This window comes from Oncorhynchus nerka, linkage group LG9b (assembly GCF_034236695.1).
Source record: "Oncorhynchus nerka isolate Pitt River linkage group LG9b, Oner_Uvic_2.0, whole genome shotgun sequence".
Lineage (NCBI taxonomy): Eukaryota > Metazoa > Chordata > Actinopteri > Salmoniformes > Salmonidae > Oncorhynchus > Oncorhynchus nerka.
In genome coordinates, this window is record NC_088424.1 from 990,570 (window position 1) to 1,062,658 (window position 72,089).

Genomic DNA, 72,089 nt, shown 5'->3' on the forward strand with positions numbered 1-72,089 from the left:
CCTAAATTAAGTGGCTCATTTGCATAGCTGTCCGGCTTAACAAAGGCCTGACGTCCCCTTTACAAAACCAGTACACCATGAAACGAAGATGTTACTCAAAGACAGGGGCTGGGGGCCAGGAGGAGGGGGGTAGAGAAAGGGTAAAGGAGAGTTAGGGATCAGTTAAGGGTGGGAAGAGATGAAGAGGGGGGAGAAAATGGGACAGAGAGCGAGACGGAGAGAAACAGAGGAGAAAAGAAAACATCTTACATTCACATCGGACCAGTAATCCTTTGAAATGCAAAAACATCTCAACAGAAGACACTTGAGAGAGAGAGAGATAAAGAGAGCGAGAGAGAGAGAGAAAGATAGAGAGAGTTGAAAGAGCACATTTGTCCTTTCTCCATCTCGTGGCATTTTTTCATCACATCTCTCTGCCTGCCCAAAGACGTCAGCTGAGCGAAGGAGAGAGAAAGGCAGAAGAGGAGAGAAAGAGAGAGAGAGCGAGAAGGCAGACGGAACAGTTCCCAGGCACTGCCGTGTTCTTAAGTCACCGTGTGAAAAGCCTGAGTTATGCTCCCTCGTTCCACTTCAACAATTTATGTACCACTCAGATAATGCGGCTTCTCCGGAAAAGGCACCCATAAATCTGACCCTGTCTTTCAGCGCTCTTGTCTCTCTCTCACACTCTCTCTCTCCCCCCTGTTGTGGTGTATGTCTGTTTTTTTTTTTGGGAAATGCAACAAAAGATAAGGCTTTGTCAGATAATGCTGAATGATCTTTGTCTTCGGGTTGTCACACAACCCAAATGTGATCACACTCTCGGAGATATCTCACCTTCACTCACAAGCGCGTGCACACACACACACACACACACACACACACACACACACAGTTCAGGAGTCTTTCTTTCCTTGCACCTACATTTTGATAATGTCACATTCAATGCAAGTGGGAGTGAATACCATCACTGTAACATAATACCAATCATCCACCTTCTCACACTGTTGTGGCGGAGTCAAGGCACACGTGAGGATAAGGCCTCTGCCAAAAAGGTCTGGACCTTTTTGACACGGGCGGTATTTTGCTTATCTAAAAACTGCACGGTTGCAGGTTCAAGCATCTCTTTAAGTAGTTACCCAGGAAATCACTGAATTACAAATAGAGGATGAATCATTGTTTATTACAGTTTTTGCCTCCTTTCTCAGCGGACCAATTGCAAGAGGAATATGCAATCTGAATCAAGAGAAGAAAAATAACCATGTTTACTTACAGATACATTTTCCAGCCCAACCCCATTGTCTCACCCTTGAGACTCAATTAAGACTTGCTGTGCACCGCGGATGCCCTTTTTAAACATGACTCTGCAGTAATTTGTTTACTTTGAAGGCGAGAATAGGACGAAGCATTATTACAGATAGCATATCTACCATACCCCTTTCATGTCTAATACTATAGCCTAGTCTACAAACGCCAGAGAGCTGGACAGTGGTGTGTGAACGGTCAATGAGGTCCCTATTCTATCCATGGCATCGCTGCGTTATTTGAAGCACGCACCAGCCAATTATTGACTATAAATTGATAGTTTCGATTATATGCTGTTTGCCAAGCTTCTGAGGTCAATAGAGTGCAACTTCCAAGGGGCTCGACAAGATTCATGTTTTGCAGTCTGCGGGAACGCTTTTGTTGAATGATTCATTTCATACATGACTCTTATTTTCTAAAAATACATTGCACAGCGTGAGTTCAAACAGGAAAGAAACATCTGAAAATCGTTGTGAAGTCTACGCTCGCGTCCGCCAATGCCTCAGCATTTAGAATCACAATCTGTAAGCAACTCCCTTACCTTTTCCAGCGAGAATGCAGGACAGCCCGAAAACCACCCAAACCAGGGCAAATGGCACTCCAAGCATCTTCATGACGGGAGAACCAAGACAAGACGACCTGTCTCTCTCTCCTTCACTTGATATCCCTTACTTTCTTGCGATATCTGTTCGACAACACCTTCTCAATGCGAGGTTAGCGGGGAACTGACGCTGACTTCTAGAGAGACAGAGAGGAGTGGCAGTCCTACTAGGTGGAGCGGTGCTTTGACGTGCTGGCTGATGTTTTGATATTGGGAGGGACCCGCACAGATTTCAGTGCGCCCCGGGACTAGAATTCCACGTCATGCAGGGAAAAATCTAACATGTAACAGCTTTTAGGCTATCATAATTTCCTCTACTTACGATGTGTTCGATTTGATTAACCTATCCATTGAACTGTGCCTATGTAATCATCACCACCGCCAGCATTTACTCACAAATATATTATTAATGGAATCGATTGCATTCTGGTGCAGCCTATAGAGAGTATATGAGTCTTTGAGTTCATGTGGAGATTGGGCAAGGTGAAGTGACGAAACGGCTTGGAGTAACCCTGGATTGTAAACTGTCATGGTCAAAACATGTTGATACAACACGATGTGGGGAAGTCTGTCCATAATAAAGCGCTGCTCTGCCTTTTTAACAACTATCAACAAGGCAGGACCTACATGCTCCTTTGTCGCACCTGGACTACTGCTCAGTCGTGTGGGCAGGTGCCACAAAGAGGGACCTCGGGAAAATGACAATTGGCCTAGAACAGGGCAGCACAGCTGGTCCTTAAATGTACACATAGTGTGTTGTGAAAAGTGTTATGAAATGTAATGTCGTAATACTTTAAAAAGAGCTGCCTTTATGTTACTGGACCCCAGGAAGAGTAGCTGCTGCTTATGGGGATCCTTGTTAAATACAAATACAGACGTTGCTTACTATATAGTTAGTAGCCTATTATAAACCAAAATGACCACAACGCGTTAATGAAATCCATATTGTTCTCTCAATCATCTGAATATGACTGTTGTTGTTATGAAACCACGTAATTTGACCAGCTTCTCACAGCACGAGAATAATCCTGCAGCAACAGGAAATGTTCATTATTGACTGTTTTTGTAAATGTTGATACATTTTTTTTGCTATGGCAAATCAATTCTGAAATGTTAAAGTGGAAGTTCAACTTTAGAAGTATTTTTTAAACCTCTAAATACAGTACAAGTTTGCATTTCCTGCAGTGCAGGAAAGCACAACAACTTGGTGCTCATATTGTGATTCTAAATCTGGATGTTCTCTAAGATGTCTTCGATGTTCGCTGGAAAGGCACAGCTTTGTGGAGGCCATTGTTCAATTCCAGCAAGAGACTGACAAAGGCTTAAAGCCTATTGTATGGAACATCTGCTCCCCCCCCTCACAGATTTAACTCCTCCAAGTAACCAGTGGCAATATGTCTGGTTTCCTCTCCCGTTATTATTTTCACAACACTCCCTGCCTCTGTTGCGTGTGGTGAGGATTATTGTGTGTGTTAAGCCCCTGTGGTGTTGCCTCATGCTGTCAGGGGCCAGGGGCAGAAGGGAGAAAGTCCCTAGTGGGTCACTCAAAAAGCACAAGAAAGAGTATTTAGACACCCACCATCTCAGATTGTTCTGAAATCGTTTCTGCAGTTAGTAACAGATACATTCCTGAAACATTATTGTGTTGAAATATAATTTGATCTCAGAAATGAAGCTAATTGATTTAATCCAAAATGGCCATTTTAATTCATAGGAATCATATAAAATTCAATAACTATAGTACATAATATCATATTTGGAACAAACGTTTTTCTAACAATGAGTTAGACATGAGGAATCCAAAGGAATGTTCAAAAGCCAACCACGGATCCCCCCACAGTATGGAGCTGCAGCCCTGAGTATTGTTTCTTTATCCTATGTAATGTATTCTCAATGAATTAGGTGATGTTTTTAATCGCCCTGTTCAGAGAAATTATTCATTGAATTTGTTCAGTTTATGTCCCATCCTACATCCTGATATTACCAGGTTCTGGCCACTAGATGGTGGTATTCAACCACTAGATGGTGCTGCTCCTGCTATTAGGTGTTTTATTGTTTAGATTCCCCCTCCCCCTCCTAAATGGTAAAGGTCAAGTTCACCCAAATTGCAAACATAATTATTTTCCTTACCCTGTAAGCAGTATATTGACATGGTATGACAGCAGCCTATGCTTTGGTTAAGTTGGCCACTGTTTTACATGCGTTGCACAAATCCAATGCAAGTCAATTGTACCTATATAAGCATTTTCACACTTCAAATCATCCTAAAGTGTCTAAAAATGGATTGTGTAACTCAATTATCTTACTTGATGATTGAATGTGAATTGTGAAAATGCTAATATAAGTACCATTGACATTAATTGGATTTGTGCCACAAAGGCTAAAAAGTTAGCATTTGAAACAGTGGGCAGGCAAACAAAACCAAAGCATGGGTTGCTGTCATACCTTGCCCATAGACTGCATACAAGGTAAAGAAACCAATATATCATATTGTGGGATGGGGGGGTAAAAACATCACCAAATTCCCTGAGAATACATTAGAAGAAGCAATACTCAGAGCCAAAGTGCCTTACTATACTGAACAAAAATATAAAATGTAAAGAGTTGGCACCATGTTTCATGAGCTGAAATAAAAGATCCCAGAATTTTTCCAAATGCACAAAAAACATATTTCTCACAAATTTGTTTTACATCCTTGGTAGTAAACATTTTTCCTTTGCCAAGATAATCCATCCACCTGACAGGTGTGGTGGCATATCAAGAAGCTGATTAAACAGCATGATCATTACACAGGTGCACATTGTGCTGGGGACAATAAAAGGCCACTCTGTGTGGCTTTTGACCACTTCTTTGGATTCCTCATGTACCGCCTGCCGTGCGGTAGCGGAGAAAACAGCCCATGACTTGGGTGACTGGAGTCTCTGACAATTTTATGGGCTTTCCTCTGACCAGATCATATAGTATTTCCACAAAATGTTTCAGGAATGCTAATCTTCTGTTTTTAACTACAGAAATGATTTCAGAATATCTGAGATAGTGGGTATCATGGCTTGCTGAACTGACATGAAACAACCCTAGTGTCGGAGACACAGAAGAAAAGAACTGGGCTTCATTTCCCAGGGCCCATACTCTTCCCATACTCTTAGGGAAAAAAAGGTGTTTCTTCAGCTGTCCCCATAGGAGAACACTTCAAACAACTATTTTGGTTCCAGGTAGAACCTTTTTGGTTCTGTGTGTAACCCTTTTGGGGTCCTTGTAGGATTTCTACATGGAACCCAAATGGGTTCTACCTAGAACCAAAAAGGGTTATCCTATGGGGACAGCCGAAGAACCCTTTTGGAACCCCTTTTTCTAAGAGTGTACATGTGCCCAAAGTGCCTTCAGGAAGTATTCACACCACTTGACGTTTTCTAAATTATGTTGTGTTACAAAGTGGGATTAAAATGGATTTAATTGTCAGTTTTTGTCAACGATCTACACAAAATACTCTGTCTAACATTTGTAAAAAAAAAAAAATTAAAAAAAAAAACGTTTCAATCAACTTTAACAACAATTACAGCTGTGAGTCTTTCGGGGTAAGTCTATAAGAGCTTTGCACACCTGGATTGTACAATATTTGCACATTATTATTTTTAAAAGTCTTTAAGCTCTGTCAAGTTGGTTGTTGATCATTACTAGACAGCCATTTTCAAGTCTTGCCATAGATTTTCAAGCCGATTTAAATCAAAACGGTAACTAGGCCACTCGGGATCATTCAATGTCATCTTGGTAAGCAACACCGGTGTATATTTGGCCTTGTGTTTTAGGTTATTGTCCTTGAGAAAGCAGACTGAACCAGGTTTTCCTCTAGGATTTTGCCTGTGCTTAGCTCTATTCCATTTTTTATTATTAAAAAAACTCCCTAGTTCTTGCCAATGACAAGCATACCCATGTCATGATGCAGCCACCACCGTGCTTGAAAATATGAAGAGTGGTACTCAGTGATGTGTTGGATTTGCCTGAAAACATAATGCTTTGTACTCAGGAGATAAAGTTAATTTATTTGCCACATGTTTTGCAGTTTTACTGTAGTGTCGTAAGGCAAACCGGATTCATGTCTTGGAATATTTTTTATTCTGTACAGGTTTCCTTCTTTTACCCATCTACCAACAGCTGCCATTCTTCGTGAGGCATTGGAAAACTTCCCTGGTCTTTCAGATTAGATCTATGTTTGACATTCACTGCTCGACTGAGGGATCTTACAGATAATTGTACGTGTAGGGTACAGAGATGAGGTAGTCATTCAAAAGTCATGTTAAACACTATTATATGCAACTTATTATGTGACTTGTTAAGTACATTTTTACTCCTGAACTTATTTAGGCTTGCCATAACAAAGCGGTTGAATACTTATTGACTCAAGACATTTCAGCTTTTCATTTTTTATTCATTTGTAAACATTTCGAAAAGCACAATTCCCATTTGACAATGTGGGGTATTGTGTGTAGGCCAGTGACACAAATCTAAATTGGCTGTAACACAACAAAATGTGTAAAAAGTCTGAAGGCACTATTTCAATCATATTGAAATAAATGTCATATTCAAACAATTGACTTCTATTTCGCGACTAGGCTACTGTCTGTAATTTTCCCCTCAATGTGTTGCATGATGTGTGACAACATGTGCACAATTATGCGCCCAATCTGTGATTTAGTGCATTATTATTGATTAAGCGTAATAAGCCAACTCGCCCTCAATAGCCTATTTGCAGCCAAGGTGGTAATATCTTTCTAAGAGCTGATCCGTCATCGATATTTTGGAGTAATTATAATGTTAAGGTCAAATTTGAATGGAGGAAGCTGATCCAAGAGCAGTGCTGCTTTTCTTTCGATTCTAATGATCCTATCAGTATCGACACATGGTCTTACGACTTAGCGAACATGATCTCTATGTCCTTGTTTGGGAAACACAAAAAGTTGACTCGTAAATGCATCTGTTACAATCATTGTAATGCTTAAGTTACATCGCAACTGGGAAACGAGGCCCTGGTTGCAAACCAGAACCCAAAACTAGTGGTCAACCTCTTTACTCTTTCAGTAGACACTTATCCCTCATATCTAGAGCACTATTCACTGTGTGAGTGTGTTCTTCAAACCAATGGATCTTATTGGACAATAAATAAATAAATAACAGGGATTTAGAATGAATATGAACAGCGAATACTAAAATATGAAAATAACACATGTCATGTCTCAAAATCGATGTCCATCTTCTCTCTATATTGTTTTATGTCCTGCAGATTTGAGAAGAAAGATGACAAGTTCAACGGGAAAGTGAGACGGTCAGGCAGCCAGTAGACTTAATTCTTGCACAGTACCCAGCCTAGCTGACACGAGGCAATTTTCCTGATTGGTTTACCACTTTTTTTCTCTGGCTCCCATTGATTTAGTCACCCTTCTGGCCATCCTACAAGGGTAAAAACGCCAATTACTTTTGAACGGATTATGATAGAGACATGAGGAATGGGACATTGGTTTCCTTAGAGCATTAGCTAGACAATTGGATTATTATTTTACACATTGGTCAACATGTGTGTTTTTGATTGGACACCTTTCATGCTGTGTAGCAGAGTTAAATGACATCATTCATTTCACGTACAAAACAAATGACTCAAATTGGTTTGGCTATTTAGATCAGGACTATGATAACCTGTATCATTAAGGTATATTATTAAGGTATATTATTATACTACCTTGATATTCAAACAACAAAAAAGGTTGTGGCAAGTCATTGTGCAAGTCCTAAAGATAGCGTTTTTTTAAAGGCCAGGAGTATTAAGTGCTTGAGCAAGTGTGCATCTGCCTCTTTCAGAAGGGAAATTTAAGAGGCTCGCCTCAAACTGATTTACACTTGATTTAATTCCCTCTTTTTACTTTTATTTGACCTGTTTTGAGCTACCTTCTGTTTTATTCCTCCGGGAAAATAACAGATACAAACCTTGAACTGATGCAAATGCCCAATCTGAAGCGCCATTGACAGCTGCATGTTGGATTCAAATCCCAATGCTGTACCTTTGACCCATTACTATTTGTAGAAATGTATACCTCTTTAAAATGATTATGTACTGTATAACCTGAACATTTAGTACATAATACTAGCTGTTTAGTACATAATACATATAATAAATTTAGTACATAATAATAGCTGTTTTTGCCTGCATTTTCAATTTGATTTTTTCACGACAATCAAATGCAAAGGCCTTGTATTTTATCCCCAATTTCCCATAGTCCCATGTGGTTGCCTCATTGCGTATGTTTAGGCAGTTCTAGTTTGCGGTAAACATATTCCATCGAATTATTGCTAATCTCCTTTCCTGTGTTTTTTTCCCTTCTGTTTCTTCCTCTATCGATTGGATATTCAGCACCATGGACAGCGTCGGAGTTTCTTGCAATTTATATTGTCCACACGGGGTCAGACTTGAGTCATTTAAAAACATAACAAAATTGACACGTTCTTGTGTGCATCTTGAGCTGGTTGTGGCAAGCTGTACAAGTCCAATCATTCACCAAAAACTCAATGGCGAATACAGTGGGTTAAGCAGCATAAGGGTAAAACATATTTGGTGTGAGAATCTGTCTCTGCATCTAGTTAGTTCAGTGACCTTCCAGCTTGTAGTTCAGCAAAAATAATTGCAAACCAATTGTAAAGGTAAGTACAAGGACGTCGTTATAACAGCTCACATTGTATTTAAATGATATAGCTAGTGTGTGTGTGTGTGTGTGTAGGGTAATAAGAAACCTTCCCTTTTTTCTGCAGGTTGTGTGTGTGTGTGTGTGTAGGGTAATTAGAAACCTTCCCTTCTTTCTGCAGGTTGTGTGGAAGTGTGTGTGTGGTAGAGACTTGTGCTAATTGTACAGTGCCTTCAGAAAGTATTCAGAACCCTTGACTTTTTACACACACACAAAAAGCAAAAACTGAAATATCACATTTACATAAGTATTCAGACCCTTTACTTTGTTGAAGAACCTTTGGCAGCGATTACAGCCTTGAGTCTTCCTGGGTATGGCACACCTGTATTTGAAGAATTTCTCCCATTCATCTCTGCAGCTCCTCTCAAGCTGGATTGGGAGCGTTTCTGCACAGCTATTTTCAGGTCCCTCCAGAGATGTTCGATTGGGTTCAAGTCTGGGCTCTGGCTTGGCCACTCAAGGACATTCAGAGACTTGTCACGAAGCCACTCCTGCGTTGTCTTGGCTGTGTGCTTAGGGTTATTGTCCTGTTGGGAGGTGAATCTTCGCCCCAGTCTGATGTTCTGAGTGCTCTGGAGCAGATTTTCATGAAGGATCGCTTTGTACATTGCTCTCTTCATCTCTCCCTCAATCTTGACTAGTCTTCCAGTCCCAGCCACAGAAAAACATCCCCACAGCATGATGCTGCCACCAACATGTTTCACTGTCGGGATGGTGACAGGGTTCCTCCAGATGTGACCCTTAGCATTCAGGCCAAAGAGTTCAATCTTGGTTTCATCAGACCAGAGAATCTTGTTTCTCATTGTCTGAGAGTCTTGTAGGTGCCTTTTGGCAAACTCCAAGCAGGCTGTCATGTGCCTTTTACTGAGGAATGGCTTCTGTCTGGCCACAAACAAAAAGGTCTGATTGGTGGAGTGCTGGAGAGATGGTGGTTCTTCTGGAAGGTTCTCCCATCTCCAAAGAGGAACTCTGTCAGAGTGACCATCAGGTTCTTGTTTACCTCCCCCTGACCAAGGTCCTTCTCCCCCGATTACTCAGTTTGGCTGGACAGTCAGCTCTAGGAAGAGTCTTGGTGGTTCCAAACTTATTCCATGTAAGAATGATGGGAGGCCACTGTGTTCTTGGGGACCTTCAACACTGCAGACATTTTTTGGTACCCTTCCCCCGATCTGTGCCTCGACACAATCCTGTCTCGGAACTCTACAGACAATTCCTTCGACCCCATGGCTTGGTTTTTGCTCTAACATGCACTGTCAACTGTGGGACCTTATATAGACAGGTGTGTGCCTTCCCAAATCATGTCCAATCAGTTGAATTTACTACAGGTGGACACCAATCAAGTTGTAGAAATATCTCAAGGATGATCAATGGAAACAGGATGCACATGAGCTCAATTTCGAGTCTTATAGCAAAGGGTCTGAATACTTATGTAAATAAGGTATTTCTGTTTTTAATTGTTAATACATTTGCAAAAACTTGATTTTGCATTGTCATTCTGGGGTATTGTGTGTAGATTTTTGAGGGGAAAAGATAGTTTAATACATTTCAGAATAAGGCTGTAATGTAACAAAATGTGGAAAAGGGGAAGGGGTCTGAATACTTTCCTAATGCACTGTACTAACATGTGTCGTCCTTTGATGTGTGTAAATATGTCAGTTTCATGTGAAGAACTTGTGTTCTTTTTGTATAAAAAAAGAAAATAACGTATGTTCTGTATTTTTGCCACTAGTTGTCTCTATCGTGCCATAATTACTACAGAACCTTTATGCAACGTTGCTCCAAACTGGGGAAGGCAAAAAAGTGTAAGTGTGTGTACACTACATGACTTTCAAAATCCTAACATTGCTGAGCCTCTCACTGTTTTTTTTGTCTTGCCAATTTAGTGGTGAGCACACAAAACGATGTGGCACAGACTGGGTGTCACACACTACAAGATTCTTCACTTGATCGTGAGGATTTGTCGATACCACGCTGTGTCGCGAAAACAATGATGTGATTAGATTATCTTCAACGAGCTGTGGCTCAAAGCAGCCTCATAAACGTTTTCATTCAGACATTCACGCTTGCCATACAGAGTTGAAATGTATAGCCAACATTTTGGTTTGAATAACAAGAGTATACATATTCTGGCCACCGGATTATTTACATTGACATCCTCCATTTGTTTTTATTTACACTGCTGCTACTCGCTGTTTATTATTTATGCATTGTCACTTCACCCCTACCTACATGTACAAATGACCTCGACTAACCTGTACCCCCGCACATTGACTCGGTAACGGTGAAATCTGCCTTGAATGACACAAATAAAAAATGCTTTCTGCTACTAAAATCAGAGAAATGTAGGCTAAACTGACAACGGAGTGAAGAGCAGAAATCTCATCTAGCAAGCAAGTCGCAGCAATGAAGAATTGAGTACATGCGCGTTCACGTGAAGGGGGGGTCCTGTCAGGGGGAGATTTTCGGCACAACACCCGTACACCCTGTATGTAGCTTCGTTATTATTGTATTGTGTTACTTTATAATTATTTGCTAAATATTTTTATACTCTTTCTTTAACTGCACTGTTGGTTAAGGGCTCGTAAGTAAGCATTCATGTTGTATTCATGTGTCAAATAAAGTTTGATTTGATGCGAAAAACGTAATCATTTCACTGGCTTCTGCTCTGGCGAGCTCTCATTAGCTATTGAAACTTGTTTAATTAACATCTGAGATTTCACATTACAATAGTACTGCCGATTGGAAAAGGTAATGATATTTTTGATAGTAGCTTGCTATCATTGTCATTTCTCGTTGATAGTTAAAACTAGCAATGCATTTTAATGAATGTGTCATGATAGGTTTTTCCTAAAATAGCAGACAGCATAAGAGAGAGGTTTCCAAACTAGGGGTCGTGGGAGAAATGACAAATTCCTGACTCAGTTGAGTCAGTGAAATCGAACAGCTGATCGAGCTGTCGTGACAGAAATGCTGCAGACAACGCATTCACAGGTCGCTACGGAGGAGTTGTCGTTTCTGACTGAAAGGGAATACCCTGCGGTCTCCCTCTGAGTATTACTGCAGCGTTCAAAACAACTCGGAACTGGGAACTCGGAAATCTCTGACTTCCGACTTCAGTGTGTTCAAGACAACTGGGAACTTGGCAAAAAACGAGCCCCGAGTGTGAAAAAAATGTTTTGAACGGGCGTCCAACTTGGAAGTCCAATTCGGGAACTCTTGCCTCTTTCCTGTAGATCACGTCATGATTTGACCTCGCATTTGTCTTGAAAGCACCATAATACTCATGGTATCCTTCGCCAGCTCATATCTATGTGAAGCTTGGTTCAGTGCTCTCGTCTGCTTTAACACCAAATATTGATCCAGGTTAGATGTGACAGCAGAGATGAGGTGCGCACTGTCGACCAGGTTCGCTGCCTTTGAGAATCTCCGGCGCGACATGCATCAAGCATGGTGGTGAGATCAGACTCATTTCCAGTTGACTGTCCCACATTAAAATAATGTGATGGTGAGTTGAGAAGACAATCAGAAATACTGTTAGAATGTTTTTCAATTGACTGCCATATCCCCAAATTTTAAAAAAAAGTCAACATTGGCAGTTAATTACATATTTTTTTCACATGTTTGGGTTTGAGAGAATTTTCAGATATCAAAATGGAGTTGAGGGCCAAAAAGTTTAGGAACCCCTGGTATGAGACATTCGATGTGTGTATTATAGTTAGCCTGCTATCAATGTCAATCACCTGTAGCCACCTGATAAACACTGGGAACTAACCATGTCTGTCATCTATGATGGACTAGGTAGCTATGTAGAAAAAAAAGACTAGCTAGATGTGGAAAATAGTTTTATTTTGGCAGTTAAATGTATGCTGTACCTATGTTGCACCCAAACGTCACTGGTTGTACCGTCTGTTCTTGTGTTATTATGAAGCTATGTCCTATTCCGATTCCGTACACTTCCTCAATAAACCCCAAAATCACAACCTAACTCCCATCATAGTTACCATGATTAATACCTCAACATCTTTCCACAGTGGTAAACCTTCTCTTAGTGAATTTAAGCCCTTCAGTACCTATGGTAGATAATCAAGTATTCAATTTATGCAGGCATTATGTCTGAATTGCTGGTATTATTGAATGCATTTCCCCAATCGTCACTAATTCTGCATTTTAGTGTTCTATGGAGTTGACCATGGTTTGAGGGAATGAGCGTGTACATACAGTCGACTTATATCAACCAGAGAAACAGTACTGCACTTCAGTTGGAATAAATCATTATCTTAGTTTCCAATGGACCCCGGACATAAGATATCAGCTGCCCTATGAGAATGTAAACATGTACATCATGGCTGTATAGTATAAACTATATGGGATGGTTACAAGAGCTTTATTTTCCCATATTGTAGAAAACACTTTTTATTTTTAGATACAGTACAGTAGATATAGAATTGCCCTTAATGCTATAGCCGTGTGACTGGTCTTAGCCCTTTCTAGGGCAACAAGGAAGAGAATATCACACTGTCAAGGAGTGGGGAGGATCAAGACTCTCATCAACCAATCATTTCCTTCCTTTCAGGTCAGTTCCAGGTGGTGGGTGGGATTGTGTCTACAGTGAGAGACGGTTATGGCAAGCAGGGCCTGGTATTGGCCAAGCACCACATCGGCATGGCAAGGCTGGCACTGCAGAGCTCATACTGGGTAAGGAGCCCTACCGGACAGTGACGGTGTTCACAATGAGGTGTAGAGCCACACATTTTCTCAGTTTCAACCTAATTTCAACTAATTGATTCAAGTAACTAGTACACATCCCCAAAATGGCTTCTCTCTGAAAAAACGTTTTGAGAAGACTTTATTACGAACATGAAGCGAAAGTGACGAACTACGCTTGCTGTCTCTGCCTCTCCATTGGGATTATCTGCCTCTAACCCTGGTTCCGCTCTAGGTTTCTTCTTAGATTCCTGCCTTTCTAGGGAGTTCTTCCCAGCCACCGTACCTTGACATCTGCATTGCTGGCTGTTTGTGATTTTAGGCAGGGTTTCTGACACCTGCTGATGTAAAAAGGGCTTTAGAAATACATTTGATTGATTGATTTTTTACAGTTTGGATGAGTAGTGTACTACAGTACACTCAGAAATGTATATGATTTGAGATTTTTAAAGGATCCGCATTGCCTTTCGATGTAACTGGGCATATGAACCACACATTCATCATCATGCAAATGAGCCACTAACTGTAATCCCTTCATAACTTTGTCTGGAAGTCTTTCTGTTCAAAATAACGCAAATGTCACGTCTACTCCCGCTCCCGATCTCCGGTGCTCAACGTAGCCGGTTTACTAATCACTGTTTCTGACAACCACCATTACACGCACCTGCGCCTCATTATGAGACTCACCTGGACTCCATTACTTCACTGATTACCTCCCCTATATCTGTCACTCCCTTAGGTTCATTCCCCAGGTAGTATTGACTATGTGGATCATGTTCAGACACAACGCTTCGTTTTTATCGTGCCTTGTTCATTGTGCCTTGTTCATTGTGCCTTGTTCATTGTGCCTTGTTCATTGTATTATTAAACTCACCACCTGTTTCTCGACTCCAAGCGTCTCCGTTACAGAAAATCGGATTCAGAGCTTTTACGTAAGGTCTGATAGGTCAGGATTCCACCTCAAACCTTAGTGGCGGCAGGTATCCTAGAGGTTTAAGAGTGTTGGGCCAGTAACTGAAAGGTCGCTATTTCAAATCCCCGAGTTAACTAGGTGAGAATCTGTCAATGTGCCCTTGAGTAAGGCATGATCGCGTCTGCTAAATAACTGAAATGTAAAGTCGTTGAAATGTGTCGTTACCCCAACCAAACTATGCTGGTCAGGTTTGAATTCTGAGCGCTCTGGACTATTGTTCAAGGGGTTTACTTAAGAAATCCTTCAATACAGCTTTGCTATGTAGATTAAATATTATGTTGTAAACATTTCAAATCCCCTTTGGCGTAGACAAAGAACATCTCAGCATGCAGAGGCTTGATTTATTCTGCCAGTCATAGCATCATCCTCCTTTTCAGTCAGACAGACCCCCGTCTACACCGGACATTTAAAATAACTTTTATAATCCTATCACAAATGGTTAAAACAATCTCCTTAAGGACTTAGTTTTCATCCACACCCTGTATTAAAATGTGTCCCACCATGATGTCACATCATGCCTCTACTGTCCATGTTGTGAGTGATTTCCCACTGCAATAATTTTGACCATTTTATCTACTTACACAAGGCATCCATCTACATGTCCACCGGCTGAGGGGGACAATACGTTTTAGGTGCGTCTGTCTATTCTGCTCCTGTCCATTAACATAACATTTGACTGAATGTGGACAACGTCTAATCACATTTGAATACCAGGTGTACACTGGTCTGAAGCCTTGGTTTCTCTCCATGTTGTGCTCTACAGCCCCCTATCCTTGAGCTCTCCATTAGCTGTTTAGCGCTCTGTATAATCTCATCTTCCCGCTCTGCAATAGAAAAACAATAGAGCTCCCTGGGTAGAAATCCCCTCTTCTGCTGCTCCTTGACAACTGTCCATAGTGCTAGAAACCAGTCCAGATTTAAGTCTGAGATGCCAGAGGTTCTAGGGATATTGCGCCAACATGGGGCCACGCCAGTTCTGGGTCTTTACTGGGGTCAGCTCTGGGTCCCTCGCTGCTGGCTGTGTTTTTTTTGCTATTGTGACTTGACACTGTGATTAAGTAGATGTGGGACAATTGCGTTTGGTGCGGCTGATCAACGAGTTGACGCTATGCATACAGAAAGTTACCTCCACTTTACATGCGTGGGACGTTAAAATCTCCCACAATGTTAGTCACTGGGGATTTGATTGAGAAGTCAAACAAATGGACCAGCACTTAATTACACATGAACATGACATGCATTTAGTTAAATGTAAACAACCGCACATCACTCTGTATTTATTTGGACAGTGATAAAATGTGTACATTTTGCTCTCTACTGCAGCATTTTGGATTTGAGATCAACTATTTCATATGAGGCGACAGTACAGAATGGCACCTTTTATTTAAGGGTATTGTCGTATCTGTTTTACCTTTGAGAAATGAAAACACTATGTGTATCGTAATGTGAATAAGTAGTCAAAAGTTTAGTATTTGCTCCCATATTCCTAGCACGTAATGGCTACATCATGCTTGTGGCTACAAAGTTGTTGGATGTATTTGCAGTTGTGTTTATGTTGTGTTTCTTCAGCCCAATAGGAACTGAATGGTGAATAATCTATTGTGCCATTTTGGAGTCACTTTAATTGAAAGTACGAATATAATATGTTTCTGAACACTTCAACATTATTGTGGATTTCACCATTATTACAGATAATCCTGAATTATTCCTGAATAATAATGACTGAGAAAGATAGAGAAACAAAGATCATACCCTTAAAACCAGCTAACCTCTCACCATTACCAATAACAGGGGAGGTTAGCATCTTTAGGGGGTATGATATTTATGCCTGTGTAACTTTGTCACTCAGCATTATTCATGATTCATTCATTATTATCCATAATCATGGTAGCATCCACATTAATGTAGAAGTGTTCAGAAACATATTCTATTCATATTTACAATGAAAGTGACTCCAAAATGATACAATACATGATTTACCATTAATTTCTGTTGGGCACAACATATAATCCTAAACACAACCAAAAGAACTGCAAATGCATCTAACAAGTTTGTAGAGTCTGAGAAAATCGGAAACATTGCAAGCAAAACATCTTTGTGGCCCCCCTCTTTACAGTGGAGATAATTGTTTTACATTTTAGAGTTAATTTTGTGCAAATCTAGACATTTTGCCATGGGGTGTAGAGCAAATGTTTCCGTTTTAAAGCAAGTTTGTTAGCAATTTTCTAACAGATTTGACACAATTCTACTCATTTTGTCATGGGGCAGAGAAAATATTTTAAAATTTTCTAACAGATTTTGTCATGGGGCAGAGAAAATATTTTAAAATTTTCTAACAGATTTATTGCAATTCTCCTCATTTTGTCATGGGGCAGAGAAAAGATTTTAACATTTTCTAACAGATTTATTGCAATTCTCCTCATTTTGCCATGGGGCAGAAAGGAAAATTAGCTGTTTTTACAGCTCCTTTTCTGTAATTCTACACATTTTAACATACGGTGGGGAGAAATGTTGGCAGTTTTTAATATGATATCTGACTGAGACTGACTAACAAAATGACTGGGCGCCCTCAGCCGGAAGTTCAACCATGATAACAAGTTTAGATTGCTGGCCGCTACACTAACTTACCAATGTAAATAATGTTAGCTGACATGGGCTAATTGACTGACTATCAGTGACTGACATAAGAGAAAAACTGATGCACAACCACATTTTAAAATTGCACCTGGTGTATTCTGCTATTCTACCTAGCAACAATAAGAAAGGCCGCTAGTTGCTCATCCCCGATGTAGTCATTGCATGCTAGGAATATGTGACAAAATACTAAACTTTTGACTGCTTTAATACTTAAGACACCTTCAAATGGGGGGATTAGATACAGTGCTTTAATTTCTAAACGGTAAAAGAGATGCGTATGAAAATAACCTAAAATAAAAGGTGACATTCTGTACTGGTACCTAATATTTAAACATTTGCTGGAGTATAATGCCAAGAGCTAAATTAAAAAGTTTTAGCTTCACTGTCCAAATAATTACGTAAGGGAGCGTATGTGCACCCATGCGAATGTAAACACACAAATGCACACACAGCCAAAGTGCTGATTCCACTTGTGATGTATTATACAACTCCCCCTGCTCTGACAAATCTTGTTGTGCAAGTTATCGCCACTCTAAGCAGTGTTTGCACAACAAGGGAGCAGATTAAACCAATGATGTGGCCACATTGGAGCAGGGCTGTGGGAACCTGTGATATTACGTAAACCAACGCCCAACAGAGATCTTCTGAGACATCTGTAAGAGGCTTTGCTCTCAACAGTAGATTCCTTCATTGGTTTTCTTTGCGTTTGTCATACGTGTGTTTGTGTTAGTTTCTCCCTTTACTTTGGTCTGCTATTATTATTATCTGTGTTATTACTTTTCTGTATTTCCTCTCTCTGCATTGTTGGGAAAGACCCGTAAGTACGCATTTCACTGTTAATCTACACCGGTCGTTTACGAAGCATGTGACAAATACAATTTGATTTGGATTTGAGGTACCATTATGGTTGGATACTTAAGCAGTACCAAGAGAGCACAAAGATGGACAGTGGTCCCAACACTAACTCCCAACCCCCCCACAATTAAGACCCTCCTTTACCTTGCACTCTCTAGCTTCGTCCCATTCCAGCCCTTAGCCCCTTCTCCTTTATATGTTCAAAGATCTAAAAGGATTGGATAGGTCAGTGGTCTGCAACGTGTGGCTCTGGATCCGCATGAGGCTCTTTTACTTGCCCCTTTGTGGTTCCAATGGCAATTCTATAATGAGTATTTTTAAGTAATCAACTATACAAGTAGTTGAATTAACACATCAAATTAGCTATACTCACACTTAAACAACTGCATGAGAAGTATTTTACAACCATTTAAATTGGCCTTCCTTTCAAAACAATTTTGTTTTGTGAGACTTTTTATGCGAAATGGACTAAAATGGAACTGGGCCTCTCTCCCTCTCTTGGCATCAACTGAGCTGCAAACCATCCTCCATTAGTTATAAGCCTCCAAATTGGTACCGGCCTCCTTTCCTCACTGTTTAATTGCCTAGTTTAAATCTTATTTAGGTTGAAATATGTATAGGGTCTGTTTTTTCCTATTCTGAAGCCAACTAAGTCGTCTTTTATGCCCTCTTACGCATGCTTCTCTATGGAAGCAGCTTTATGGGAGCAGCTTGCTCATTACAGCTAATGATTTTTAGGGGGGCATTGAAGTTTCAGTATTGGCCAGGGAAGATACATTGTAAATTGAGCCAAACACACTAATAGACACACATCATTCCTATCCAAGTCTGGTGGATATCTGTCAGAAAGAACTCATCAGAAATTCCTTTGGGGAGACATTATCTACACTGAACAAAAATAACATAAAAGCAACAATTTCAAAGATTTTACACAGCACAGAGTTACAGTTCATATAAGGAAATCAGTCAATTGAAAAAATAAATTATCAAATTGTACTGGTCACATGCTCATGGTTAACAGATGTTATTGCGAGTGTAGCCGAAATGCTTGTGCTTCTAGTTCCGACAGTGCAGCAATATCTTACATGTAATCTAACAATTCCACAAAACTACCTAATACACACAAATTTAAGTCAAATTAGCCCCTAATCTATGGATTTCACATGACTGGGAATACAGATATGCAACTGGTGGTTACAGATACCTGTGGGGTAGGGATGTGGATCAGAAAACCAGTCTGTATCTGGTGTGATCACCATTTTCCTCATGCAGCGCAACATCTCCTTCACATAAAGTTGATCAACCTGTGGAATGTTGTCCCACTCCTCTTCAGTGGCTGTGCGAAGTTGTTGGATATTGGCAGGAACTGGAACACGCTGTCATAAACGTCGATCCAGAGCATCACAAACATGCTCAATGGGTGACATGTCTGGTGAGTTTACAGACAATTTCAGCATCCAGGAATTGTGTACAGATTATTGCGACACGGGGCCATGCATTATCATGCTGAAAAATGAGGTGATGGCAGCAGATGAATGGCATGACAATGGACCTCAGGATCTCGTCACGGTATCTCTGTGTGCATTCAAATTGCCATCGATAAAATGCAATTCTGTTCGTGGTTTGTAGCTTATGCCTGCCCATACCATAACCCCACCTCCACCATGGGGCACTCTGTTCACAAGGTTGGCATCAGCAAACCGCTCGCCAACAGGACGCCATACACGCTGTCTGCTATCTGCCCGGTACAGTTGAAACCGGGATTCCTCCTTGAAGAGCACACTTCTCCAGCGTGCCAGTGGTCATTGAAGGTGAGTATTTTCCCACTGAAGTCGGTTCTAATGCCGAACTGCAGTCAGGTCAAGACCCTGTTGAAGATGACGAGCACACAGATGAGCTTCCCTGAGCCGTTTTCTGAAAGTTTGTGTCTGGGTGGCTGGTCACAGACAATCTAGCAGGTGAAGAATCCGGATGTGGAGGTCCTGGGCTGGCGTGGTTACACTTGGTCGGTCTGCAGTTGAGGCCGGTTGGACGTTTACCTAAATGAGTATGTGGACAACTACAAATACCTAGGTGTCTGGTTAGACTGTAAACTCTCCTTCCAGACTCCCATCAAACATCTCCAATCCAAAGTTAAATCTAGAATTGGCTTCCTATTTCGCAACAAAGCATCCTTCACTCATGCTGCCAAATATACCCTCGTAAAACTGACCATCCTCCCGATCCTCAACTTCGGCAATGTCATTTACAAAATAGCCTCCAATACCCTACTCAATAAATTGGATGCAGTCTATCACAGCCCCATATACTACCCACCACTGCGACCTATATACTCTTGTTGGCTGGCCCTCGCTTCATACTCATCGCCAAACCCATTGGCTCCAGGTCATCTACAAGACCCTGCTAGGTAAAGTCCCCCCTTATCTCAGCTCGCTGGTCACCATAGCAGCACCCACCTGTAGCACGTGCTCCAGCAGGTATATCTCTCTGGTCACACCCAATACCAATTCTTCCTTTGGCCGCCTCTCCTTCCAGTTCTCTGATGCCAATGACTGGAACAAACTACAAAAATCTCTGAAACTGGAAACACTTATCTCCCTCATTAGCTTTAAGCACCAGCTGTCAGAGCAACTCACAGATTACTGCACCTGTACATAGCCCATCTATAATTTAGCCCAAACAACTACCTCTTCCCCTACTGTATTTATTTATTTATTTTGCTCCTTTGCACCCCATTATTTCTATCTCTACTTTGCACATTCTTCCACTGCAAATCTACCATTCCAGTGTTTTACTTGCTATATTGTATTTACTTCGCCACCATGGCCTTCTTTTGCCTTTACCTCCCTTATCTCACCTCATTTGCTCACATTGTATATAGACTTATTTTCTACTGTATTATTGACTGTATGTTTGTTTTCCTCCATGTGTAACTCTGTGTTGTTGTATGTGTTGAACTGCTTTGCTTTAACTTGGCCAGGTCGCAATAGTAAATGTGAACTTGTTCTCAACTTGCCTACCTGGTTAAATAAAGGTGAAATAAATAAAAAATGACCTAAAATGACGTCGGAGGCAACTTATGGTAGAGAAATGAACATAACATTTTCTGGCAACAGCTTTGGTGGACATTAAGACACCAAAGACATCCGTGGCATTGTGTTGTATGACAAAAGTGCACATTTTAGTGGCCTTTTATTGTCCACAGCACAAGGTACACCTGTGTACCTATGATCATGCTGTTTAATCAGCTTCTTGATATGCCACACCTGTCATGTGGGTGGATTATCTTTGCAAGGGAGAATTTATTTTATTTTATTTCACCTTATTTAACCAGGTAGGCCAGTTGAGAACAAGTTCTCATTTACAACTGCGACCTGGCCAGTATAAAGCATAGCAGTGCGACAAAAACAACAACACAACACACATAAACAAGCGTACAGTCAATAACACAATAGAAAAGAAACATAGAAAAATCTATCTAGGCCATAGAGGCAAAATAATTCAAATTTGGCATTAATACTGGAGTGATAGATGTGCAGATGATGATGTACACGTAGAGATACTGGGGTGCAAAAGAGCAAGAGGGTAAGTAATAATATGGGGATGAGGTAGTTGGGTGTGCAATTTACAGATTGGCTGTGTACAGGTACAGTGATCTGTTAGCAGGTACAGTGATCTGTTAGCTGCTCTGACAGCTGATGCTTAAAGTTAGAGAGTGCTTCAGAGATCTTTGCAATTCGTTCCAGGCATTGGCAGCAGAGGCAGCAGAGAACTGGAAGGAAAGGCAGCCAAAGGAAGTGTTGGCTTTGGGGATGACCAGTGCAATATATCTGCTGGAGCGCGTGCTACGGGTGGGTGTTGCTATGGTGACCAGTGAGCTGAGATAAGGCGGGGCTTTACCTAGCAAAGACTTATAGATGATCTGGAGCCAGTGAGTTTAGTGACGGATATGTAGTGAGGGCCAGCCAACGAGAGCATACAGGTCGCAGTGGTGGGTAGTATACGGGGCTTTGGTGACAAAAATGGATGGCACTGTGATAGACTACACCTAGTTTGCTGAGTAGAGTGTTGGGCGCTATTTTGTAGATGACATCGCCGAAGTCAAGGATCGGTAGGATAGTCAGTTTTACGAGGGTATGTTTGGTGGCATGAGTGAAGGAGTCTTTGTTGCGAAATAGGAAGCCGATTCTAGATGTAATTTTGGATTGGAGATGCTTAATGTGAGTCTTGGAAGGAGAGTTTACAGTCTAACCAGACACCTAGGTATTTGTAGATGTCCACATATTCTGGGTCAGAACCGTCAAGAGTAGTGATGCTAGTCGGGGGGGAGGGTGCGGGCAGCAATCGGTTGAAGAGCATACACTTGGTTTTACTAGCATTTAAAACCAGTTGGAGGCCACGGAAGGAGTGTTGTATGATGTTGAAGCTCGTTTGGAGGTTCATTAGCACAGTGTCCAAAGAAGGGCCAGATGTATACAGAATGGTGTTGTCTGCGTAGAGGTGGATCAGAGAATCACCAGCAGCAAGAGCGGCATCATTGACAAATACAGAGAAAATAGTCAGCCCGAGAATTGAACCCTGTGGCATCCCCATAGAGACTGCCAGAGGTCTCTACCAAATGCTCTGCCAACTGCCAAATGCTAACTAACAGGGATGTAAACAAATTTGTGCACAACATTTGAGAGAAATATGCTTTTCATGCATATGACGAATTGGTAAACCAATGCCTATTCTTCCCCTCTCAAAAAAAAAGCAAATGTTGAAGAGGACAAACTCTTCTTAAACTTGGTAGTTACAGTGCATTCAGAAAATATTCATACCCTTTGACTTATTCCACATTTTGTTGTGTTATAGCCTGAATTCAACATGTATTAAATATAGTTTTTTTCTCGCCCATCTACACACAATACCCCATAATGACAAAGTGAAAACATGTTTTTAGAAATGTTAGCAAATGTATTGAAAATTAAATAAGAAACGATAGGGTATTGTGTGTAGATGGGTGAGAAAAAAATATTTGTCAAATTGTTGACTTCAGGCTGTAACGCAACAAAATGTGTAATGAGTCAAGGGGTATGAATACCTTCTGAAGGGGATGTAGAACCATGCCAAAATAGAGTCTGAGCTCTAGAGGTTTAGGTAGTCGGTCTTAGTTGGAACTACATATACCACACATGGAATTGAATTGAATACATTTTTTTATCCTCTTTTTAATCATTAACTGTCTTTCCAGGGTTTGGTGAGCACTCTTTCCACGAATACAGGTTACCATGGTTTATCTGCACAAATGACTCCATATCCCCAGTCCTGTCACTTTTAAAACAAGCTGTTAAACAAAAAAGAGTAATGGATTTTCAGTCCAATATACAGTAGTGTGCCTGTGCTTATGGTACCTTATATAGACAGGTGTGTTTCTTTCTAAATCATGCCCAAACAATTGAATTGGCCACAGGTGGACTCCAATCAAGTTGTTGTGACATCACAAGGATGCACCTGAGCACAGTTTGGAGTGTCACCCAGCGTCATAACACATTATGACATGGTCATAATCATGTCATAACAGCTGACATAACGTGTCATAACCTGTTATAATATAGCCATAACACTGTCATAACATATATTTAGACCTGTTGTGACAATTGCATTATTTTATGACTGCGATGTCGATGACAGCCTATGGCTAAATGCTCAAGACAGGCTTGATGCAAACTATTGCCTGCTAAACTTTTGTTTCTTTCATTCATTTCATGTGTTTCATTTGATTACAGTACACCCATGTTGTAATTATAACTGAACAAGACATGTATTCTTTGCATTAAAAGATTGTGAAAAATGTCTTCAAGGATCACACCTTTGATCACACATGGGATATAAATGATGGAAATGGGATTTTCAGTCCATTTTGATGGATAGTGCAAGTGTATTGCCTAATGTCAAAGCAGTGTAATGTACTACAATGTACAGAACTGTAGCATATTCCATTTAGAAAAATGTATCTTGCTTTTTTTTTTTTTTTTTACTATTGGATGAACTGGTTGTTAAAACAACTCAATTGAGAAGATATCATTATGTAGTGTTTTTGTGATTAAATCAATGTTCTCATGATATTTCACAGTAAATGTTTTTTTTGGATCAATGATATCAATGATTGTGTGGTGACATATGACTCCAAAATGAATGTACAACAAAAGGTTTTGAATATAAGACTGGCTGCGTTACTAGTGTTACTATATAGTTTGGAGTTTTGTTGCATACCACATTGAGCTCTTCATTGGGTAGGCCCAGCCATTCTGTACCCCTCTATCGGATGTCACACTGGGTGACTCAGAGCTTTTCTCTCAGGATTTTAGTAATCCTGACAGTCCCCTGCAACAACGAGAGGTATTTTCTCAATTAAAAGAATGCCAAGCGAAACGTCTCTGTGTTACCAACCCACTTGGCATGTGTTACTAAAATAGTGGCTGCCATGGTCAGCTCAAAAGACGGCTATAATCGGATTATCTTAATTACTTCATTACAAATTATGTGCCAGACCAGTCGTATATGGTCGCCTTCGAGAACATTGTGCTAAACAGAGCGTTGGAAGTTATGCGCAATTGCGCTGCATAAAAAAAAAACGTGTTTTCAATAGTTATGTGGTTTGAATAAGATAGTAGCCTATCTGTACAAAATCGAGTCGCATTTGTCGTACCGTGAAAACGTGTATCATAAAATGACACTGAAATGTTTGTTTTTCATCCAAACTAGGCCGAAGAGAAATATTCTTAATTAACCTACTCCTAACTGATCTTATTAAGCACTTTTAAATATATAGCACATGGCTTAATGCATGGGAAAGTGAGGTACATTTAGCCATTTTTTTTTACATTCAGCATAACTCCGTCAAGGGAATATGGGGTGTTTCTTAAAATGCTAACTACTGTGCTGCGAACTACGCAAATTGGAGCACGGGAGGGTCAGAGTATGAGTCCACATCAAATTATGCGAAACGGAGCACTGAGGGCACTTCTCGAATGTGTACTCCGTTTGCCTGTTAAACTATCTGGTTAGCTACATTATTACGCGTTACATATAGCTAGCTGAAGGTTGTGAAGTAAAACGGTTGTTTTGTGTATATCTTTATTAATCTCTTTCCATTGTTGTCCTGGCTGGAAGACGGTTCAGGGAATGGGTAAATCCATAGTACGTCAATAGGGCTATCACGAATAATTGGTACTATAGCTACCAGCGAAAAATGTCTACCTTGCATGACATTAGTTTAAGGTCATTTTGCCTGTTTTACTAGCTGGCTGGCTAGATAATTATGTTAGATTATTACAATTCACATATCTAGCTGATAATTATGAAGTAAAAAGTTTTCTTTGTGCATATCTTGTTTTGTCTATTGTTGCCATTGTCCTGGCTGGGAGAAAGTTCAGTGGAAGCGTGAGGTAATACAGTACGAGTGCTTCTCAAATGTATTGCTTTATACATTCTCCACACTCTCGTCCTCACAAGAACGTACTCAAGAGAACGTGGTCGGAGAATGCACTCGGAACATGAAAGTGTGGAGCATGGCAGTATGCGCATTGAGAAACACCCATGGTGTTATTTCTAACAAAGATATCAACATATATTTCAGGATGTTGAGGCCCTGTAAATAATCATGTCAACCTTACGGTTTTGAAAACAGTTTGTCCAAAATAAGTTTCTCTTGGTATAACATAACTTAAATTGAGCATGGGGACAGGTAAATTAAGCCACCTACACATTTCTGTACTGAATGAAATATTACCACATAAAAAAAACACGTCTATCTTTATATACCGAATAAAAAAACTTGAGCTGGCACACACCCAGAGGAAAGTATTTTATGTAGAGGTGCTGACTAACAGCGAATAAACTACAAGCTATAAAAAGAAGGCACGGTAATGTCGAAACGTTGGTGATTTACCCAATAAATTACTAGGAGTTTATATATAGTGTGTGACTCTCTTTATTTTTGATTTTGATAGCTTATATCTTTATTTCCAAAACACATTTCAACACAATCACAATCGCTTTATTGTCTTTCAATCATTTTAAGCATATTTTAACACAGGCTTAACATCTAACAAACAACTTGTACTTTTTTAAACACTTTTAACATTTGCCAGGCCCTGTTCTTACCTCATATCCCAGAGATAATGCCTGGCATCATTCCTGGGAAAGGCTTAACATCTAACAAACAAGTTGTACTTTTTTAAACACTTTTAACATTTGCCAGGTCCAGTTCTTACCTCATATCCCAGCGATAATGCCTTGCATCATTCCTGGGAAGAAAACACTTACATTTGTTCAACTTGCCATTGTCTTAATTTACCCCATGGCCATTGGCTCAATTTACTCCAAGGCAAACATGTTTACTATACTAGCCCACACAGCTACATGGCTGCACTTTCATGCTAGGTTTAGGACCTCATATTGAATTTTATAGAGACCCCAACTGATGCACAGAACCATCTTTAAATGATCTACTTTGGTTTAGATGCAAGCATCATCAAACTTCTAACACAATAAATGAATTGGATTTGGTGATAATCCGATTTTTGGATTTAATTTGTTTACCACTTTTTCCATGTAATTTCTTCCTTCACATACTCCATGAAATGATAACCTATTCATAAATATTTGGTCAAATTATACATTTTGTGTATGGTTTCAAAGGTGGTTCAATTTACCCCTATAGCTCAATTTACCCAACTCTCACATATGTATAATCTCGTCCCCAGCCTGTTCTCTTGAGTCTAGGCTGGCGTTAATTGATGTATGGCTCGTTTCAAATGCGCAGTTTGCGCAGATCAGCTGTGGTGGGAGGGAGTTTCCAATTCTTGTAAAAAAAAGAAGAAGAAAGCTATTAAGTAATCGGATTAAAGGGATTCTGGTTCAAATAGGAGGCCTGGACAGCAGTCATGCATTCCGTCGCAAGTGAACAGCGATATCGGATCTCCTTTGCCCATTTCACCAGGAAGTAAGGAAACTAGAAACACAGCCAATATGCCAGTTGATCTGAATGGGTATTGGAAAATGATCTCAAATGACAACTTCGAGGAGTACTTAAAGGCCCTCGGTGAGTTGTTACAGCATTTTTGGGGGATGATTCGTTTAAGGGGGACTCCAAACTTCAGTTAAATGGATGATGCGCAAGGATATTGCTGCTCCATACGTCGAGTTCCATTGCATCAGGACCACTGCGCCCTGCGGTCAATATTGAGCTCTAAGCATTAATATACCTAGCTAACGTTATGGAATTTAGTATAGTTCAAAAGTGTGTTTATTGGAGCACGGGTGTAGATACTGACATATTGCTTGCGTCATCTAAAATAATGGGTTTGAAAGTGCTGCATGTTTACAAAGTATCCCAAAAATAGCGAGATTGCTGGTATTAGATCCGGTTATGGCCTATACAGAAACAGAGGTCATGAAAGTGATGTTAGGCTATAGATGACTGTAGCCTTCCTGCTCCTCAGTGTTAATCTCTCTCTCTCTCTACTCGCTCTCTCTCTCTCTTCCCTTTTTTGGGGACCCATCACACAGATGTAAATGTTGCCATTAGGAAAATTGCCACCTTGTTGAAGCCTGACAAAGACATCAATCACGATGGTGACCACATAGTCATCAAGACCCTCAGTACCTTTAAGAACTACAACATGGATTTCCATGTTGGCAAGGAGTTTGAAGAGGATCTGTCAGGGGTGGATGACAGAAAATGCATGGTGAGTTGACAAAAACATTCCCATCACACATTCAGTTGTTTTTTTTTAAAAGGCTATCAAAACGTATTTCTGGAGACTAGAGATACAGAACAAGGATTCATTTTGATGTTTCAGTAGTGGTTTGTCATATTCCCTCTAGTGTGAGATCGCAAATGGCAGTCCTTATGTGTGCTCATCAATATTTGATTGAGGTACCACTGCGAACACAAGGGGCCTTGAGTTAGCCTCAAGGCTAAGGGGGAAGCAGTAGATTGCTGCATTAGAGAAGACACTGGTGTCCTTGAAAACATATAAGGGCTTTTCACACTACTGAGCCGAACAGAGCAGAGCCAAACCTAGCTGCACTGAGTTGCTGGAACTGCTGAAAAGGACAATGTGAAAACTAATAGATGTTTAGTCAGGAGATCTGAGAAAAACTTGTATGATACAATTTTTCTTCTGATAAGATTTTTTTTCCCTGGGACCTGATTAGGATCTGCATATTTTTCTCCCCCCAAAAAAGAACAGCCCTTGTAAGCCTGTAGGCTGATTTCTTTCCAAGCCCATAAACCATTACCTTGTGGGCGGCTGCAAATACCATCAGGGAATGGAAGTCTGTTATTGGCCACTGGGCCAACTATATTCTGTATTGTTGTAACTTACCATTTGTGAGACTTTGACACCTTTTTGACTATTTATACAGTTGAATCCTAACTTCTTTATGTAATGAAAGAGCTGGTGTGTATAATATATGGGAATTATTGAATATATACTGTATAGTCATTATTACTTAAAGGAAAACTGGACCCAGAAACTATATTTTGGTATTTGTTTCATTAGTCCATTGTTGACATAGTCCCAAAAAGTTTTCAAGATATGTAACTTTCAAAATACAGCGGGTGAATTCAAGTCGAACCACCTAGCCTCCATCTCCCATCGAATTGTGGTATCTAAAGGGTTTCATTCCTATGCTGTGAGCTCTGAGCTACAGAGCTGTCTGTCCTCAGAAGAACCCTTCCAGAGCAAAGGGTGAGGGAACAGACTCCTAAGCCAAAAAGGACAGAGGTGCGCCGGAGTAGTGCGTTATCGAACAGCTGAAGGCCTAGTTTTCCCATGGTGCCCCAGGTTAATGAGTTAATAATTGCTTGATTCAGTTAATCACGCAATTAGAAACTTTAATCATTCGATGAACAACAGTCGTCACATTAATTTATGCAACGTCACGACACATGCGTCTGTTTGTAAGTCTGTAAGTTGTTATATATTCCTGCACACTACTGTGTGTGTGTGTGTGTGTGTGTGTGTGTGTGTGTGTGTGTGTGTAGGTCATGCTCCTAATTGCTAATTGACAGTAGAATGCATAATGTTGTCTGTCCTCTCTCTCTGTAGACCATTATCTCATGGGAGGGGGACAATCTGGTGTGTGTGTGTGTGTGTGTGTGTGTGTGTGTGTGTGTAGACCACTATCTCATGGGAGGGAGACAATCTGGTGTGTGTGCAGAAGGGAGAGAAAGAAGGAAGAGGCTGGACCCATTGGGTGGAGGGGGATGAGCTTCATCTGGTAAGAGAACACATTCATTCATGGCATTTGAATGCAAGTCTTCTTCCTCAGTTCCTGATTTCACTTTTTGTCACAACAGATCTCAGATCAGATGAACATGTAAGACAATAAATAGCACAGATGAAAAACATTTATTCAAAGCTTTTGTGAAAATATAGCTGGTTTCTGGCTTTGGTAACCTCACAAAAAAGATTTTAACTAAGTGTGGACCACCAGGGCAAATAAACCATGACAAGATTCCTACACTTTGTGGATAGAATTGGAGTTTAGGGACCCTCAATAAAATAGTATATTTGTAGTGCACCTCTAGTGTACCCATACATAAACATTAGTAAATCTACTGACCTCGACAATGACCACCGTATGACCACTTTCATTACCTTGTCATTACGGATTTTCATTGCTATGATTATTGTCATCAAAGCTGAATAAAAGGCATCTGACTGCCAAATTATTTAGTCAAAGTGATTCTAACAGATGTTCGCAATTAGTAGCCATGAAATTATTCATTAGCAGAGTGGCTCCCTGGAGTCACTAAGCCCAGGAACACTGAACAGCAGCTGCCTCTGCTGGTTAAAAATATAACTGCAAGTACATGTGCTTTGCCTTTGGTTTTCTCCATTGATTACTGTGAACATTTTTGACATCTTCACAGCTGTTTACCTCAATTAATGATGATAGGGTGGTATACAAAAACAAATAAATAATGGGATTTATTAAAAATCTTGTTTAATCTCTCGATGGAACATAATTTTACCTTCTGTTCACTATGCAGGAGCTGAGAGCTTGTGGAGCTGTGTGCAAGCAGGTCTTCAAGAAAACCTAAACCAGCACTGGAATTACAGAATGGCGCCCCTACCTGAGCGCTCAAGAGAGACACAGACACAAACCAACCCTGTGACAAAGAACCCTCTAATACACTCATCCATCCACCCATCCATCCATCCACCCACCCACCCACCCGCCCACCCATCCAACCATCCATCCTTCCATCCTTCATTCCATCAATCCTTTCACATTTCTTTCCATCATTCAAATTATCCAAGACAGGGGTGATGTATCTGTCGATCACTTGTACTGTAACTCTGTCTCAGGGTGAGAGCCCCTTTGATTGACATGTTATAGGTGTGTGGATACATTGAAGTACGTGTAGTAGGCTTTATAATTAGTGCCTCAATCTCTAATGGTGTCCTGAGTTTACAACTGGGGGTGAACTTGACCAGTAGGAAGGAGGGTTTTAGTAGAGTGAAAAAGAAAATGAGGGTGAGAGAGGTAAAGAATGAAAATGAAATGGAGAGGCAGCAGAAGATGTGACAAATAGCTACCAGGCCTGTGCAGCTGAGACATCATCACCGTCTTAGTAGAAAACTTTACAAGTACTAACGTGTTCAGGAAATAACAGCAGACTTTGTCTGTGTTTTTCCTGAATTCATTTGGGAGTGTCCCCTTGATAGGAAAAAATCACTCAATAAATGAATCTCAACAATGTGGTCTGTCTGTGAGAGTTTTTGTCTTTAAAAGTGAGAAAGCAAACAGAAATGTTTCTTTCACCAATGTAAAGTCAACTAATATTTGGGCCATGAGAGAAGCAGCAAAATTCATTCAAACACAATATTTTTTTAAATATAAAAAAAAATCTGTAAGTAAAGAATACAAATAAATACAAAAATATGCTGTGATCATGTAACCAGGAAAACAATAAAATACAATAAATAATTGATTTACAATATGTAAATCGTTGCTCTTGTTTTCCTTAATAGGATGTCGGTGGGCGGAGCCGGGAGGGTCATTGAAATGGGACACACCTGGGCTCAGGTGTCCCGGGATAAATGCACCACTTCCCCATTCATTGAGGAGACTCTCTCCATGCAGACACTGATAGATTTTTTTTGTGTGGCCATTTTGTTTGTTTACTTTGGCACCTTTCAGAACCCCTCATTATCACATTTATGCATGAGAACACCCGCTTACATTACTGCCTACACACACACACCATTGTTAATTGTATTTAGTTTACTTCAGTTAATAAATATATTTTGTTATTCCTTATTGCCATGTTTTCTCACTTTTTGTTATGAACTACGAGCCGGGTTTGTGACAAGTGGGGGCTCGTCTGTGATCATGAGGTTGGTTCCTAGACATTTTAGCGCATAGCACTTTGTTGCATTATGGAGGACTAATACTAGTGTCGTTGGGCTTACTAGTATGAGTTGTGTTTGGGGGGGGGTCATGTTTGAGAACTCTGTAGGTGCTTCATAACTTTTGTTGTAGCTTTTGAGTTGTATTGTTTGGTAGGCCCAGTGTTTGTTGCCTTTGTTTGGTATACTTGCTACTGTGGTGGATAGTTTGTGTGCTGTGTTGGAGAGAGTACATTGGTTAGTTTCCAGGCCCCTGCCCAGGCTGGAAACTCTTGCTCTACTCACTTTTGGGACATTGGTCTGAGATGAGTACAATTGGATGTGTACCTCAGTGGGCCATTTGGATAGGGTAGTGACACTTGCTACCTGGAGCTATAGCCTTTCTTTTTTCCCTATTAGGCTTAGTGACGTGTTTCACTTTGGAATATGTTGGGCATGGTTATTTCTGTGGCATCTATGGACTGCGCAGTTGTCTTGGGGGCACCCCCCCCCCCCTTGCCAGCTGGGAACAGTGTAATTACCCACTGCAAATCTGCATGATGTTTGGGGAAGCTCCATATATCTCATCTCTCTTCTGTGGTGCCCAGTGTGATTTGTCATTTCTCTGGTCTGGTGTGCTCAGCAGAGGAGAAGAGCAAGAATTTTTGTATTACTTGTGACTATGGTGTCTTGAGTCAAAGTTCATTTGCTTTTCATCAGAGGAACTGTTAGAATTATGTACTAAACAGCTGTTGAAGATCGCTGAACACTACAAGGTTGAAATTAGTGATAAATGTCAAATTCTGTTAGGTTGATATTGAAAGCCAATCTGATGGAGTGGTGTTCTTGAAATTAGCAGTGGGGCAGCCTCTGCCGAGGACTCGCGGTCTCACTGTCTCGTTACAATGGCTGCTCCATGTTAGTCTTTTTGAACAGCAGAAATGACTGTCTGTTACAGCTAGAGCATGATCGTGTAAAGTATGACAAAGAACTGGCATTTAAACAGGACTTGGAGCGTGCTAAAATCAAGAGCAGCTAGAGTTGGTTAGGGAAGGAAAGCTCTCAGGGGAGAGTTCGCTCTGGGAGGTGACCCAGATTTACCTAGGGGTCGCTCTTTCGGTCACACCCCGGACACATTTGTTATTGTTGCGAACTTACGGTTGTTGCCAAAATTTAATGAGGACCCTGAGACATTATTTTCCTTGGTGCTGGTTGCTGACACGCTATCTCGCTGTTCCTAAATGTCCACGTGACTGACCTGTCTTGTTTGGTATTGTCCTGTTCTATCGCTCCTGTTTGTTCCCTTCTGGTCTTGTTTTTGTCTTTTCAATTAAAGTTTGCTTCCTGTGTGCAAAGGTTGCTGAGGTCTGTGGAGAACAAAGTTGGCTGGGGCAAGTGGAAGTGTGAACATGTACCCCCAGTATCAATTTGGGATGCTGGGTCAAATTTGTTTGACTGGTATGGTGTTTCTTGTTGAGCCCTAGTTTTATTGGGGGGGACCCTCCCTAGTTTTATGGGGGGGGACCCTCCCACTCTGCCAATTCTTTGCTCTTGTTTTCCTTATTAGGATGTTGGTTGGCGGCGCCAGGAAGGTCGTCATTGAAATGGGACACACCTGGACTCGGGTGTGTGCCAGGATAAATACCTCTTCCCCATTCATTGAGGAGACTCTCTCCATGCAGACACTGGCAGATTTTGGTTGTGGCATTATTGTGGCTGTTTAAATTTTTGGCACCTTTCAACACCTTATCACATCTATGCACACAACCACTCACTTATGCTACTGACTACACGCACACCATTGTTAATTGTGTTTAGTTTACATGAGTTAATAAATATATTCTGTTATTCCGTATCTCCACGTTGTGACATAAGTGACTCATTATTTACTATTTATTTCTATTGGGCAAAAAATCTGCAACACAACCAAAACAAACAGTAAATGCATCCAAGTTTGGGACAGCCACAAGATTGATGTATTCATTGCTACTAGTGTAAAGAACGTCACGCTCAGTGACGTCAACTTAGCTATTATGTTGCTAGATTTAGCAACTTTTCAGACTACCCTGCACCCTTTTTTTTCAAACAGCACCTACCAACAAATGTAGCTACTTTTAAAATGTATTTGGAACTTTTAGCAACTTTTGAAGTGACTCAAACGCTAAAATGCACGCATTGTCCCTCTAAACGATTTTTTTTGTCAGTCACAACACACGTGCGTGGCTGCAAAAGTGCATTGAGTGACGTCAGCAGCAGAGTGCACAGGCAGCAATTTCAGTAAATTGCACATTGTTGGCTGCAGCAGTAGTACAGGTTCGACGAGCCAACCCCAATGAATACAGTTGGTTACGAATGCTTGATCTTGAAAAGAACTTCAATCAAAATTGTACAGCCAGGAGTCGGTACCTGAACAAATGTCAAATATTTTTTGCAGAGATGGCCGTCAATTTGAATAACGTTATTGTGTATTCAACGTAATGACCGTTTTATAACGTCATCTGGCACTGGTCATGCTGCTTACCACTTCCTTCCTCACGTGATCCCCCTACCTCGAGCGTTTTAGCCGATTGCACCACCTCAAAAGCTAGCTAATGAGAAGATGCAAGTGGCATTTCAGGATTAGGAGTAAATTTCATACATCCCCTACATTCCCCCTCAAATTTACTCAGTCAAGAGCGTGCAGAGCTGTCATCAAGGCGAAGGGTGGCTACATTGAAGAATCTCAAATATAAAATATATTTTGATTTAATACTTTTTTGGTTACATGATTTCATGTCTTCAGTTTTGATGTCCTCACTATTATTCTGTAATGTAGAAAATATTAAAAACAAAGAAACCCTTGGATGAGTAGGTGTGTCCAAACTTTTGACATAAAAATAATCCCCATCAAAATCCACCAGTTTATGTTATTTAGATTGACACTCAGTAACGTTAATCGACTCGTAAGGGTTTGTCCAATAGCAGTCATGTAGGCTATTGTTATCCTCATCACAAACTGCTAAAGTGGTGGACTCGTTATCAATATTGTTTTTTTAACCGTGGTTCCGAGCACACCTCTTATCGTGCTTTTATGTTGAGGATTCCAAAACGCATGTTTATTATAACGCATAAACTCTAAAACATTATAGGCCTGCATGTAAGTGTAACCTACATAAAAATACACTAATGACAGCCAAGTGTCTTCTTCATTGTATTTTCCATCTGCAATACTGCCATCTGCAGGATGATAACGTGAATGCAAACTATTTCTACTGTTCACTTTGGATCATCCTCCTTGGGTGAAATAACACAGTGTGTGACGAATGATTACAAAAATCTATATAAAACGTCGGACTACATTTAGGTTTTACACATCCATGTAATATAGCCTATGCAATATGATTATTAGGCAATAGAAGTGTGTTTGCAAGGCTGAAATTCAATTCCTTTCTCATTTCAAGCTGTTGGCAGTAGACTTCGTCCCTTTTCAACACACTAACACAATACGCTACATGTAAATCAACATTTCAAAGGGGGGCTTTCCACAATCTGTGACAATTACATGAACTAGGCACTTTACACAGAGAGCAGTTTCACCGGTCAGTCAAATACACGTGATAACATAGTTCAGGGTTTCCCAACTGGTGGTCCGCGTCCGAAGTTTTCTGAGCACAAAAAAAAAACGTTCTTTTTAAAAAAAAATTATGGTTGCACATAAAAAAAAAGACTGTAACAGCACCAGCATATCAGCTCCAAGTGATTTTTAAAATCTGTTCCCACTCATAATAAAGAGATATGTGATCATATATAAATGTAAGTAAAGGTTTGAAATGATGTTTTAGTCATACATATCTGTTTGGGCTTCTTGCTGTTCATTTTCAGTCTACAATTCTTTTGTAATTATGTTCTGGTCCCCTTACTATCCTCTCAGGAAAAAATCGACCTGTGGCTGAATCTAGTTGATGATCCCTGGCCTAGTTGCTTTGATGATCAGAAAGTGCAGTGTGACAGGTATGTTAATTAGGACTACATCTACAATTTTAATTGGCTGAAAAAGCTGTGCCAATATGTAATCACTTCATCTGATGGGACCAGCTACAATTTACAGTATGTGCAAGTAAATCAAACATTTTAATTGGCTGATACGCATTTTGTGCGTGAGAACCTGTTTAACTCTAAATGCTTGCTTATGTTCACAAGTATGTCCCCCTTCTGTTTTCTATTAGCAGATACTGGATTTGCACATGTTGAACTTACTCAACCTGCATGCTCAAAGTTAAATAGTCTTTTGAGCAGAATATATGCAAGACACCAAAAATAATAATCTAACTTTAAACTATGCAGTCTCAGTCGATGAGTCTCATTCTGCCTGTGTGTGTGTGTGTGTGTGTGTGTGTGTGTGTGAATTGGCACTACCTACTGTATCTCCCGATAGGCCTCTTCTATGACCGCTCTTCCCATCCCATCACCCCTCCTGTCACCCCTACAGCCATAGCACTCAACTACTTTATCAATAGTACTCTGCCCTCTGCCTTGGCTGTTATATAAAGAGGCTGGGACACCGTGTACCTTCCCATTCTGATCCAGCCCAAAGTTCACCAGCCCACAGAACCAACATGCCTGTAGACTTCAATGGCAAATGGGAGTTGGAGAGCAGTGAGAACTTTGAGGATTACATGAAAGCACTGAGTAAGATCTTTCTTCATTATCTCTATGGATTACCACGATGGAATATATCATATTTTTCCATCCATCTGTAGAGAAGGGTGACAAGAAAAGGGGATGTACAAGTGCCTGTGCAGTGTGCACTACCACTGCCAATATATTGTAACTGTATAATGTGCAGGTCTATTGTACAATAGATTTAGATAGTACTTTTCAGCAGTGTTAACTGAGAGATTCACATGGGGACCACCGTATTCTGAGGTGCAATATGTAACATGTATAGTGGTGCAACATTTCATGCCGGTATTCTGCTTTGATTGTATATTTTGCATAGAGCTAAAAGGTTCAACTCAAGTATTGCTATTGTCCTTTTAGACAGCTTTGATGTTATAAACATGCGTATTATTTCCAGTTACATCTCTATTACTCAAATGTTACGTGTGTTTTGATCCTTACAACTTTTTTCAAGCTTTTACATATTTTACTATTTTTTTTTTTTTACCACAGACATTGACTTTGCCACACGCAAAATAGCAGTGCAGCTGGCCCAGACCAAAGTGATTATCCAGGATGGAGACAAGTTGGAAGTCAAGACGCTGAGCACCTTCAGGAACTATGAGCTGATGTTCACTGTGGGGGTGGAGTTTGTGGAGCACACAAAAGGACTGGACAACAGGGTGGTCAAGGTTGGACACGTGGGCTGTGTTCGAATACTGTTACAACGCATCCTTCTTGCTCACTTTTTGGGATGTACATGTAATCACTACTGATCGCACGTGATTAGCTAGGTGTAAGCAATGATTTATTACAATAAAAAGTCCAGTCACATGAACGATTACTTCAAATAAGGAGGAAAAGAAGGATGTAGCTTTAAACTATTTGAACAGATCGGTCCATCTCTTCCTCATCTACCTCCTCCGTTTGATATTTTTCTACTTTACCGTTTGCTTCTTTTTTTCTGTCCTTAGATCTTGGATAATAGCATTTTCACTTTTGTGTCACAAATGTGGTTTCCTTTATAGCCATACATTGTCAATTCATATCAATTTTGACTGTACCTTAACAGGCTCTTGTGGTGTGGGAGGGGGACAAACTAGTGTGTATCCAGAAGGGGAAAAGGACAACCGTGGGTGGAAGCACTGGATCGAAGGAGACAAACTGTACCTGGTGGGTTAACATTATTTACTTAATTGATCATGTTGGTGATATGTTATAGTGTCGTAATAAAGAAATAGCAGTGTAGTATCTCCATCCTTAACATTGCAGGTAGAAATATGAATGTGGGCCTGAAATGAGTCCTTACTTTGCAAGACAGAGAACATGTTAGTGCTGCACATCAGACAGTCCTATACTTCTACTGTATCTCAATGTTCTTTAAACGTTGCACCTTCCTCATGAGCTGATGAACAGCATAGAGATATCGCCACCTGCAGAATATAAATGTGAAAGTTATTTTACAGACAGGAGAATGACATTCCTAGGTAGCATCAAAGACGGCGGATTATAAAATTGACCCAAAAAGGCCTTTTAACAAGAAACTCTTTTTATTTTTTTTGTTTACAGTTCCAGTCTACTTAAGGGGTGGCTCCTCCATATGCACCAATGTGATAGCAGGTCTACTTAGTTCATTCTCCATGTTTACCAACCAGAAAAAAGGAGCCTATGAAATGTCTCATTTTCTCTATCATCTCTGGTAGCATATCAATGGTCCTTTCCTTAATTTGCACTGATCGACCAGGACTAACCTGTTTCTTCAAAGGGAATGAGATAAGGCGAGGAATATGGCACCCCAAGCTCCTAATCCCAAACTTGATATCTAACCTCAGACTGAGATCTGACATCAGATTTGTTCTCTCTGAATTCACAGGAACTGACGTGTGAGGACAAAGTCTGCAGGCAGGTGTTCAAGAGAAAAGAATAGAAAGACAATATCTGGATATCAGTTGCTGGATTCATCCACTTTTTCATACCTTGTGTCAATATAGTAAACTCCTGCTGTTACCATTTAAACTTGTCATAACGGTTTCAAACTCACAAGCAAACCTGAATAAAGCATTGTATATTGTTCACTCTTCTAAGCCTATTGGTACTATATTTAATTTTTTGTTGGGCAAATCTTCCTTAACTAATACGTTGTTAGTCTTTTCATACAAATGAAATAGTCATACGTTAGCCTATGACTTCTCAACGTTGACCATGGGAACCCACGTTATTGCTCAATTTCCCTCTGGCTGATCATTGTTTAGTCACTCAGTTGTATAGCCCAGGGTTTCTCAACCCTGGTTCATTGACCGGTGCCAGTCCGTGCGATGTGGCGTTCCTGTCGCTGAGATAGTTAACTTACACTAATGGAGTCAGTTTTACAGTGCTATTTTAATGTGAGTGTCCTCCATTGAGGAAAACCATAACTTGCTGGTCCGTGACACAAGAGGGACCATAGTTTGCTGGTCCCAGCTGGCATAAAATAACTTTGAGAAACGACTACCTCATCAATGACAATCCGCCTATGGCCATTAGGTGATGATACACAGAGACGCCTCCCAAACCATATAGGAACATAAACCGGTAGGTAGTAGGCCCTGGACTACACCAGCTTTACAAAGATGAATTAACAATTTGGGCCATCATAGTGATTCATTTTGCCCTGAAAATAACACTGTCTGAACATGCTTGTAAACTGCAGTTCTTAATATGCACAATTTGTACAGTATATGCTATGTTTGAAATAATACTTTAAAAAAGTTATAGCTAAACTGCAGACAGCAGTGCAGCTCAGGACACCGTGGAAAAATGGGAGAAAAGTGCCACGCTCCAAAATGACCCAAAATGAACCTCCAAAATGGCACGTCATCGTTTCCCATCGCACACCGTTTCAGAAAGTTCCACGTCACTCGACAGTCCGTCCACAGAAAACGCAACACCGACTGGAACTATTCATAATTCATTCACATAAAAAGAGACAACCCACTGATAAAACATGGTGAGACAAGTGTGCATTCGTTGTTTAAAGATGTGTAGTCTGAATTGCATGTAACCAGTTTATTTCAGTAAAGCCGGTGTCGATTGTGATAGGCCAGCCATGTTAGCTAACTAGAAAACAAGCTAGTCCTCTGTAGCTAGCTAACATTAGGTATCTTAGCATTTACCGACCTAGCTAGTCCGATTCATTATTATTTATTGGGATGATAAAAGCTAAGCACTCGTCAGCTAGCTAGATCATTCAGCAAGGATAATGCTAACTAGCTAACGTTAGTTGTGTTAGTTACGTCTATCCGTGGCAAGGATGCTCGTCTTCTTTGCTAACTAGCTCCATGTCACTATACTTCGCGTGAGCAGTTAGCTAACTAGTTATTTCTACGTTTTGCATGTAAAATCGTTTTATTTAGATGGTACGGTACCTTGATAGATATTTTGCTGTCAGTGTTGACGGTTTTTTGGATGTGGTCATGAAGGATTATGAATTGGTCGTGTTTTTATAAGCTAACCTTATCACTTTTAGCAAACGTTAGCTGGCAAGCTAGCTAGCTGTCTGCAATCAGATGAGTACGTTGTGCACTGCCCTGTCTGTTTATTTGGATTGACTTGACATCTGTCTCAAAGCCTCTCAGGCTGGACATCAAGCGGAAGCTGACAGCCCGGTCAGACCGGGTGAAGAGTGTGGACCTCCACCCGACCGAGCCGTGGATGCTGGCCAGCCTGTACAATGGTAGTGTCTGCGTCTGGAACCATGAAACACAGGTACACACACAAACAGGTTGATGTTGAATATTTGCACAATGGAGATGAACAGCTCTAAGCTAAACTTGTATGCAATTAATGAGAATGTACAATTTGTAAATATATCCTTTTCAGACCTTGGTGAAGACCTTTGAAGTGTGTGACCTTCCAGTGAGAGCATCAAAGTTTGTAGCCAGGAAGAACTGGGTCATAACAGGAGCTGTGAGTGATGCTTTAAATTCAGGACAAGCATCTAGCTAATGAGAACTTTTGATGGTTTATCTTCCCATGGAGACTACACGCTTACTGTATTTGCAGGGTCATAATATGTCTTTCCTCCCTTCTCTGTGTAGGATGACATGCAGATCCGCGTGTTCAACTACAACACCCTGGAGAGGGTTCACATGTTTGAAGCCCACTCTGACTACATCCGTTGTATTGCCGTGCATCCCACCCAGCCCTACATCCTCACAAGCAGTGGTACACAATCAGTAACTTGTCTTTAATGACTTGCATCATTTTATACATATGGGTCAAATACATAAACTGATTATCTATCACACAAGTATTATATTAACTAATTGTTCCATCGTGTGTGTGTGTGTGTGTCCAGACGACATGCTGATTAAGCTGTGGGACTGGGAGAAGAAGTGGTCTTGCAGCCAGGTGTTCGAGGGCCACACCCACTACGTCATGCAGATCGTCATCAACCCTAAAGACAACAACCAATTTGCCAGCGCTTCTCTGGACAGAACCATCAAGGTAAAACCAGACACTGTGTGTGTGTGTTGACTTTACCACACAAGTCATGTGTGTGCTTACAAGAACCTAGTGTAGATGTTTGAATAGTGTGAGTGTATTTATTTGACTAACTCATCCTCTGCCCTATCCCAGGTTTGGCAGCTAGGCTCCTCTGCTCCTAACTTCACCCTTGAGGGCCATGAGAAAGGTGTCAACTGCATTGACTACTACAGTGGAGGGGACAAGCCCTACCTTATATCAGGAGCTGATGACCGCCTGGTCAAGATCTGGGACTACCAGGTAAGACGGCTGAGGAATGAAACAAGCACTTTTAGCTTGAGAAAGCTGGTAACCTGTTCAGCAGATGGGTTTTCTGGTCTTTACATTTACATTTAAGTCATTTAGCAGACGCTCTTATCCAGAGCGACTTACAAATTGGTGCTTTCACCTTATGACATCCAGTGGAACAGCCACTTTACAATAGTGCATCTAGGTCTTTTAAGGGGGGGTGAGAAGGATTACTTTATCCTATCCTAGGTATTCCTTAAAGAGGTGGGGTTTCAGGTGTCTCCGGAAGGTGGTGATTGACTCCGCTGTCCTGGCGTCGTGAGGGAGTTTGTTCCACCATTGGGGGCCAGAGCAGCGAACAGTTTTGACTGGGCTGAGCGGGAACTGTACTTCCTCAGTGGTAGGGAGGCGAGCAGGCCAGAGGTGGATGAACGCAGTGCCCTTGTTTGGGTGTAGGGCCTGATCAGAGCCTGGAGGTACTGAGGTGCCGTTCCCCTCACAGCTCCGTAGGCAAGCACCATGGTCTTGTAGCGGATGCGAGCTTCAACTGGAAGCCAGTGGAGAGAGCGGAGGAGCGGGGTGACGTGAGAGAACTTGGGAAGGTTGAACACCAGACGGGCTGCGGCGTTCTGGATGAGTTGTAGGGGTTTAATGGCACAGGCAGGGAGCCCAGCCAACAGCGAGTTGCAGTAATCCAGACGGGAGATGACAAGTGCCTGGATTAGGACCTGCGCCGCTTCCTGTGTGAGGCAGGGTCGTACTCTGCGGATGTTGTAGAGCATGAACCTACAGGAACGGGCCACCGCCTTGATGTTAGTTGAGAATGACAGGGTGTTGTCCAGGATCACGCCAAGGTTCTTAGCGCTCTGGGAGGAGGACACGATGGAGTTGTCAACCGTGATGGCGAGATCATGGAACGGGCAGTCCTTCCCGGGAGGAAGAGCAGCTCCGTCTTGCCGAGGTTCAGCTTGAGGTGGTGATCCGTCATCCACACTGATATGTCTGCCAGACATGCAGAGATGCGATTCGCCACCTGGTCATCAGAGGGGGGAAAGGAGAAGATTAATTGTGTGTTGTCTGCATAGCAATGATAGGAGAGACCATGTGAGGTTATGACAGAGCCAAGTGACTTGGTGTATAGCGAGAATAGGAGAGGGCCTAGAACAGAGCCCTGGGGACACCAGTGGTGAGAGCGCGTGGTGAGGAGACAGATTCTCGCCACGCCACCTGGTAGGAGCGACCTGTCAGGTAGGACGCAATCCAAGCATGGGCCGCGCCGGAGATGCCCAACTCGGAGAGGGTGGAGAGGAGGATCTGATGGTTCACAGTATCGAAGGCAGCCGATAGGTCTAGAAGGATGAGAGCAGAGGAGAGAGAGTTAGCTTTAGCAGTGCGGAGTGCCTCCGTGATACAGAGAAGAGCAGTCTCAGTTGAATGACTAGTCTTGAAACCTGACTGATTTGGATCAAGAAGGTCATTCTGAGAGAGATAGCGGGAGAGCTGGCCAAGGACGGCACGTTCAAGAGTTTTGGAGAGAAAAGAAAGAAGGGATACTGGTCTGTAGTTGTTGACATCGGAGGGATCGAGTGTAGGTTTTTTCAGAAGGGGTGCAACTCTCGCTCTCTTGAAGACGGGAGGGACGTAGCCAGCGGTCAGGGATGAGTTGATGAGCGAGGTGAGGTAAGGGAGAAGGTCACCGGAAATGGTCTGGAGAAGAGGAGGGGATAGGGTCAAGCGGGCAGGTTGTTGGGCGGCCGGCCGTCACAAGACGCGAGATGTCATCTGGAGAGAGAGGGGAGAAAGAGGTCAGAGCACAGGGTAGGGCAGTGTGAGCAGAACCAGCGGTGTCGTTTGACTTAGCAAACGAGGATCGGATGTCGTCGACCTTTTCAAAATGGTTGACGAAGTCATCTGCAGAGAGGGAGGAGGGGGAGGAGGATTCAGGAGGGAGGAGAAGGTGGCAAAGAGCTTCCTAGGGTTAGAGGCAGATGCTTGGAATTTAGAGTGGTAGAAAGTGGCTTTAGCAGCAGAGACAGAGGAGGAAAATGTAGAGAGGAGGGAGTGAAAGGATGCCAGGTCCGCAGGGAGGCGAGTTTTCCTCCATTTCCGCTCGGCTGCCCGGAGCCCTGTTCTGTGAGCTCGCAATGAGTCGTCGAGCCACGGAGCGGGAGGGGAGGACCGAGCGGTCCTGGAGGATAGGGGACATAGAGAGTCAAAGGATGCAGAAAGGGAGGAGAGGAGGGTTGAGGAGGCAGAATCAGGAGATAGGTTGGAGAAGGTTTGAGCAGAGGGAAGAGATGATAGGATGGAAGAGGAGAGAGTAGCGGGGGAGAGAGAGCGAAGGTTGGGACGGCGCGATACCATCCGAGTAGGGGCAGTGTGGGAAGTGTTGGATGAGAGCGAGAGGGAAAAGGATACAAGGTAGTGGTCGGAGACTTGGAGGGGAGTTGCAATGAGGTTAGTGGAAGAACAGCATCTAGTAAAGATGAGGTCGAGCGTATTGCCTGCCTTGTGAGTAGGGGGGGAAGTTGAGAGGGTGAGGTCAAAAGAGGAGAGGAGTGGAAAGAAGGAGGCAGAGAGGAATGAGTCAAAGGTAGACAAGTCGCCCAGAACTGTGAGAGGTGAGCCGTCCTCAGGAAAGGAGCTTATCAAGGCATCAAGCTCATTGATGAACTCTCTGAGGGAACCTGGAGGGCGATAAATGATAAGGATGTTAAGCTTGAAAGGGCTGGTAACTGTGACAGCATGGAATTCAAAGGAGGCGATAGACAGATGGGTAAGAGGAGAAAGAGAGAATGACCACTTGGGAGAGATGAGGATCCCGGTGCCACCACCCCGCTGACCAGAAGCTCTCGGGGTGTGCGAGAACACGTGGGCAGACGAAGAGAGAGCAGTAGGAGTAGCAGTGTTGTCTGTGGTGATCCATGTTTCCGTCAGTGCCAAGAAGTCGAGGGACTGGAGGGAGGCATAGGCTGAGATGAACTCTGCCTTGTTGGCCGCAGATCGGCAGTTCCAGAGGCTACCGGAGACCTGGAACTCCACGTGGGTCGTGCGCGCTGGGACCACCAGATTAGGGTGGCCGCGCCACGCGGTGTGGAGCGTTTGTATGGTCTGTGCAGAGAGGAGAGAACAGGGATAGACAGACACATAGTTGACAGGCTAGAGAAGAGGCTACGCTAATGCAAAGGAGATTGGAATGACAAGTGGACTACACGTCTCGAATGTTCAGAAAGTTAAGCTTACGTAGCAAGAATCTAATTGACTAAAATGATTAAAATGATACAGTACTGCTGAGGTAGGCTAGCTGGCAGTGGCTGCGTTGTTGACTTTGTAGGCTAGCTGGCAGTGGCTGCGTTGTTGACACTACACTAATCAAGTCGTTCCGTTGAGTGTAAAGTTTCTACAATGCTGCTATTCGGGGCTAGCTGGCTAGCTAGCAGTGTTGATTACGTTACGTTGCGTTAAAAGAACGACAATAGCTGGCTAGCTAACCTAGAAAATCGCTCTAGACTACACAATTATCTTTGAAACAAAGACGGCTATGTAGCTAGCTATGTAGCTAGCTACGATCAAACAAATCACACCGTTGGGACTGTAATGAAATGAAATGAAAATGTGATACTACCTGTGGAGCGAAGCGGAATGCGACCGGAATGCGAAAGTTCTATTCAGTAGACGTTGGCTAGCTGTTGGCTAGCTAGGAGTGACTCCTACGTTAAGGACGACAAATAGCTGGCTAGCTAACCTCGGTAAATTAAGATAATCGCTCTAAGACTACACACTCTAAACTACACAATTATCTTGGATACGAAGACAGCAAAGACAACTATGTAGCTAGCTAACACTACACTAATCAAGTCGTTCAGTTGATGATACTGTATTGGTCCAGGCAAATGTCTCACACTCCTGTCCTGTGTCTCTTCAGAACAAGACGTGTGTGCAGACCCTGGAGGGACACGCCCAGAATGTGTCGTGTGTCAGCTTTCACCCAGAGCTGCCCATCATCATCACAGGCTCAGAGGACGGTGAGTAAATACACTCTTATTAGATTCTGATCCTTTGTCGATACTTGTTCTGTTTGTGGTGAGCCGACGAACGGCTATGTATTAACTAGAGGTCGCCCGATTATGATTTTTCAATGCCGATACCAATTATTGCAGGACCAAAAAAAGCATATACCGATCAATCGGTCGTTTTTAAAGTTCTTTATTTAATAATGACAATTACAACAATACTGAATGAACACTTATTTTAACATAATACATCAATAAAATCAATTTAGCCTCAAATAAATAATGAAACATGTTAAATTTGGTTTAAATAATGCAAAAACAAAGTGTTGGAGAAGAAAGTAAAAGTGCAATATTTGCCATGTAAGAAAGCTCACGTTTAAGTTCCTTGCTCAGAACATGAGAACATATGAAAGCTGGTGGTTCCTTTTAACATGAGTCTTCAATATTCCCAGGTAAGAAGTTGTAGTTATTATAGGAATTAGGACTATTTCTCTCTATACCATTTGTATTTCATTAACCTTTGACTATTGGATGTTCTTATAGGCACTTTAGTATTGCCAGTGTAACAGTATAGCTTCCGTCCCTCTCCTCGCTCATACCTGGTCTCGAACCAGGAACACAACGACAACAGCCACCCTTGAAGCAGCATTACCCATGCAGAGCAAGGGGAACAACCACTCCAAGTCTCAGAGCAAGTGACGTTTGAAACGCTATTAGCGCGCACCCCGCTAACTAGCTAGCCATTTTACATCGGTTACACCAACCTAATCTCGGGAGTTGATAGGCTTGAAGTCATAAACAGCTGCTGACAAATGCACGAAAGTGCTGTTTGAATGAATGCTTACTAGCCTGCTGCTGCCTACCATTGCTCAGTCAGACTGCTCTATCAAATCATAGACTTAGTTATAACATGATAACACACAGAAATATGAGCCTTAGGTCATTAATATGTCCGAATCCGGAAACTATCATCTCGGAAACTATCTCGAAAACAAGACGTTTATTCTTTCAGTGAAATACGGAACCGTTCCATATTTTATCTAACGGGTGGCATCCATAAGTCTAAATATTCCTGTTACATTGCACAACCTTCAATGTTATGTCATAATTATGTAAAATTCTGGCAAATTAGGCTGCCCAAACTGTTGCATATACACAGATTCTGCGTGCAATGAACGCAAGAGAAGTGACACAATTACACCTGTTTAATATTGCCTGCTAACCTGGATTTCTTTTAGCTAAAATATGCAGGTTTAAAAATATATACTTCTGTGTATTGATTTTAAGAAAGGCATTGATGTTTATGGTTAGGTACACATTGGAGCAACGATACGCACCGCATCGATTATATGCAACGCAGGACACGCTAGATAACTACACATGGTTGATGATATTACTAGTTTAACTAGTGATTATGATTGATAGATTTTTTTATTTTTATAAGAAGTTTACGTGCTAGCTAGCAACTTACCTTGGCTTACTGCATTCGCGTAACAGGCAGGCTGCTCGTGGAGTGCAATGTAATCAGGTGGTTAGAGCGTTGGACTAGTTAACTGTAAGGTTGCAAGATTGAATCCCCCGAGCTGACAAGGTAAAAATCTGTCGTTCTGCCCCTGAACGAGGCAGTTAACCCACCGTTCCTAGGCAGTCATTGAAAATAAGAATGTGTTCTTAACTGACTTGCCTAGTTAAATAAAGATTAAATAAAGGTGTTAAAAAATATTTTAAAATCGGCCAAATCGGTGTCCAAAAATACTGATTTCCGATTGTTATGAAAACTTGAAATCGGCCCTAATTAATCGGCCATTCCGATTAATCGGTCGACCTCTAGTATTAACTCTACTCTGTACAATGTACGCATGTTTTTATATATAAAAAGCACACAATCACAGTTCTGAAAGAAACCAATCGTTTCTCTGGTTCCATAGGCACTGTGCGCATCTGGCACTCGAGTACGTACCGTCTGGAGAGCACGCTGAACTACGGCATGGAGCGCGTGTGGTGTGTGTGTGGCCTGCGAGGCTCCAACAACGTGGCCCTGGGTTACGACGAAGGCAGCATCATCATCAAGGTGTGGAATATGGCCATATACACTACATGACCAAAAGTATGTGGACCTGCTAGTCAAACATCTCATTCCAAAATCATGGGCATTAATATGGAGTTGCCCCCCTGCTGCTATAACAGCCTCCACTAGCAGTCGGCGTTCCAATTCATCCCAAAGGTGTTCGAAGGGGTTGAGATCAGATCAGGACATTGTCACGCTGAATCGGGAAAGGGCCTTCCCCAAACTGTTGCCACAAAGTTGGAAGCACAGAATTGTCTAGAATGTCATTGTATGCTGTAGCGTTAAGATTTCCCTTCACTGGAACTAAGGGGCTTAGTTCGAACCATGAAAATCAGCCCCATCCCTCCTCCACCAAACTTTACAGTTTGCACTATGCATTCGGACATGTCGTGTTCTCTTGGCATCCGTCAAACCCAGCTCCGTCCTTCGGACTGCCAGATGGTGAAGCGTGATTCATCGTTTCCACTGAGTCCAATGGCTGCAAGCATTACACCACTCTAGCCGACGCTTGGCATTCCACATGGTGGTCTTAGGCTGCTCGACCATGGAAACCCATTTCATGAAGCTCCCGACAAATGGGTCTTGTGCTGACGTTGTTTCCAGAGGCAGTTTGGAAGTAGGTATTGAGTGTTGCAACCCAGGACAGATGATTAGTACGCACTACACGCTTCTGCACTCGGTGGTTCCGTTCTGTGAGCTTGTGTGGCCTATCACTTCGCGGCTGAGTCATTGTTGCTCCTAGACATTTCCAATTCACAATAACAGCACGTCCAGTTGACCGGGGCAGCTCTAGCAGGGCAGAAATGTGAAAAACTGACTTGTTGGCATCCTATGACGGTGCCACATTGAAAGTCACTGAGCTCCTCATTACGGGCCATTCTACTGCCAATGTTTTCTCTATGGAGATTGCATGTCTTAATTTTGTGTGCTTAATTTTATACACCTGTCGGCAACGGGTGTGGCTGACAAAGCCGAATCCACTAATTTGAAGGGGCATCCACATACTTTTGTGTATATATATATATATATATATAGTGTATTTGTGCATAAGATTCAAAACTGAGGAACCCACAGCTATTTCACAATAGAGTTTGATAGAATTTCAGTTTGTACACGTTGCGCACATGCCCTTTTTCAAAGTACCCTTCTATGTTGAAACAACTACTTGGTGACATCTCTGAAAGCCACGGTACTTTACTCAGTCCATCCTCTCCTCCACCTCTCCTGCGTGCTGTAGCTGGGGCGTGAGGAGCCAGCCATGTCCATGGACACCAATGGGAAGATCATCTGGGCCAAGCACTCAGAGGTGCAGCAGGCCAACCTGAAGGCCATGGGCGACACAGAGATCAAGGACGGAGAGAGGCTGGCGCTGGCCGTCAAAGACATGGGCAGCTGTGAGATCTACCCCCAGACCATTCAGCACAACCCCAACGGAAGGTCAGTCCGACGTCAGCTATTCGGTGAACCTAATTAAACGTCTTGCACAACAACTCCATGTTAGTCTTTGTGTGCCACACATTTTAAAGGCAAGTAAGTTGTTTTCAAATGTTTGGGGAAATATGATATTCATATTTATCCAAACACTTCATCTGTTGAAAATCTGGATTATTTTGTGGAGCCTCTCTTTAATCCAAATGTGTTGTCAGGTTTGTTGTGGTGTGTGGAGACGGAGAGTACATCATCTACACTGCCATGGCACTGAGGAACAAGAGCTTCGGCTCAGCCCAGGAGTTTGTCTGGGCACATGACTCCTCTGAGTGAGTCCAACACACACACACACACTCTTTGTTATGGATGGTTACTGTCTGTCAGTGGTTAATGTGCTTGGTCTGCCTTGTCGCAGGTATGCCATTAGAGAAAGCAACAGTGTGGTCAAAATCTTCAAGAACTTCAAAGAGAAGAAGTCTTTCAAGCCAGACTTTGGGGCTGAAGGTAAGTGGAAGAGATCAGTTGCAGGTAGTTTGTAGTGTGAAAAAATATACTGCATAAGAAGATGATGGCATTTTTGATGGAACCTGGCAGGCAACAGAAAATGTTTTAAAAAGTTTTGCAACAGAAAACAAAAATGTTATTCGACATGTCCAGATAGCTTAACTGAGGGACTAACTGTGTGTGTGTGCAGGTATCTATGGAGGCTTCTTGCTGGGCGTCAGGTCGGTGAACGGTCTGGCCTTCTATGACTGGGAGAACACAGAGCTGGTCCGCCGCATTGAGATCCAGCCCAAACATGTGAGTACTGCTGTCGAGGAAAGGGCATCTTGATCAGAATATAGATGGGTGCGAGACTGCCCTAGCATGTACAAATGTTTGTTTTGGTCAATGTTTGTTTTTCCACCCAGTACCATATTGGCAGAAATGGTCATATGACACAATTTGCATTATCGTCATGAAATCAGGACTGTAAGTGAAGCATGAAATAACACTTCTCTCTCTCTCTCTCTCTCGGGTTTGTAGATCTTCTGGTCAGACTCAGGGGAGTTGGTGTGTATAGCCACAGAGGAGTCCTTCTTCATCCTGCGCTACCTGTCCGAGAAAGTAGCCGCCTCCCAAGAGAACAACGAGGGAGTGACGGAGGACGGCATCGAAGACGCCTTTGAGGTGTGTGTAACAGGCTAATACTCGATATTACCTTGTACCTGCACTGACCTAGCAGGTAGACTCTGCAACTCTACAAGAGAGGCTTATGGTTTCGACTGAAGACAAAGCACAATGCCTATAGCCATCCAGTAGAGGGCCCTAGACAACAGGGCACCAGTGAACACTCACCATCTGCCCTCTACCCCCAATCTGCCATTTTGTGTCTTGATCCTCTAGGTCCAGGGGGAGATCCAGGAAGTGGTGAAGACAGGTCTGTGGGTGGGAGACTGCTTCATCTACACCAGCTCTGTCAACAGACTCAACTACTTTGTGGGGGGAGAGATTGTCACCATCGCTCACCTGGACAGGTACTGCGTACCAGGGTTGTATATTTATTAGTGCACAGCGTAGCAATATTTTGCAACTGAAAAAGAAAACAAGTGTTTGGGTAGGTCCTACCCGTTTTGGCCCATTTGTTTCATTTGGTTCCTAGTGAATACTACCCAGGATTAATAGGCTGGAGTAAGTGAAGCTCAATACTACTGTTGATTTGGGTCCGACCCTGTTTTTTTGGGGTGTAAAGCACCAATGTTGGGGATGTAAAACCAGAAACAATCATCTCAATATTCAAACGTTGCTTTTTGGAGAAGGATTAGACTAGCTGTTTGTTAAGTCAGCCAATGTTATCTTCATGTTAAACCAAAAATCCCCACTAGAGTGTCCTCTATAGGGCATAACATTTGAGTCCGTCAAGACATTTTGTGTTTTGAAAGCCCACCCATTATATAAAAATTCAAGTTCAGAGGGCCTTCCAAGAGGGTGCCACCAGTTGCCCATCCCTGTATTAGGTGGCTTAGAGTTTAAAGATCACATGTTCAGAGAGCTTTCACACCTTTTCGTGCCCCTGTAGGAGAATGGCACTGCTATTGTCAGAGGGCTTCTCGAAGCCTCTATATGTACTTCATAAGCAGGTCCACCTCGCTTCTGTCTAGCAACGTGCTTCGGCTACATTGACATCGTATTTATCCTACAACAATGGGGGGGGTAACCCCCTACATACAGCCTAATTTACTTTAAAAAAATACATTGAGGTCGTTTTCCAGACAAAGATTAAGCCTAGTACCATACTAAAAATATCTTCCTCCATTGAGCATGCTTTTTAGTTTAGAACTAGGCTTCATCTGTGTCTGGGAAACCATCCCTAAAACTCCATCTCAAAGTGTGTTTTCCTTTTTAATTCCAATAACACGTTATCGATCTACTCCATCCGTAGAACCATGTACCTGCTGGGCTACATCCCCAAGGACGACCGCCTGTACCTGGGCGACAAAGAGCTGAACATCGTCAGCTACTCCCTGCTGGTGTCTGTGCTGGAGTACCAGACAGCTGTGATGCGCAGGGACTTTGGCATGGCCGACAAAGTGTTGCCCACCATCCCCAAGGAACAGAGGACCCGTGTGGCCCACTTCCTGGAGAAACAGGTCAGAACCAGGAACTTCCTGTTAATGAAGGAAATGAGGTGTGTAGAATGGGGTACTTTAACTCTATGGGGGCGCTGGGGGGAGTGAGTAGATTCTAGCTAGACTATGGAATGTTATAGGGTGTCCAATTCAAAATGCATCTTTTGACCAAAGGGTAAAATAATGTTAATTGTGTATATAACCCTCTTAAGAAAACCTATGGTCCAAACCTCATGTCTAAAAGTAGAGTTTTTATCCTTGTAGGATGGCCAGAATTAGGGTGACTAAATTGATGGAGGCCAGAGGGGGGGGTAATGAAATCAGGAAAATTACATTGCGTCAGCTAGACTGGATTTTGTGCAAGGCTCACTTTCCCGTTGAACTCGTCATCTTTCTTCTCAAATCTGCAGGACATAAAACAAAATAGAGTTAAGATGGATATCGATTTTGAGACATGTAGTATTTTAAAATATATATATTTTAGTATACGTTTCTCATATTAATCTGAAATTCCTGGTCTTTTTAGAAGGTTCCTTACATAAACAAGCGTATCCCTGAAGCACTGACTGTATGCCAGGCTTTTTATTCTCAAAGCCTCTTACATTTGGTTCAGCTTGTTATGCTAATTTGAGCTTTTTTTGCGATCCACTGAAACAACTTTGAAGACGACTACCACACAATGTAAAATCCTCACATGTTGTTACGATAAACCTGCACTGCTATGTCAAGAGCTCGGTGCTTATTATGGGATGTATTGGGTTACGAAATGTGACTTTTTGGATATAATGTCAATGATTAGTAATTGGGAGAAACATTTATAGTTACATATCGGGATATTATTTTTGACGATATATAATTCTGAGCTCTTCATCTTCAACACGGGTCAAGCTGCGTTTTGTGTGGCTGCTGTTTTACTGTTGTGAGACCTGACTGTGTTTGTGTGAAATGTTATGTTTACTGACATGTTATTTTTGGTCGTCCAGGGCTTCAAGCAGCAGGCTCTGGCCGTGTCGTCAGACTCGGAGCACAGGTTTGAGCTGGCCCTGCAGCTTGGGGAGTTGAAGATCGCCTATCAGCTGGCTGTGGAGGCAGAGGTGAGATCTTCAGTACACTAGACTTTGGAGAGACCACTTCACACACACTACAAGAGAGTTCAAAGACTGTAACTCAAATGTATTTGTCACATGCAACGAATACAACTGCTGTAGAAATGCTGGTATTTTGCTTCCCAATGATGCAGAGTAAAAAATACAAATAAAATAATAACACAAGGAATAAAATAACCAAGAATGGAGCTATAAACAGGGAGCACCAGGTCAATGTGGAGCTATATACGGGGAGCACCAGGTCAATGTGGAGCTATATACGGGGAGCACCAGGTCAATGTGGAGCTATATACGGGGAGCACCAGGTCAATGTGGAGCTATATACGGGGAGCACCAGGTCAATGTGGAGCTATATACGGGAGCACCAGGTCAATGTGGAGCTATATAGCACCAGGGTGGAGCACCAGGTCAATGTGGAGCTATATACGGGGAGCACCAGGTCAATGTGGAGCTATATACGGGGAGCACCAGGTCAATGTGGAGCTATATACGGGGAGCACCAGGTCAATGTGGAGCTATATACGGGGAGCACCAGGTCAATGTGGAGCTATATACGGGGAGCACCAGGTCAATGTGGAGCTATATACGGGGAGCACCAGGTCAATGTGGAGCTATATACGGGGAGCACCAGGTCAATGTGGAGCTATATACGGGGAGCACCAGGTCAATGTGCAGAGGGACGAGGTATTTGAGGTAGATATGTACACGAAGGCAGGGTAAAGTGACTAGTCATCAGGATAGATAATAATAAGGTATTTGAGGTAGATATGTACACGAAGGCAGGGTAAAGTGACTAGTCATCAGGATAGATAATAATAAGGTATTTGAGGTAGATATGTACACGAAGACAGGGTAAAGTGACTAGGCATCAGGATAGATAATAATAAGAGTAAAATAAAGAACAGAGTAGCAGCAGCAAATGATGAGTGGTTGTGTGTGTTTGTATACACTTCATGTACAGAATCTCCCCCCCCTTTTGTCCTCCAGAACAGCCTCAATTTGTCAGGGCATGGACTCTACAAGGTGTTGAAAGTGTTCCACAGGGATGCTGGCCCTTGTTGACTCCAATGCTTCAGTTGTGTCAACTTGGCTGGATGTCATTTTGGGTGGTGGACCATTCTTGATATACACGGGAAGCTGTTAAGCGTGAAAAACCCAGCAGCGTTGCAGTTCTTGACACAAACTGGTGAGCCCGGCACCTACTACCATGCCCCGTTCAAACGCACTTCAATCTTTTGTCTTGCCCATTCACCCTCAATGGCACACACTCAATAACCTGTCTCCTTCATCTACACCAGTGGAGGGATGTAGATAGCCGTGATGATTATGGATGAGAACTCTCTTGGTCGATAAAGGTCTGCAGCTTACCATGAGGTAATCTATATAGGGCTGTTGAGGAGACTGTATTACCGGCGGTCACGATTCACGAAGGCTGTCAAATTCCACGTGACCGTTTAGTCACGGTAATTAGGCTTTTCCAAGCTCTGATGCTGCTGCTGGTCATTAGTAGAATACCAAACTTGATAACTGCCTGGTACTCAGCACTCTATTGTCCCTCTAATCACTCTGACGTCAGTGCCAATGTGATGGAAAATCTAATCAAACACTTCGAGAGCTCATGTTCTATAGGTTATGCAATTGTGAGAAAACGGTGTGATGGCCTCTTAAAATTGTCAGTTTTCTATAGGCTAGGCCTACTGTATTTATTTCTCAACCTTCCTAATATTAAGCACATTGCTTCTCTTTACAACAGGAGTATAGCCTACCTGGCTGGCATGAAAATGAACCACGGGAAAAGTGTCCTCCATTCGCTTTAAGTGCATAGATGCCATGTAATTTTCCCCCTTCCCATTTTGAGACAGGTGCATGATAATGGTCCATTCTAAATCCAAACAAATTTCATACACATTATTTAGTATATATGTAAAGACAAGAATTAAATCAAGAATAATCTGATGTGACAATATTATCCTACCACTTGTGAATTATACATTATCACTTGTGAATGATACCCAGCATAAAAAAAAACAATGCCTTTGAAAAAAAAAAAAATTACAACTTATTTTAATCATAGTCGCACACCTCATGTAACCTAGCCCATAGGCCTATATGTTTTGATACGGTTTGTATCACAACTAAAGTGGCCAAATAACGTCTTAAAATGAAGCACATTAATCCGCTGTACAAGGTGTAGAGCCTAACTGGCAAACATCAGCAGTGTGTGAGTATCAAGTTTGGGGATGATCATTTTCACCATAAAAATGCACCTTTTTATAATAAAAGCATTACATGCTTTTGGGTTGTTTTATAATGATTATATTTAGCCCAAGGGCACAACAGCCACTGGCTGCAGAAGACGAGTGCATTACGGCCACACAAAGGGGATTCCCCCGGGAAAGTTGAGGCATTGTTCCTTTTCAAGTGACTTTTTTCCTAATCATTATTAGAGTTGCATCATGCAACCTCACAATGCATTAAAAATCAGAACAGAGCCCAACGTTTGTAGAACAACTAAAGTTCCATTAATAACTCTCAATGAAGCATATAAGGAGGACTTATTTAACCGCTCAACACAGAATAGCGGCATGTGTGCACTCCATTGTCTGGAGAAAATATCCCTTTCTATGTTATTCAGGTTTGCTCAATTGTATTCATGCTATAAAATAATGCCACGGAATTCTAAGGGAAATGTTGTCTGCTAAGTGAACTAGAGTAGCCTACCGCCATATGGCATAACCAGATCAGGACCTAACATAAGGACATCTGAGTATGCGATTCTGTTATTCTGAAATAGACTACATTTTTTTCCTACCATGTTTCTTTAGACCTGTCTAAAATAAGATATATTGTGAAGGTGTAGGCTATATTACATGGATTTAGACTTTCTAAAAATGAAGATGTTTCAAAAGGTCTGCATCAGTGGCTCGTAGGAAGCCAAGAGATGCTAAATGTGTTAATTAATGGGTCAATTACCGTGAGACCGGCCGTTATTTGCTTGACAATCACCGGCTGACGGCGTTTTCTGATTATCACAGCCCTAGTTCTATATCAGGTGAGCAATATCTTGAGATTTCCTTCACACTGGAAGCAGCACACCAGTTATTTATGGGGGAAAAAACACACCCCTCCTTTAGACTTGCCCGACGTTGATAACCGATTGTGTACTGCGTGCATAGCGCCATCATACATGTCAGTCGTTCACGAATGAGTTCTTCAATACCGAAGAGTAGTATCTGCTCAGTTAAATCTATTCAGTCAACATCTGATTTAGATCTGAGTCGATTGTGTACTCAATCATATCGTTAAATGTATTAACTGTCCTTCTGCACTAAACAGTGCTGAACTGTATGATTGTTTTAGCTTGGAACCAACTCCATACAATATTAGTCTAACCGACACACACATATATATATATATAACATTAGAACCGTTTCCTTTTTCTCTGGTGGCAGTCGGAGCAGAAGTGGAAGCAGCTGGCAGAGCTGGCCATCAGTAAGTGCCAGTTTAGCCTGGCCCAGGAGTGCCTCCATCATGCCCAGGACTACGGCGGCCTGCTGCTGCTCGCCACAGCCTCGGGCAACGCTGCCATGGTGGGCAAGCTGGCCGAGGGCGCTGAGCGGGACGGCAAGAACAACGTGGCCTTCATGACTTATTTCCTGCAGGGGAAGTGAGTACAAGGGAGGGTAGAGGGGGTACACAACGATGCCATATCCAGCTTTCCTAAATTCAGTAGCGTTACAATGAGGTATTGGAATCCTACACGAAACTACTCCTGTATGTTTGATCTTTGATGGAGCATGTGATCAGTAGCAGTGATTTGGACCTCTCTCTGATACTGGTCTCAAGTCTCCTGTCTGTTTTCCCCCAGACTGGACCACTGTCTGGAGCTGCTGATCCGGACCAACCGGCTGCCCGAGGCAGCCTTCCTGGCCCGCACCTACCTGCCCAGCCAGGTGTCCAGGGTGGTCAAGCTGTGGAGGGAGAGCCTGGCCAAGGTCAACCAGAAGGCGGCCGAGTCGCTGGCCGACCCCACCGAGTATGAGAACCTGTTCCCCGGTCTGAAGGAGTCGTTTGTGGCCGAGCAGTTCCTCCGGGAGACCTGCCTGGGCAACTCCCGGCCAGCCACTGACTACCCTCTGGTCACAGTGAGTAGTGGGGGTTCGATGTGGGACTAGAAATGAAATGAAAATATCTGGCTTGCAAATCTCTAAACTGAAAGCTAGCTATGGATGTGTATTTGCTGCACAGGAGTCCAACTTGAATACGTAGTAATTCCTATCGCTCCCATTGCGGTCTTTCTACTTATTTACTCACATTATCCATATCTTGCCTCTTTTCTCCAGCCCAATGAAGAACGTAATATACTAGAGGATGCCACGGGCTACGAGCCCAAAGGAGTTCCCCTCTCACTTGCCACACTGGTACCAGTAAGTCTGCTTCTGAGACCTTCACTATACAGTTAACCTCTTAAGTCGACCCTCTACTTTTTTGAACATTCTGTTAAAAATCGCGCAACATTTCAGCGCCCTGCTACTCATGCCAGGAATATAGTATATGCATTTGCTTAGTCTGTGTGGATAGAAAACACTCAGACGTTTAAAAAAACTGGTTAAATCACTGCTGTGGCTTTACCAGAACGGCATTTACATCGAAAAGCACAGGAAAAACTGATCACTGAAAATGGGAAAATATATCCATGCGCTACTTGAACCCATTGATAAAGGTGAACCACAATTAATTGACTGAGATTGCAGTACCTACAGCTTCCACACGGTGTCTAGAGTCTTGTCATTTCCCTTTGAGTTTTTTCTTGGTCAAACACATGCAGGACACCGTATCTCCTCCGGTCTAGGACCGGATATTTTCGTTGAGTTTCTAGCCGGACATTTTTCCAGACGGACAGCTAATGATCTTTACATCGCCTCCTGATGAATTTTATCGCTTATTAACGTTTACTAATACCTAAAGTTGCATTACAAACGTATTTCGAAGTGTTTTGTGAAAGTTTATCGTCGACTTTTTGAATTTAAAAAAATGACGTTACGTTTTGAAACGATGTTTTTTTCGTTTATCACACAGTCTACATAACGATATCTAGGCTTTATATGGACCGATTTAATCGAAATAAAGACCCAAATAGTGTTTATGGGACATCTAGGAGTGCCAACAAAGAAGATGGTGAAAGGTAATGAATGTTTTCTATTTTATTGTGCGGTTTGTGTAACGCCGAAATGCTAATTATTTTGTTTACGTCCCCTGTGGGTCTTTTGGGGTGTTGCATGCTATCAGATAATAGCTTCTCATGCTTTCGCCGAAAAGCATTTTAAAAATCTGACTTGTTGCCTGGATTCACAACGAGTGTAGCTTTAATTCGATACCCTGCATGTGTATTTTAATGAACTTTTGAGTTTTAACTAATACTATTAGCATTTAGCGTAGCGCATTTGCATTTCCAGAGCTCTAGTTGGGACGCAAGCGTCCCGAGTAGAAGCAACAGGTTAAAGTAATAGCCAACTTGATCAAAGGACTTTTATTTAGATCTACACAGACTACGTGTTTTTTCCATCATAGGCCTGGAAGAGTCGAGTTTCAAATCTAGAAATGGCCTCATGTGTTGGCTGGATTGATGGGCATGCCCGAGACAGCGTCCTGCTCATGCCTGTGTGTCTGTCAACAGGGTGAAGACTGCAGGGAGGAGAACACGTTGGCTGCTGGAGCTCTGGCATCCGTCTTGACGCCCCCCGCGATCCCCTCGGAGCCAGAGGCTGCAGCTGAAGAGGAAGAGGAGGCGAGCCCTGGTTCATCTGAGGCACTGAAGAACAAGGTAGGCAACGGTCTCCCTAGAAAGACAGTAGGGCAGGCTCTGGACAAGTAATGCACTGTACCCAGCGAGAAGAATGGGAGATGTATGAATGTAACCCGTTGCAGTATTCAGTACCGTTGCTGTGTTATTTTTATTTATTTTTTACTTTATTTAACCAGGTAGGCTAGTTGAGAACAAGATCTCATTTGCAACTGCGACCTGGCCAAGATAAAGCATAGCAGTGTGAACAGACAACAGAGAGTTACACATGGAGTAAACAATTAACAAGTCAATAACACAGTAGGAAAAAAAAGTCTATATACATTGTGTGCATAAGGCATGAGGAGGTAGGTGAATAATTAAAATTTTGCAGATTAACACTGGAGTGATAAATGATCAGATGGTCATGTACAGGTAGAGATTGGTATGCAAAAGAGTAGAAAGGTAAATAAATATAAACAGTATGGGGATGAGGTAGGTAAAATTGGGTGGGCTATTTGCCGATAGACTATGTACAGCTGCAGCGATTGGTTAGCTGCTCAGATAGCAGATGTTTGAAGTTGGTGAGGGAGATAAGTCTCCAACTTCAGCGATTTTGCAATTCGTTCCAGTCACAGGCAGCAGAGAACTGGAACAAAAGGCGGCCAAATGAGGTGTTGGCTTTAGGGATGATCAGTGAGATACACCTGCTGGAGCGCGTGCTACGGGTGGGTGTTGCCATCATGACCAGTGAACTGAGATAAGGCGGAGCTTTACCTAGCATGGACTTGTAGATGACCTGGAGCCAGTGGGTCTGGCGACGAATATTTAGCGAGGGCCAGCCGACTAGAGCATACAGGTCGCAGTGGTGGGTGGTATAAGGTGCTTTAGTAACAAAACGGATAGGACTGTGATAAACTGCATCCAGTTTGCTGAGTAGAGTGTTAGAAGCTATTTTGTAGATGACATCGCCGAAGTCAAGGATCAGTAGGATAGTCAGTTTTACTAGGGTAAGTTTGGCGGTGTGAGTGAAGGAGGAAACCAAATTGCACAGCGGAGAAGGTACGGTGGGTTTGTTGACTTGGCTTTCGAAGACCTTAGAAAGGCAGGGCAGGATGGATATCGGTCTGTAACAGTTTGGGTCCAGGGTGTCTCCCCCTTTGAAGAGGGGGATGACTGCGGCAGCTTTCCAATCCATGACTATATGAAAGAGAGGTTGAACAGGCTGGTAATAGGGGTTGTGACAATGGCGGCGGATAGTTTCAGAAATAGAGGGTCCAGATTGTCAAGCCCAGCTGATTTGTACGGGTCCAGGTTTTCCAGCTCTTTCAGAACATCTGCTATCTGGATTTGGGTAAAGGAGAACCTGGAGAGGCTTGGGCGAGTAGCGCGGGGGGGGGGGCTGTTGGCCGAGGTTGGAGTAGCCAGGACGAAGGCATGGTCAGCCGTTGAGAAATGCTTGTTGAAGTTTTCGATAATCATGGATTTATCGGTGGTGACCGTGTTACCGAGCCTCAGTGCAGTGGGCAGCTGGGAGGAGGTGCTCTTGTTCTCCATGGACTTCAGTGTCCCAGGTCTGGGGTGAACCAAGGGCTATATCTGTTCTTAGTTCTGCATTTTTGAACGGAGCATGCTTATCTAAAATGGTGAGGAAGTTACTTTTAAAGAATGACCAGGCATCCTCAACTGGGCCAGGTGTGTTATTTCACGCTGTGTTATTTCCCCCAGGCCCTGGACGAACTTGAAGATGACCTGGACAACTTGGAGCTGGACGACATCGACACCACGGACATTAACCTGGACACCACAGACATTAACCTGGAAGATGACTTCTTAGATGACTGAGAACCCCCCCCGCTATGAATTTATTTAAGAGACCAAACCCCCTTTTGTATTTGTACTTAACATGTGTTTTGTTAGTCCTACGGTGTTTGGAAGACTGAGTAGATGAGAAATCCATGCGAGGGGAAAGAGGCAAATTATACTTCTTGATTCTTAAGCAGATTTTACACTTCATCCAGGGCCTTACCTTCACTAACTATCTGTGCATTGAGCTATATATTTACTCCCTGTATGTGTACAATGATAAATCACTGTTCATTTACACCTAATAAATTGCTATTGCTGTACATTTGAACAGTGGTGTTGTCGTTTTGACATTTTTGGGCCCATACGGGATTTAATCATTAGACGCTGGCTTTTAAACTAAAACTCTAGATTCTTTACATTTGGTGTCGGTGCTGTGTTTGTGCTCTGTTATCAGCAAAAATTGCCTTCACAGTTGACTTGATTATGTTACAGTTAACATAATCTGCAAAAATAAGTATTCATTTTTCCATTCATGTATAAAATTGGCTGGTTTTAAATGTTATTTCAACCAAATTACTCTAAAGTAACTATTGACATACCAGTAAGTCACCTTAAAGGGATCTTTCACCCAAATTATAAAATGACATTGGTTTCCTTACCCTGTAAGCAGTCTATGGGCAAGGAATGACATCAATCCATGTTTTGGTTTTGTTTACCTGACCATTTGTTTTTTAGCATTTGTTCGACAAATGCTAGTCTATGGTACAAATATTAGCATTTTTGCAGTTAATTTCCAAATCGATATTTACCAGCAGCTACATAACAAAATGCTGTGATCATAACCAAGTGGGAAGTGGTAATTACCAGTTGGATGCACTCATGTGCTTTGAGCTTGTTGAGAAATGCCGATTGGCTAATGGCCAACAAGCTGCGTCAACCATAAACTAAAAGTACCTCTATCATGATTGTAAATGAAAACCAAATATATTGCTTTTTATAAATAATGTTTTGATATATTTAAACTGAAATTCTGTTATCAAGGTCCTTTAATAGGTGAAGTCAGGTCAGCATTTGGGAGAAGTTGGCGCTCAGGATGACAGTTTCCAACTAGTAATTACGAGTTGGAGTGGCGTTCAAGTGGATTTTTCAGTCATGTGGCAAATACTACTTTCAACTTGTTTATGAATGCAGCATAATAAAGGGGAAACTAATCTTGTCATGTTCAGCAGGCCAAACCATTGCGGAACATTCAGAAAATGTTTATGTAGAACGCACACACTGTTATTTGAATCCTGTACAGATTCAACCAAAGTTTGATTCAACAATCCAAAATGTCAGAGTATTACTACACTCCCCAATGTCAAAAAGACTATCAGTACTAGCTCTGACTGTGGTTGTCTGTGCAACCTAACTGCAATGTAGTCGATCTCTAAAGTTCACCCTCAAGGGTTTTGTCTAGATACAGTTTGTCAAAAGTGACTTTGTGGCAGTTAAGAAACTTAGGTTAGGGTTAGCAAAAATGAAACAAATTTTCTTTTGACGTCAATTTGACATAAGATGCCTGTATTCCATCTACTCCCTCAAGATTGTTGGAAAAGCATTCCTCATGAAGCTGGTTGAGAGAATGCCAAAAGTGGTCATGAAGGCAAAGGGTGGCTACTTTGAAGAATCACAAATATAAAATATATTTTGATTGCATGCGTGTAATTTCACAGAAAACATTGACAAAACAAACTTGAATGAGTAGGTGTGTCCAAACGTTTGACTGGTACTGTACATGTTATTAGGGGTAAAGTGACTATGGCTAGATAAACAGCGAGCAGCAGCATAAAAATAAAAAAAGAATGAAAAAAAGGGGTGGGTCAATGCAAATAGTCCAGGTATCCATTTTATGGCTTGGGGGTAGAAGCTGTTAAGGAGGGTTTTGGTCCTAGACTTGGTGCTCTGGTACCGCTTGCCGTGCAGTAGCAGAGAGTAGTCTATGACTTTGGTAGCTGGAGTCTTTGACCATTTTTTGGGCCTTCCTCTGACTCCGCCTTGTATAGAGGTCCTGGATGGCAGGAAGCTTTGCCCCAGTAATGTACTAAGCATGCACCACTGAGGGGCTCCCGTGTTGAGGATCAGCGTGGCAGATGTGTTGTTACCTATCCTTACCAACTGGAGGCGGCCTGTCAGGAAGTCCAGGATCCAGTTGCAGAGGGAGAGGTTTAGTCCCAGGCCCTTAGCGTTGAGCTTTGTGAGCACTATGGTGTTGAACGCTGAGCTGTAGTCAAAGATTAGCATTCTCACATAGGTGTTCCTTTTGTCCAGGTAGGAAAGGGCAGTGTGGAGTGCAATTGAGATTGCGTCATCTGTGGATCTGTTGGAGTGGGTCTAGGGTTTCCAGGATGATGGTGTTAATGTGAGCCATGACTAGCCTTTCAAAGCACTTCATGGCTACAGAGGTGAGTGCTACTGGGCGGTAGTCACTTAGGCTGGTTACCTTGGCGTTCTTGGGCACAGGGACTATGGTGGTCTGCTTGAAACATGTAGGTATTACAGACTGTCAGGGAGAGGTTGAAAATGTCAGTGAAGACACTTGACAGTTGGTCCCCGCATGATCTGAGCACACGTCCTGGTAATCTGTCTGGCCCCGTGGCTTTGGGAATGTTGAAATGTCTTGCTCACAATGGCTATGGAGAGCGTGATGACAGTTGTACGGAATAGCTGGTGCTCTCATGCATGCTTATTGTTTCAATTTGCCTGCAATGAAGTCCCCGGCCACTATTTTCAAAGTTCAAGAATTCAATTTGAACATAGAGCTGCAGAAGTAGTGGAATGTCAGTTGTAAGTTGTAAGAAATGCATTAAATGAGTCTGACTTGGTTTTTTTCACGATGGAAAAATAAAAACGTTAGTTTGGCTTTACATAAACCGGCCAGTATATGGTGATAGTATTGATTTTAATGAGGGACCATTGTGATTGCTATATATATATATATATTTTTTTTTTTTAAACCGTCCAGAAGATTTGTTTTAGTACAGCGTGTCTAAACAGGTGCAACATTGCGAGACTTCCGGGAAGTTGGAAACAGACCATGCGGGGTTTCAGAAGTGAAAAATGTCTCATTAGTTTTATTTTCTCAAAATCTAAAGGCACAACCTAGATTTGAGCTATTGGTTTCCATCCAGTTGACAGATTGATGCAATGTGTCTAAAATCAGCATAAAAATAAGCGCATTCTCCCACCAGAGATGCGTTTCCATCAAATAGACTTGTTTCGGATAAAAGGCTGCATGTGATGACTCCTTGGGGTTAAATTCCCATGTACCAAATAAAAATACAACTTAAATGAGTTTCCTGCACATTTAACTCAACTGATGGTTTCGTCAGAAAAAGTGTTATATAGCGATTGTGCCCATTCTGGTCTTGGCATATGCGCTATAGCCAACAGCTCACAGAGTGTGGGTATAGCCTACTAAATGAGTGTATTATGGACAAAATAGAACAATTATTTTGATTTGTTGGCAGCCATCATGTCACCAGAAGACCCTCAATTTATTGGAAAGGAGCATAAAAGCTCATCACCATGCACTTTTACAACCCTGTGTAGTTCATCTAATTTATTTAATGTGTAGCCTAATAAAACAGAATGATTAGTGGGAGGACCACACCAGATCACATGACTCCAAGTTGATGGTTACTATAGCAATATGGCAGTGGAAACACTTTTATGGCATGTCTCACATTAATTGTACAAACACAAAAAGAGCCCACCTTGTCGATTGTTTTGTCGACATTTGGAAAGTTAACCAAATTAGCAGTTTCCATCAGGAAACAATTGACAATTTTTATACCTGAAATGTGCTATTATGGAGCAATTTCAGTGCCAAAATTGTATTTGAATTCCAGAATTTACAATGTGTTAGTGATATTTTTGAATTTGTAATGCACAAATTCAATATCCTAATGTAATCATTGAATTCATTAATTGAACTTGTATTTCATGATTTGAAGTGTCAATTTAATATATTCAGTTTCAATATGGTAGTTATTGCAAGTTTAAACCATAATTTCAAGTTAATCAAAGTTTCATATATTAAACTTGTCAGATGCATTCAGAATCAGATCAATTCAGTTCTCTAAAGTCAGATTCAAAACCAGAGACAACATCCTGGCACTTTGCCAGCCAGGAAAGGTAGAGGAGCAGATAGAATCTGTCACGTATAAATAATTGGACAGGGGCAGTAATACGTAATAGGGGGTTTTAATACTTCACCCAAAAATATGACAGACCATGAAAAGGCACGGGGACAAAGCCCAAAAACAACAAGTATACAAAAATACAGGGATGAAACCCAAACAAAACCTTGAATAAATACACGGGACCCGTCATAACAAGTGCACAACAATACACAGGATGAGACCCGTAATAACGAGTACACAAAACACGCAGCCCGAAAGCTGAAACAAAGCACTGGTACTCACAAGACCAGCAGACATGGAAACAATACCCGGCAAGACAATGGTGAACAAGAGAGCACATTTATACAATTACTAATCAGGGGGAATGGGAACCAGGTGTGCTTAATGAAACAGTTCAGTGACGCCTAGAGGCTGGTGACGTCAGGGGAAATGTAGTAGAGTAAAAGTAAGAGTTGTCAAAAATATAAATAGTAAAGCAAAGTACAGATACCTCCCAAAACGTACTTAAATAGTACTTGAAGTATTTTTACTTAAGTACTTTACATCACTCACCTTTGGTAGCTAGCTACATGACTACATCCTGAGTTGTGCAGCCTACGTCAAATACAGATTTATACAGGGATTATTTAAAGCACTCATTGAAGAGGTAGGGTTTCAGATGTTTTCGGAAGATGTGTAGGGACTCTTCTTTCCTAGCTTCAGGGGGAAGCTGGTTTCACCATTGGGGTGCCAGGACAGAGAAGAGCTTTGACTGGGCTGAGCGTAGGGGTCGGAGGGCCAAGAGACCAGAGATGGCGGAACAGAGTAGTAGGGTTAGGGTGTAGGGTGACATCCTAGGTCCAGCAGTAACTTAGAGGGAAGTAGCTAGATAGTGTAGCTAATATCAGGGTGACAGCTAAAGTGTCACGCCCTGACCTTAGAGAACCTTTTATTTCTCTATTTTGGTTAGGTCAGGGTGTGACTAGGGTGGGTAGACTAGTTTTTTCTTTTCTATGTTGGCCTGGTATGGTTCCCAATCAGAGGCAGCTGCTTGTCTATCGTTGTCTCTGATTGGGGATCATATTTAGGCAGCCTTTTACCACCTGTTGTTTGTTGGGATCTTGATTTTGTATTGTTGCTTTTTAGCCCTACAAAGCTGTACGTTTCGTTTGTTACGCTTTCTTGTTTTGTGCCGATTATCATAAATAAAAAATGATTAACTTACCCCACGCTGCATCTTGGTCCAACCATCCTGAGCGTTACAGCTTGTTGCATATATAATTCCTTCTTGCGTCTATGCCCTCTTTTCCTCTCACCTTTTCCCTTCGCTTGTGGACTTCAGTGTAGAATACAACTGCTGTCTGTGACCAGGCAACAGAAACATTCCAAGCAAACTTTCGTACCATAACCACTAACCGCTATACACAGCCTACATCGTTTTCACCAAATTAACGTCATAGTCAACATAGCTACTAGAACTAACGCGTTAGTAAACCCACTACAATCATGCAGTACAGCAAGCAGTTTAGCAGTTACACGGGCGGGCCTCGGTGGCAATAAATTAATAAAACCAAACGCTTACCTTGACTTGGAAGAGTTCCAGTGTTGGATAGCCATAACATAGCATCCTTACCTGTTTGAACCGGGTGTTTGAGTAGGTTAAACTAGTTAGCTGCATTCGCTAGCTAAGTAAGTGAAAGTCTAATATGTATACACATAGTACAAAATATAGCTAGCTCTCTCTGTCTCTCTTGCTTCTCCTTCATTTTGGAAGAAATTAATTTGTTCAAAACTGTTCAACTATTGTCTTTCTCTTTGAGTGAACTACTCACCACATTTGTATAGTCTGAATCATGGAAATGTACCATGGTTTTAGCCTTGAAGTATGATGGTAATACCATGGTACTGCCATTGTACCTAAATATTACCATGGTATAGATCTGAATCATGGAAATGTACCATGATTTTAGCTTTGAAGTATGATGGTAGTGCCATGCACTTAAATAATACAATGCTATTGTCTCATTTTTACAATGGTATAGATGTGGATAATGGAAATACCACAGTTTTAACCTGCATTATACATTCTACCATGGTAACGCACAATTATGATAAATGGTACCAAAAAGTAATTTATTAATTGTGAGTAACCATAGTACAATGACAGTACAATGCATTAAATAAACAAACCCCAAAAGAGGTTGATTGGTATTATATTGATGAAATGATATACCAGCATGGGCAAGTTTCTGATAAAGTCAGAGGCAGGCTACAATTGTTGGTCCTAGTTTGTCTGTAACATCAGAGAAAAATGGAAATAGTTGCTATGAAAAATGGGTAATACTTTCTGTATTAACAGTATTGTTTTTTTTCTCATACTTGGGTTCCTTGTGGTGCCAACTTGAAATGTGGGAGAATGTGAGATATACACTTCATGACCAAAAGAATGTACACACTTGCTCGTCAAACATCTCATTTACATTACATTACATTTAAGTCATTTAGCAGACGCTCTTATCCAGAGCGACTTACAAATTGGTGCTTTCACCTTATGACATCCAGTGGAACAGCCACTTTACAATAGTGCATCTAGGTCTTTTAAGGGGGGGTGAGAAGGATTACTTTATCCTATCCTAGGTATTCCTTAAAGAGGTGGGGTTTCAGGTGTCTCCGGAAGGTGGTGATTGACTCCGCTGTCCTGGCGTCGTGAGGGAGTTTGTTCCACCATTGGGGGGCCAGAGCAGCGAACAGTTTTGACTGGGCTGAGCGGGAACTGTACTTCCTCAGTGGTAGGGAGGCGAGCAGGCCAGAGGTGGATGAACGCAGTGCCCTTGTTTGGGTGTAGGGCCTGATCAGAGCCTGGAGGTACTGAGGTGCCGTTCCCTCACAGCTCCGTAGGCAAGCACCATGGTCTTGTAGCGGATGCGAGCTTCAACTGGAAGCCAGTGGAGAGAGCGGAGGAGCGGGGTGACGTGAGAGAACTTGGGAAGGTTGAACACCAGACGGGCTGCGGCGTTCTGGATGAGTTGTAGGGGTTTAATGGCACAGGCAGGGAGCCCAGCCAACAGCGAGTTGCAGTAATCCAGACGGGAGATGACAAGTGCCTGGATTAGGACCTGCGTCGCTTCCTGTGTGAGGCAGGGTCGTACTCTGCGGATGTTGTAGAGCATGAACCTACAGGAACGGGCCACCGCCTTGATGTTAGTTGAGAACGACAGGGTGTTGTCCAGGATCACGCCAAGGTTCTTAGCGCTCTGGGAGGAGGACACGATGGAGTTGTCAACCGTGATGGCGAGATCATGGAACGGGCAGTCCTTCCCGGGAGGAAGAGCAGCTCCGTCTTGCCGAGGTTCAGCTTGAGGTGGTGATCCGTCATCCACACTGATATGTCTGCCAGACATGCAGAGATGCGATTCGCCACCTGGTCATCAGAGGGGGAAAGGAGAAGATTAATTGTGTGTCGTCTGCATAGCAATGATAGGAGAGACCATGTGAGGTTATGACAGAGCCAAGTGACTTGGTGTATAGCGAGAATAGGAGAGGGCCTAGAACAGAGCCCTGGGGGACACCAGTGGTGAGAGCGCGTGGTGAGGAGACAGATTCTCGCCACGCCACCTGGTAGGAGCGACCTGTCAGGTAGGACGCAATCAAGCGTGGGCCGCGCCGGAGATGCCCAACTCGGAGAGGGTGGAGAGGAGGATCTGATGGTTCACAGTATCGAAGGCAGCCGATAGGTCTAGAAGGATGAGAGCAGAGGAGAGAGAGTTAGCTTTAGCAGTGCGGAGTGCCTCCGTGATACAGAGAAGAGCAGTCTCAGTTGAATGACTAGTCTTGAAACCTGACTGATTTGGATCAAGAAGGTCATTCTGAGAGAGATAGCGGGAGAGCTGGCCAAGGACGGCACGTTCAAGAGTTTTGGAGAGAAAAGAAAGAAGGGATACTGGTCTGTAGTTGTTGACATCGGAGGGATCGAGTGTAGGTTTTTTCAGAAGGGGTGCAACTCTCGCTCTCTTGAAGACGGGAGGGACGTAGCCAGCGTTCAGGGATGAGTTGATGAGCGAGGTGAGGTAAGGGAGAAGGTCACCGGAGATGGTCTGGAGAAGAGAGGAGGGGATAGGGTCAAGCGGGCAGGTTGTTGGGCGGCCGGCCGTCACAAGACGCGAGATGTCATCTGGAGAGAGAGGGAGAAAGAGGTCAGAGCACAGGGTAGGGCAGTGTGAGCAGAACCAGCGGTGTCGTTTGACTTAGCAAACGAGGATCGGATGTCGTCGACCTTCTTTTCAAAATGGTTGACGAAGTCATCTGCAGAGAGGGAGGGGGGAGGATTCAAGAGGGAGGAGAAGGTGGCAAAGAGCTTCCTAGGGTTAGAGGCAGATGCTTGGAATTTAGAGTGGTAGAAAGTGGCTTTAGCAGCAGAGACAGAGGAGGAAAATGTAGAGAGGAGGGAGTGAAAGGATGCCAGGTCCGCAGGGAGGCGAGTTTTCCTCCATTTCCGCTCGGCTGCCCGGAGCCCTGTTCTGTGAGCTCGCAATGAGTCGTCGAGCCACGGAGCGGGAGGGGAGGACCGAGCCGGCCTGGAGGATAGGGGACATAGAGAGTCAAAGGATGCAGAAAGGGAGGAGAGGAGGGTTGAGGAGGCAGAATCAGGAGATAGGTTGGAGAAGGTTTGAGCAGAGGGAAGAGATGATAGGATGGAAGAGGAGAGAGTAGCGGGGAGAGAGAGCGAAGGTTGGGACGGCGCGATACCATCCGAGTAGGGGCAGTGTGGGAAGTGTTGGATGAGAGCGAGAGGGAAAAGGATACAAGGTAGTGGTCGGAGACTTGGAGGGGAGTTGCAATGAGGTTAGTGGAAGAACAGCATCTAGTAAAGATGAGGTCGAGCGTATTGCCTGCCTTGTGAGTAGGGGGAAGGTGAGAGGGTGAGGTCAAAAGAGGAGAGGAGTGGAAAGAAGGAGGCAGAGAGGAATGAGTCAAAGGTAGACGTGGGGAGGTTAAAGTCGCCCAGAACTGTGAGAGGTGAGCCGTCCTCAGGAAAGGAGCTTATCAAGGCATCAAGCTCATTGATGAACTCTCCGAGGAACCTGGAGGGCGATAAATGATAAGGATGTTAAGCTTGAAAGGGCTGGTAACTGTGACAGCATGGAATTCAAAGGAGGCGATAGACAGATGGGTAAGGGGAGAAAGAGAGAATGACCACTTGGGAGAGATGAGGATCCCGGTGCCACCACCCCCGCTGACCAGAAGCTCTCGGGGTGTGCGAGAGCACGTGGGCGGACGAAGAGAGAGCAGTAGGAGTAGCGGTGTTGTCTGTGGTGATCCATGTTTCCGTCAGTGCCAAGAAGTCGAGGGACTGGAGGGAGGCATAGGCTGAGATGAACTCTGCCTTGTTGGCCGCAGATCGGCAGTTCCAGAGGCTACCGGAGACCTGGAACTCCACGTGGGTCGTGCGCGCTGGGACCACCAGATTAGGTGGCCGCGGCCATGCGGTGTGGAGCGTTTGTATGGTCTGTGCAGAGAGGAGAGAACAGGGATAGACAGACACATAGTTGACAGGCTAGAGAAGAGGCTACGCTAATGCAGAGGAGATTGGAATGACAAGTGGACTACACGTCTCGAATGTTCAGAAAGTTAAGCTTACGTAGCAAGAATCTAATTGACTAAAATGATTAAAATGATACAGTACTGCTGAGGTAGGCTAGCTGCGTTGTTGACACTACCCTAATCAAGTCGTTCCGTTGAGTGTGAAGTTTCTACAATGCTGCTATTCGGGGGCTAGCTGGCTAGCTAGCAGTGTTGGTTACGTTACGTTGCGTTAGGAGAACGACAATAGCTGGCTAGCTAACCTAGAAAATCGCTCTAGACTACACAATTATCTTTGAAACAAAGACGGCTATGTAGCTAGCTATGTAGCTAGCTACGATCAAACAAATCACACCGTTGCGACTGTAATGAAATTAAATGAAAATGTGATACTACCTGTGGAGCGAAGCGGAATGCGACCGGAATGCGAAAGTTCTATTCAGTAGACGTTGGCTGGCTATTGGCTAGCTAGGAGTGTCTCCTACGTTAAGGACGACAAAATAGCTGGCTAGCTAACCTCGGTAAATTAAGATAATCACTCTAAGACTACACACTCTAAACTACACAATTATCTTGGATACGAAGACAGCAAAGACAACTATGTAGCTAGCTAATACTACACTAATCAAGTCGTTAAGTTGAGTGTGATAGTTACTACAGTGCTACGGTAGCCGGTGAACGTATGCTAGCTGGCTAGCTGCTAGGCAGATAGGAGGACGACGAAATACGATAATAACGCAATTATCACTCTAAGACTCCACACTCTAAACTACACAATTATCTTGGATACGAAGACAGCAAAGACAACTATGTAGCTAGCTAACACTACACTAATCAAGTCGTTCAGTTGAGTGTGATAGTTACTACAGTGCTACGGTAGACGGTGAACGTGTTGGGCAGATAGGAGGACGACGAAATACGATAATTACGCAATTATCTTTGATACAACGACGGCTATGTAGCTAGCTAAGAAGAAATTGCTAAGATTAGACAAATCAGACCGTTGTACTATAATGAAATGTAATGAAAAAGTTATACAACCTGCAGACCGAAGGAGACCGAAAACCATGGGCATTAATGTAGAATTGGTCCCCCCTTTGCTGCTGTAACAACTTCCACTCTTCTGGGAAGGCTTTCCGCTAGATGTAGGAACATTGCTTCAAGGACTTGATTCCATTCAGCCACAAGAGCATTAGTGAGGTCGGGCACCGATGTTAGGCGATTAGGCATGGCTCGCAGTCGGCGTTCCAATTCATCCCAAAGGAGTTAGATGGAGTTGAGATCAGGGCTTTGTGCAGGCCAGTCAAGTTCTTCCACACCGATCTTGACAAAGCATTTCTGTATGGACCTTGCATTATGCACAGAGGAATGATAGGGCCTTCCCCAAACTGTTTATACAAAGTTGGAAGCACAGAATCATCTAGAATGTCATTGTATGCTGTAGCATTAAGATTTCCCTTCATTGGAACTAAGGGGCCTAGCCCAAACCATTATTCCTCCTCCACCAAACTTTACAGTTGGCACTATGCATTCGGGCAGGAAGTGTTCTCCTGGCATCCACCAAACCCAGATTTGTCCGTCAGACTGCCAGATGATCCAATGGCGGCAAGTTTACACCATAGTGATCTTAGGCTTGTGTGCTTGGCCATGGAAACCCACTTCATGAAGCTCCCAACTAACAGTTATTGTGCTGATGTTGCTTCCAGAGGCAGTTTGGAACTCGGTGGTGAGTATTACAACTGAGGACAGGCGATATTTACGCGCTACGAGCTTCAGCGGTCCCATTCTGTGAGCTTGTGTGGCCTAGACATTTCCACTTCACAATAACAGCACTTACAGTTGCCCGGGGCAGCTCTTGCAGGGCAGAAATTTGAAAAACTGACTTGTTGGAAAGGTGGCATGCTGTGACGGTGCAACCTTGAAAGTCACTGAGCTCTTCAGTAAGGCCATTCTACTGCCAATGTCTGTCTATGGAGATTGCATGGCTGTGTGCTCAATTGTATACACCTGTCAGCAATGGGTGTGGCTGAAATAGCTAAATTCACTCATTTGAAGTGTGTCCACATACTTGTGTATATATAATGTATTGTAGCCTAATCTTTGGCATTTTGTAATCATTTACAGTATTTATAGATAACCCTCCCGTTGTCCTCCTATTATGCCTACCACACAGTGTCCCCCCCGGGTCACCCTGTCCCGTCTTGGCTAAAGGCCCAGTGGGCACAAGTGTGACAGTATGCGTGTGAACAGCCTTTGCAGATGTATTTTTTACACCTACAGCACGTGGTGTGTGTCTTGGCGTCCTTCTTGGGTGGGCAGAGCTGACACCCCCTCCTCTTATTCGCCACCGGCGGGGCGACCGGGGCGGCGGCGGCGGCCGGGCCAGCGGCTTGCTCCCGGGCTGGCGGACGAGCCTCGGCGGTGGCACTCTGTAGGACTTTGACAAGTGCGGACGCGGCTTGGGTGCGGGGGAGACGCTGCCTTCTTTGGATCAAGGGCTTCACGAGTGCCTTTCCGAGCTGCTCCAGGAACACCCTCCTCTTGTTCCGCTTCCCAGGCATCCAGTCGGGCTTGATCTCTCGCCATATGACAAAGGTGTTGTAGGAGGACACGTCGAGGATGTTGTGGAAGATGACCAGGGGCCAGCGGGCGGTCATCCGTCTGCAGCTGTAGGTGCCGACCACCTTGTCTAGGTTGTCCACGCCGCCCTTGTTGCAGTTGTAGTCTAGGATGAGGGCCGGCTTCCGGTCGCGGCAATCGCTAACGTCAAGCTCCGCGTGCAGCGTGCTCAGAAGTAGCACGTTCTTATTTCTCTTTGCCAGGTAGGACACTAGAGTGGCGGTGGGCGTGAAGGCGAACCTGGAGGACAGGACCTGTCTGCCCTTTGACTCGAGCAGTGCGGGCGGGAGCTCGGCCTTGTTCTTTCTCACCGTGCCCACCATGGTAAGGTTGCTCTCGAGGAGCCGCT

At 42.8% G+C, this 72,089-nt stretch overlaps 4 protein-coding genes and 1 pseudogene across 5 annotated transcripts in view; 3 read left to right on the plus strand and 2 right to left on the minus strand.

Moving 5' to 3' along the window:
• Positions 1–2,066, minus strand: part of LOC115114241 (calsyntenin-2-like) — a 284,603-nt gene extending 282,537 nt beyond the window's left edge. Inside the window, exon 1 of one of the 2 annotated variants that reach the window (XM_029642323.2) lies at positions 1,826–2,063. In XM_029642323.2, coding sequence (XP_029498183.2) covers positions 1,826–1,898 — 73 coding nt within the window. In that variant the 5' untranslated portion in view covers positions 1,899–2,063. Of the gene's footprint in view, positions 1–1,825 lie in introns of both variants that reach the window. The other variant, XM_029642324.2, reaches the window with a different exon arrangement.
• Positions 2,067–26,704: 24,638 nt separating this feature from the next.
• Positions 26,705–30,542, plus strand: LOC115113907 (retinol-binding protein 1-like). The gene is made up of 4 exons (XM_029641850.2): positions 26,705–26,870; positions 27,338–27,516; positions 28,955–29,056; positions 29,832–30,542. Exons 1-4 carry the CDS (start codon positions 26,798–26,800, stop codon positions 29,880–29,882), a joined length of 405 nt encoding a protein of 134 aa, XP_029497710.1. The 5' UTR covers positions 26,705–26,797; the 3' UTR covers positions 29,883–30,542.
• A 5,159-nt stretch (positions 30,543–35,701) lies between these two features.
• Positions 35,702–37,891, plus strand: LOC115113908 (retinol-binding protein 2). Its single transcript, XM_029641851.2, is given in 5 exon segments — positions 35,702–35,841; positions 36,325–36,503; positions 36,884–36,923; positions 36,926–36,984; positions 37,685–37,891. Coding segments are annotated over 5 exon segments (405 nt in total). The 5' UTR covers positions 35,702–35,768; the 3' UTR covers positions 37,739–37,891.
• Positions 37,892–38,688: 797 nt separating this feature from the next.
• LOC115114242 (coatomer subunit beta'-like) lies at positions 38,689–59,706 on the plus strand. Its single transcript, XM_029642325.2, has 21 exons — positions 38,689–38,797; positions 39,418–39,555; positions 39,670–39,756; positions 39,888–40,014; positions 40,148–40,296; positions 40,429–40,575; positions 44,489–44,588; positions 46,505–46,647; positions 47,882–48,081; positions 48,291–48,401; positions 48,488–48,576; positions 48,767–48,873; positions 49,099–49,242; positions 49,459–49,589; positions 50,495–50,702; positions 51,665–51,775; positions 55,240–55,454; positions 55,656–55,932; positions 56,131–56,214; positions 57,465–57,611; positions 59,298–59,706. The coding sequence occupies exons 1-21, from the start codon at positions 38,795–38,797 to the stop codon at positions 59,412–59,414; spliced, it is 2,835 nt and encodes a 944-aa protein (XP_029498185.1). The 5' UTR covers positions 38,689–38,794; the 3' UTR covers positions 59,415–59,706.
• Positions 59,707–71,307: 11,601 nt separating this feature from the next.
• The window catches only part of LOC115114813 (piggyBac transposable element-derived protein 4-like), a 2,196-nt pseudogene continuing 1,414 nt past the window's right edge, over positions 71,308–72,089 (minus strand).

Bases quoted from the DNA above. Each gene is read 5' to 3' on its own strand.
- LOC115113907 (XM_029641850.2), top strand. From the start codon at position 26,798: ATGCCAGTTGATCTGAATGGGTATTGGAAAATGATCTCAAATGACAAC. The intron at 26,871-27,337 runs GTGAGTTGTTAC...CCCATCACACAG, and splicing joins GGAGTACTTAAAGGCCCTCG to ATGTAAATGTTGCCATTAGG. The intron at 29,057-29,831 runs GTAAGAGAACAC...TTCACTATGCAG, and splicing joins AGGGGGATGAGCTTCATCTG to GAGCTGAGAGCTTGTGGAGC.
- LOC115114242 (XM_029642325.2), top strand. The intron at 48,577-48,766 runs GTAAGTGGAAGA...GTGTGTGTGCAG, and splicing joins GCCAGACTTTGGGGCTGAAG to GTATCTATGGAGGCTTCTTG. The intron at 51,776-55,239 runs GTGAGATCTTCA...CTCTGGTGGCAG, and splicing joins AGCTGGCTGTGGAGGCAGAG to TCGGAGCAGAAGTGGAAGCA.